Genomic DNA, 71,247 nt, shown 5'->3' with positions numbered 1-71,247 from the left:
TGCATTAATATACGATATTTGTTTTTCTCTTTCTGACTTACTTCACTCTGTATGACAGTCTCTAGATCCATCCATGTCTCAACAAATGACTCAATTTCGTTCCTTTTTATGGCTGAGTAATATTCCATTGTATATATGTACCACATCTTCTTTATCCATTCGTCTGTTGGTGGGCATTTAGGTTGCTTCCATGACCTGGCTATTGTAAATAGTGCTGCAATGAACATTCGGGTGCATGTGTCTTTTTGAATTACGGTTTTCTCTGGGTATATGCCCAGTAGTGGGATTGCTGGATCATATGGTAATTCTATTTTTAGTTTTTTAAGGAACCCCCATATTGTTCTCCATAGTGGCTGTATCAATTTACATTCGCACCAACAGTGCAAGAGGGTTCCCTTTTCTCCACACCCTCTCCAGCATTTGTTGTTTGTAGATTTTCTGATGATGCCCATTCTAACAGGAGTGAGGTGATACCTCATTGTTGTTTTGATTTGCATTTCTCTAATAATTAGTGATGTTGAGCATCTTTTCATGTGCTTCGTGGCCGTCTGTATGTCTTCTTTGGAGAAATGTCTATTTAGGTCTTCTGCCCATTTTTGAATTGGGGTGTTTGTTTCTTTGATATTGAGCTGAATGAGCTGTTTATATATTTTGGAGATTAATCCTTTGTCCGTTGATTCATTTGCAAATATTTTCTCCCATTCTGAGGGTTGTCTTTTTGTCTTGTTTATGGTTTCCTTTGCTGTGCAAAAGCTTTGAAGTTTCATTAGGTCCCACTTGTTTATTTTTGTTTTTATTTCCATTACTCTAGGAGGTGGATCAAAAAAGATCTTGCTGTGATTTATGTCAAAGAGTGTTCTTCCTATGTTTTCCTCTAAGAGTTTTATAGTGTCCAGTCTTATATTTAGGTCTCTAATCCATTTTGAGTTTATTTTTGTGTATGGTGTGAGGGAGTATTCTAATTTCATTCTTTTACATGTAGCTGTCCAGTTTTCCCAGCACCACTTATTGAAGAGACTGTCTTTTCTCCATTGTATATCTTTGCCTCCTTTGTCATAGATTAGTTGACCATAGGTGCATGGGTTAATCTCTGGGCTTTCTATCTTGTTCCATTCTGTTTTTGTGCCAGTACCATATTGTCTTGATTACTGTAGCGAAGTCTGGGAGTCTGATTCCTCCAGCTCCATTTTTTTGCCTCAAGACTGCTTTGGCTATTCGGGGTCTTTTGTGTCTCCATACAAATTTTAAGATGATTTGTTCTAGCTCCGTAAAAAATGCCATTGGTAATTTGATAGGGATTGCATTGAATCTGTAGATTGCTTTGGGTAGTATACTCATTTTCACAATGTTGATTCTTCCAATCCAAGAACATGGTATATCTCTCCATCTATTGGTATCATCTTTAATTTCTTTCATCAGTGTCTTATAGTTTTCTGCATACAGGTCTTTTGTCTCCCTAGGTAGGTTTATTCCTAGGTATTTTATTCTTTTTGTTGCAATGGTAAATGGGAGTGTTTCCATAATTTCTCTTTCAGATTTTTCATCATTAGTGTATAGGAATGCAAGAGATTTCTGTGCATTAATTTTGTATCCTGCAACTTTACCATATTCATTAATTAGCTCTAGCAGTTTTCTGGTGGCAGTTTTAGGATTCTCTATGTATAGTATCATGTCATCCGCAAACAGTGACAGTCTTACTTCTTCCTTTCCAATTTGTATTCCTTTTATTTCTTTTTCTTCTCTGATTGCCGTGGCTAGGACTTCCAGAACTATGTTGAATAATAGTGGTGAGAGTGGACATCCTTGTCTTGCTCCTGATCTTAGAGGAAATGCTTTCAGTTTTTCACCATTGAGAATGATGTTTGCTGTGGGTTTGTCATATATGGCCTTTATTATGTTGAGGTAGTTTCCCTCTATGCCCACTTTCTGGAGAGTTTTTATCAGAAATGGGTGTTGAATTTTGTCAAAAGCTTTTTCTGCATCTATTGAGATGATCATATGGTTTTTCTTCTTCAATTTGTTAATATGGTGTATCACATTGATTGATTTGCGTATATTGAAGAATCCTTGCATCCCTGGGATAAATCCCACTTGATCGTGGTGTATGATCCTTTTAATGTGTTGTTGGATTCTGTTTGCTAGTATTTTGTTGAGGATTTTTGCATCTATATTCATCAGTGATATTGGTCTGTAATTTTCTTTTTTTGTAGTGTTTTTGTCTGGTTTTGGTATCAGGGTGATGGTGGCCTCATAGAATGAGTTTGGGAGTGTTCCTTCCTCTGCAATTTTTTGGAAGAGTTTGAGAAGGATGGGTGTTAGCTCTTCTCTAAATGTTTGATAGAATTCACCTGTGAAGCCATCTGGTCCTGGACTTTTGTTTGTTGGAAGATTTTTAATCACAGTTTCAATTTCATTACTTGTGATTGGTCTGTTCATATTTTCTGTTTCTTCCTGGTTCAGTCTGGGAAGGTTATACCTTTCTAAGAATTTGTCCATTTCTTCCAGGTTGTCCATTTTATTGGCATAAAGTTGCTTGTAGTAGTCTCTTAGGATGCTTTGTATTTCTGCGGTGTCTGTTGTAACTTCTCCTTTTTCATTTCTGATTTTATTGATTTGAGTCCTCTCCCTCTTTTTCTTGATGAGTCTGGCTAATGGCTTATCAATTTTGTTTATCTTCTCAAAGAACCAGCTTTTAGTTTTATTGATCTTTGCTATTGTTTTCTTTGTTTCTATTTCATTTATTTCTGCTCTGATCTTTATGATTTCTTTCCTTCTGCTAACTTTGGGTTTTGTTTGTTCTTCTTTCTCTAGTTTCTTTAGGTGTAAGGTTAGATTGTTTACTTGAGATTTTTCTTGTTTCTTTAGGTAGGCTTGTATAGCTATAAACTTCCCTCTTAGAACCGCTTTTGCTGCATCCCATAGGTTTTGGGTCGTCGTGTTTTCATTGTCATTTGTCTCTAGGTATTTTTTAATTTCCTCTTTGATTTCTTCAGTGATCTCTTGGTTATTTAGTAACATATTGTTTAGCCTCCATGTGTTTGTCCTTTTTACGTTTTTTTCCCTGTAATTCATTTCTAATCTCATAGCGTTGTGGTCAGAAAAGATGCTTGATATGATTTCAATTTTCTTAAATTTACTGAGGCTTGATTTGTGACCCAAGATGTGATCTATCCTGGAGAATGTTCCGTGCGCACTTGAGAAGAACGTGTAATCTGCTGTTTTTGGATGGAATGTCCTATATATATCAATTAAATCTATCTGGTCTATTGTGTCATTTAAAGCTTCTGTTTCCTTATTTATTTTCATTTTGGATGATCTGTCCATTGGTGTAAGTGAAGTGTTAAAGTCCCCCACTATTATTGTGTTACTGTCGATTTCCTCTTTTATAGCTGTTAGCAGTTGCCTTATGTATTGAGGTGCTCCTATGTTGGGTGCATATATATTTATAATTGTTATATCTTCTTCATGGATTGATCCCTGGATCATTATGTAGTGTCCTTCCTTGTCTCTTTTAACATTCTTTATTTTAAAGTCTATTTTATCTGATATGAGTATAGCTACTCCAGCTTTCTTTTGATTTCCATTTGCATGGAATATCTTTTTCCATCCCCTCACTTTCAGTCTGTATGTGTCCCTAGGTCTAAAGTGGGTCTCTTGTAGACAGCATATATATGGGTCTTGTTTTTGTATCCATTCAGCCAGTCTATGTCTTTTGGTTGGGGCATTTAATCCATTCACGTTTAAGGTAATTATCGATATGTATGTTCCTATGACCATTTTCTTAATTGTTTTGGGTTTGTTTTTGTAGGTCCTTTTCTTCTCTTGTGTTTCCCACTTAGAGAAGTTCCTTTAGCATTTGTTGTAGAGCTGGTTTGGTGGTGCTGAATTCTCTTAGCTTTTGCTTGTCTGTAAAGCTTTTGATTTCTCCATCAAATCTAAATGAGATCCTTGCCGGGTAGAGTAATCTTGGTTGTAGGTTCTTCCCTTTCATCACTTTAAGTATATCATGCCACTCCCTTCTGGCTTGCAGAGTTTCTGCTGAGAAATCAGCTGTTAACCTTATGGGAGTTCCCTTGTATGTTATTTGTCATTTTTCCCTTGCTGCTTTCAATAATTTTTCTTTGTCTTTAATTTTTGCCACTTTGATTACTATGTGTCTCGGCATGTTTCTCCTTGGGTTTATTCTGTATGGGACTCTCTGCACTTCCTGGACTTGGGTGGCTATTTCCTTTCCCATGTTAGGGAAGTTTTCGACTATAATCTCTTGAAATATTTTCTCTGGTCCTTTCTCTCTCTCTTCTCCTTCTGGGACCCCTATAATGCGAATGTTGTTGCATTTAATGTTGTCCCAGAGGTCTCTTAGGCTGTCTTCATTTCTTTTCATTCTTTTTTCTTTAGTCTGTTCCGCAGCAGTGAATTCCACCATTCTGTCTTCCAGGTCACTTATCCGTTCTTCTGCCTCAGTTATTCTGCTATTGATTCCTTCTAGTGTAGTTTTCATTTCAGTTATTGTATTGGTCATCTCTGTTTGTTTGTTCTTTAATTCTTCTAGGTCTTTGTTAATCATTTCTTGCATCTTCTCAATCTTTGCCTCCATTCTTATTCCGAGGTCCTGGATCATCTTCACTATCATTATTCTGAATTCTTTTTCTGGAAGGTTGCCTATCTCCACTTCATTTAGTTGTTTTTCTGGGGTTTTTTCTTGTTCCTTCATCTGGTACATAGCCCTCTGCCTTTTCATCTTCTCTATCTTTCTGTAACTGTGGTTTTTGGTCCACAGGCTGCAGGATTGTAGTTTTTCTTGCTTCTGTTGTCTGCCCTCTGGTGGTTGAGGCTATCTAAGAGGCTTGATGGGAGGCTCTGGTGGTGGGTAGAGCTGACTGTTGCTGTGGGGGTCAGAGCTCAGTAAAACCTTAATCCACTTGACTGTTGATGGGTGGGGCTGGGTTCCCTCCCTGTTGCTGTGGCGGTCAGAGCTCAGTAAAACCTTAATCCACTTGACTGTTGATGGGTGGGGCTGGGTTCCCTCCCTGTTGGTTGTCTTGCCTGAGGCAATCCAACACTGGAGCCTACCCGTGCTCTTTGGTGGGGTTAATGGCAGACCTTGGGAGGGCTCACACCAAGGAGAACTTCCCAGAACCTCTGCTGCCAGTGTCCTTATCCCCACGGTGAAACAGAGCCACCACTCGCCTCTGCAGGAGACCCCCCAACACCGGCAGGTAGGTCTGGTTCAGTCTCCCCCAGGGTCACTGCTCCTTCCCCTGGGTCCCGATGCACACATTACTTTGTGTGTGCCCTCCAAGAGTGGAGTCTCTGTTTCCCCCAGTCCTGTCAAAGTCCTGCAATCAATTCCCACTAGGCTTCAAAGTCTGATTCTCTAGGAATTCCTCCTCCCGTAGCCGGACCCCCAGGTTGGGAAGCCTGACGTGGGGCTCAGAACCTTCACTCCAGTGGGTGGACTTCTGTGGTATAAGTGTTCGCCAGTCTGTGAGCCACCCACCCAGCAGTTATGGGATTTGATTTTACTCTGATTGCGCCCCTCCTACCGTCTCACTGTGGCTTCTCCTCTGTCCTTGGACGTGGGGTATCCTCCTTGGTGAAGTCCAGGGGCTTCCTGTCAATGATTGTCAATGATTGTCCAGCAGCCAGTTGTGATTCTGGTGCTCTCGCAAGAGGGAGTGAGAGCATGTCCTTTGGACCTTTCTTTGATATGTCAAAACCTCCAAACTGACCACAGCCCTCCAGATATGCTCTGGTCAGTGGCATATACTTTGAAAGACTGGACCAGGATACTGGATTAAAATATCTCAAACTAAGCTCCATGGCCTGTAATCGCTTTTCAGAACTTGCACTCACTGACTTCACTGGTTGTTGCCATCTTTGAAAACATGAGAAAAGTATAGCCTTGAAAATTATAGACCAAAGCCTACCAGTTCTACAGAGAACACTTGATATTCTGGAAGGATAGGAGACTTTTGAGACTTCCCCAAATTTATACTTCCATATAATTGCCCCCAAAATATGATATAAGGTATAACTGGGGGAAAAAAAAAGACCCTTAGATACCCACTGATCACATAAATCCAGAACTATGGTGCTTTATAGAGCTATGAAATAATCTTGTCAACTTTTGCCTGACCTTTTCCTTCTCCTTGCATGATTAATTTTTACTGTGGATGAAAATGATGGAAACAAATGGCATTTCCTCTTTGCTGTGGAGTACACAGTATTCTGCCTATACAGGGGCCACCTCACATCATGGATTCAAGGCTGCCGAATCTGACTTCCACTCTTTATCTCCCATGGGTTTGTGTCTCTGAAACCATTTTCTTTAGAGCACATCATTTTCTCTTCACCTCCATCACCCTCAGTAGCAAATGATTTTCATAACAGATACCTCTTAGGATGTCCCAGCAAAGTTACAAATTAAAGTTTGCTACAAACTTCCAGGTTTGCTTGCAAACAGCTGTAATTCTGACTAAAATTTACAAACACCAGATGCCACTCAGCTATCTCTACTTGCCATCCCCTCTCCAACTGCCTCATTTCAGGTCACATCATCTTACATCAGGAGTATGGCAAAATGTTCCTGGTGCTTCTGCCTCTGCCCAGTCTTGACGTCCCTGGTACCCTGCTGCTAGGAGGAGCTTTCTAAACACAAAGGAAACTGATAATCATTTGACCATCTGTGTCATAATAACTTCACTTACATTATTTTCACTCTTCATAATAACCAAGTCACATAGGAATATCTATCCCTACTTATCAAAGAAACTGAATTCAGAGAAATTAAGAAACTCACCAAGATCGGAAGGTCATTAAGAGCCAGGACTGGGATTCCATCCCTGGTCTCTGTGGCTCCAGAGCTCGTGTCCTCCCCATTACAGCCAGCGGCTTCCCAAAGCCTTCCTGCCATGCCCCCAACACTGCTCTCGGCTCCAGACACAACTTAACATCCTTCTTCCCGCTTCCATACCTTAGTGATCACTATTGCCTTGTCTGAAATGACTTTCCTCAACCCTTTTCTTTGCCTGGTTCACTCACGACACTGACATTTAAATCAAGTGAGTTTTTTGTCATCAACCGCCGCCCCCGCCCCCCCTCCCCCGCTGCAACACACACACACACACACACACACACACACACACACACACACAGGAATCACAGAACAGCCTGAGCAAACCTCTGGCACACCATCCATCAGTTTTCTAACCTGCTGTATCCTAAAGTATGGGGTGGGTACATGGACACAATATTAAATAATATTGAATCGCAAAGTGAGAAAGGTATCCCCTTTCCATTTCTCTTTTAATCTCTGACTACAAGCAGGAAGTTTCAGTGCGGTGGTGGTGATCAGGTGGTGGTGAAGGGCACGGCCCCTGGAGCCAGACTACCTGGGCTCACTCCCTGCTATGCTACATAATAGCCATTGACTTCTCTGTGCCCCAGCTTCTTCATCTGTACTGTACAGATAAGAGTGTAAACGGGGCCGTTCCAAGGATCGAGAGAGTTAATAACATTAACTCATTACCTGCTCAGGGTAGGCGCTCAGGAGCAGATAATTACTATAGTTAGTTCTCTTTAGCTCCTCTCTGACTACTGCTACTTATTCTCGAATAGAGCAAGCCTCAGGCCCAGAGCCTTTAGCAGGCAACAGAATCTAACCAGCTACTGATACTGATGTTCCATTTATAGTAGGATATAAAGAGATATAAATTTAACAATTGAGTCCCTTTAAAATAAACATTAGGCAATAATACAGGTGGTACCTGGATACGGCAAAAAAATAATAATAAAAGCAGTACTGGAACGAATAAAGTTAGAGAAGTATACTCAAGTGTTCTCACACACACACACACACACACACAGAGATAACTATGTGAGGTGTTAAGTGTGTTAGTTAACTTGATTGTAGTAATAATTTCACATGTATACATATATCATCATATTGTATACTTTAAATATATATAATTTTACTTGTCAATTGTACCTCAATAAAGCTGAGGGAAAAAAAGCTGTGGAAGCATATTGTTGATTTATTCACTTGTCTCCCCCACTAAACTGGGAGTTCCTCGGGAACAGAGACCGTCTTTCATTGCTGTATCCCCCAGATCCCAATACACTGCAGGCCCACAATATGAATTTGCTGAATGAATGAGCTACAGAGAAGTATACAGCCTAGTTCAGTGGTTCTCAAAGAATGGTTCTTGAATCAGTAGCCTCAGTATCAACTGGGAACTTGTTAGAAATGCAAATTCTCAGACACCACCCCAGATCTAATGAATCAGAAACTCTGAGGGTGGGGTCCCAGCAAGCTGGTTTTTACAAGTCTTCCAGGAGATCCTAATGCACTCTTAGGTTTGATCATCACTGATCTGTAAGACAAAAATACAGAGCAGGGCTGGAAGACAGCCAAGACAGAAGCCAGAAAGCAAGAGCAGAGGTGAGAGGAAGCTTTTCGCATGACAGCACTCTGTATCAGGACAGACTCGCAGGTTGAGACGCTACCAGGAAGAGCAAAGATTCTATCATGGAAAAGATTAGTTCCTTGTGCATCTATCAAGTACCAGGCCAGGAAACCAGGCCATCTGGGTTGGGCTTGGCCCTGCCTTTAACCAGCTGTGTGATCTTGAACATGGCCCATTAGCTCTCAACTTGTCTCTTCGCCCATCGGTGCTCCACTGAGAGGGTCCTGCCCTTCAGGAGTGTTCCTCCATATCTGGTGCGGGACTCTCCCAAATGATTCTTTCACTCCTTCTCTAAGGCCTAACACCTCTCCCCCCATCCTTACTCTCCTGCTTCACTGAGAAAATGGAAGCTCAATCAGAAGAGAATGTCCACGGATCTCCATCCCACATCCACCACCTACCAACATCTACACCCACATACTCAGCCTCTTGACTTACCAGCCACAGTTCTACCCAAACTGAATCCCTCCACTTGTGTGCTAAAAGTAATCCCTCTCGCTTATTCAAAGGTATTGCTACAGCACATCTCCCCTCTCCCACATCAATTTTTTTTTTCCTACTGGACTTTTCCAATCACCAGAAAAAGCTATTTCACCCATCTTTGCTCCCCTTGACAGCAAAACTCCTCCTAAGAGCTGTCTATACCAGCTGTCTCCAGTCACTCTGCTCAGGCTGTCACCTCTACCACTCTACCAGCACCTCTCCAGTCAAGGTCACTAGTGCCTCCATGTTGAGAAATCTAATGGTCAGTTCTCAGTGTTCACTTTACTTGACCCACCGGCAGCACTTCCCTGAGTTCATCACACCCTCCTCCCGCACGTGTTCTCACTTGGCTTCCAGGACACCAAACTCTTCTGTTTTTCCTCCTACTTTACTAGTCCCTCCTTCTGAGTCTCCTTTGTCAATTCCTCTTCTTTTCCCAGACCTCTTAATGCTGAAGTACCCCAAGGTTCAGTCCTGGGTCGTCTTTTCACCACACCCACTCCTTTATGATTTCATCCAGTCTCAAGACTTTAAATATGGATATCCTGATGCTGAAGACCCCCAAACACACATGTGCAGCCCAAACTCCAGCCTCTGGGCTGCCTATTCCACATCTCCTCTTGGATGATTAATAGACATCTTAATCATGTTCAGAGTGGAATTCCTAGTTTCTGGTCGAATCTGCTCCAAACACAGCCTCCCCTATCGAAATTAATGGCAACTGTTATTTTTTGTTGCTTAGGCCAGAAATTTTAATCATTCTTGATTTCTCTTTCTCTCATATCGCTCATCCATTCATTCAAAGCAATCCTGCTGGTTTACCTTCTAAACCTGTTATCTGACCATTTCTCACCACCTCCAATACTGCCACCATGTCAGACCCAACATGATTGGATTATTGCAATACTTTCTAACAGGCCTTCCTGCTTCTACCCATTCCCCCATATTCCAGTCTCAAACAGCAGAGTTAGCTTTAAAATGGAAGTCAGATCATGTGATACCTCTGCTCTAACTCTGCACAGTGATCCGTTTTACTCACAGTGAAGGCCAGAGTCTTTATAACGGCTTACGAAGCCCTACCCAGGCAGCTTCCTCACCCGCTTACCTCTCTGACCTCATCCCCTCCTACGCTGCCTGGCTCTACTGGTCTCTGCTACATACCCCTCCGGTGGAGGGCCTTTGCTCTAGCTGCTCCCTCTCTGGAAAGCTCTACCTCACAGATCCATTTGGCCAACTCTTACCTCCTTCAAGTCCTCTCAAACCTCACTTTCTCAATGAGGCCTACCCTGACCACCTTCCCCATCCCCCTTTCCCACCCTACCTTTCCTTTTCTCCACAGCGCACATCATTTTATGACATACTTTATACTTTACTTGTGTCTTGTTTATTATCCATCTCCTTCCACTAGAATTTAAGCTCTACGAAGGCAGAAATCTTTTGTGTTTTTGGCCACGCCATGCGGCATGAGGGATCTTAGTTCCCCGACCAGGGATTGAACCCATGCCCCCTGCAGTGGAAACACGGAGTCCTAACCACTGGACCGCCAGGGAATTCCCAGAAATCTTTGTTTGTGTTTGCTGATATAGCCTAAGAACTTTAAACAGTGCCGGGCATATAGTAGGCACTCAAAAACTTTACAGAATAAATGACTTAAGTAGGACACATTTTTTTAGATAGTTACATATCTATTTAGTATATTTACTGGAGTACAATATACTAAAAGTAGGGGAATTCCCTGGTGGTCCAGTGGTTAGGACTCAGCGCTTTCACTGCCGTGGCCCTGGGTTCAATCCCTGGTCGGGGAACTAAGATCCTGCAAGCTACATGGCACGGCCAACTAAAATATATATAAAGTAATATAATAAACATGTCAAACCTGTAAATTCAGTGACAGGTTCTTTTATGACTTTTAAAGAAAAACATCTGGTAAATAACAGTACTTCAGAAATAAACTAGAGGTGGTTTACAAATTGAGAAACTCCGTCCGCTATATACAGACAGGCAAATTCAAATCCTCGCCACTCTAGAGGGCCTTCACAGCGTTAAGGGTTGCATCCTAGAACTTTCAAACGTGGCTGTGCACACAAATCATCTAGGAAGGCTGTTACAGAAAGGATTCCTACTTCTCCTCGAAGCTCTTTGGGGTTGGGGCTGGAATCTGTATTTTAAACATATGTCTCAGGTGATTCTCCTGTAACCAGTCCAGTGCTGGGCAAGGATTAGGACTTAGGGACTGCTGGATCAGATCACCTCTGAGGGCTCTTCTAGCTCAGAAGTTCTGACTTTCTGATTGAAACACAACTGACTACCCTGGAAAGCAGGATTTTTCAAACTGCAGATTTAATGGGTTAGAACCAGCATCAGGAAAAAAAATAACAGAACAGACTATAAAATGAGAACGCATTGCCTGTAGTAAGGGTATTGTTTCATGAAATATTTTTCAGAGGTGAGTATATATGTAAGTATTTAATAAGTGGTGATATAAAATTTGTGTGTGTGTTTGTGCGGCGGGGTGCTGTGGTCAAAAAACTCTGAAAGCTATTGTTGAGAGAACAACGAATCTCTTAACTTTCAGTGCTATAAAATGCGAATTGCTAAGCCCCACAAATTTCAAGTCTCTGAGTGGAGTTCAGGAATCAGCATTTTTAACAGCTGACTGATGCAGGTGGCCCTAGACCACGCTTAACTGAGCTCTGTGAACTCAAACCCGCCCCCAGGACCCAACACATGCAGTGCTTTTCAACACTGGGGGAGGGGGAAGAGGGGGGTTGGAATGCCCTGGGAAGGAGCAAATCCCAACCCTCCATTTTTTGGGTGGTGCTAAGGGATGATCTGGAAAAGCATAGTTAATATCACTGTACTGTAATACTGGGGAGGAGCCCTATTTTGTTCTTTATAACATTAAAAAGGACACTGGATTTTTCTTCTACCTGAGAAGTGGGGGAAGGAGGAACATGTACTTTTCGTCCACTATAGCAGCAAGGACTGTATCTGTCCGGTTCAATGCCATGCTTCAGGGAGGTAAGCACTCAAGTATTTGTTGAATGAATAAGGAGAGAAATGCTGAAATGAGAGAACAGGAAGCTGTGCCTGGTTCCTCTCCAAGTTACTGTCATTCTCAAGGCCCAGTTTTTTGAAAACAACCCCCTGAATCTGAGCTTACTCAGCGCCTTTACAGTGAATAACCCTCATCCTCATCTTCTTTCCTTTCCCAGGAAAGAGAAGCACTCAAGTCTCAGAATAAAACCTCTTACGTTTAAGCCTACCACAGACCACAAAGAATATATATTCAATAAATATGTAGTACTTACATACTGATAACAGCTCCTACTATGTGATTTACATATACTACCTTTAACTCTTGAAAATAACCCTGAAAGGTAGGTGTTGACCTATTTTACACAAGACCTTAGGCCCAGGGAGGTTGGCTGACTTGCCAGCAGTCTCACCCAGGTAATAACGGGCAGTGTTGCTGGTTGTGCCCTATCTGAGCAACAAGCTGGTCTCGGAGGTCAGACACTGGGAGCGCACAGTGAGACACAGCCTTGTGCCCGAGGTTACAGAGCATGAGCTACAAAATGCACACATCTCCCATTCTCAAGAACTTTCTTCCTTTAATTATAACTCAGCAGTTACTTGGGTGTTTGTCCCTGTAGACCCAGTCTTTGAAAAGTAAAGACCAACTCCATTTCTCTGATTGTCAGCCCTCTTGGGGACTTGGAGAATGTAGGCTAGCATTTTGTGGGCCTGTCAACCTAATTTCAAGGAAAATTTAATGGAAGTATATTTCAAGGGGCAGATGTGTGGTTTAACCTTATTACAACAGAAGCTATAAAAAGGTTTAACCTTATTACAACAAGAGCTATATAAAACTGTACAAAAAGACAGCCGGTCTCTATGTCCTCATCATCGTAACACCTCATAGTTATGAAAACTAAATGAGATAATATGCATGTCAGGAAAGAATCCCAACCAACATCTGGGAAAGCATACTCCTGCCCCCCAGGTGTTTGCCTGGACCACCACCCTCAGAGTAACAACTATTGCACAGCTATTTCCTAAAATTAGAGTTGGAAAGGGGTGAAGTGGCAGCTAGTGGGACCTTTCATAGAAAACAAGCCTACACTATCTGTCAGGGACCTGCAAGGGATTTGAGATGCTTAAATTCCAAATTCTGTGCTCTTACCCACTGTGATATACCGTGTAATGATTAAGCAGAAGCAGTCTTTTTTTTTTTTCAATAGGTGCTTTTTAATTAACTGATTGTTTTCAGTTATTTTGGAGTACAATAAGAAATTTGGAATTTTGAAAATAGAGATGGTATAAACCATATTTCATTTCCTCATAGAATTATACCCCGTTTTTTACATATAGATCCATAAGAAATTGCACACATAGAAAACAATACAGGAAGCAGAACCAATCTTTAAAAGCAAAAAATAGAAATACACTATAGGAAAACATTTCCAGAGGCAGTCACCACAGTATTAAAAGGGTTAAAAGTCACGTTATCAAAGCAATGTGTTTAGCAGGGTAACCGGCGGAGTCTAGAACATCACTTCTGCTTCGGTTGTCGAATGCCTTTGCCTTTTAAGCTACTTTCAGATTCCAGGTTAACTGTTGATATATTTATTACATAACAAATTAACCCAATAGTGATAAATATAATCCTAAATCATGTTACACAAGGTCCTTAATTGGTACAATCACACATTATTTTTGTTCAGATATGTAAAAGCACAAACCATCTGCATTTGTTTCCTAAGCTTTCCTGCACCTGCACCTTGAACAGTCAAGTTCAGTCTTCCTGGTGCCCCCGGGTACCTCAGGCTGGATTCCCCTCTGACAGCCACACCCTTGGTTTCCATAACAAGCTGCTCTTAAAGTGGTACTGTTCCCCCAGGCACCAGCTAGGTCCCCAGTGGCAGGCAGTTTAAACTATTTGTGGGTGGTTTCTGGGCCCTGACCTCACCACTCACCTAGACGGCCTGGGCCTGGGCCTTAAGCCTGTAAGACTCAGGCCCCTCTGGCAGCCTACTCATTGTCTTTACTCAGCAGTCGGCTAGAGCGCCTCAGTGTACACATGGAGTTTAACAGGTTGGGACTAGCGGGTGGTTAAGCTGGAGGAATAGGCAAAAGCACAAAACCCAATAGGCTTTGCTATAGAGGGCCAGAGAGGCTGAAGTTTGCCGTTACTTGCCTATGGTCACGATGCTGGCAGAAGCAGAGCAGAAATTATGTAACACCATCCAACAGCTTTAAGATACAAGAACCTTACACACACTCCCTGGACAGAGGGCCAAGAAAACAGGACAACAGTGCTTCTACTGGGGCAGTTCTATGGAACTGACATTCCTGACATTTGGTGCTGGCTGCATAGATTAAGGTAGTATATGGCCTATACATCTAAAGGATGGCATGTTATGAAGCCACTGTAATGACATGAAAACACTTTATGTTAAGAGGGGAAAAAAAGCACAGATTATAGCTATAGTTTCCTCTCAATTTGTTTTTTTTTTTAAAAAAAGGCCGGAAGGTAACATTAGCCATGTTTGTGAATTAGCATTTCCAATAGAGAACCTGTCTTTAGTCTTGTGATTCTCATGCAATAATTTCTGACTGAAGTTATTTGGCACATTTTCTACCTAACATCTCAAAACAGTAACATATGCACGTACGCGATTTCCTGTGACTACACTTCCCTGGCTGGATTTTGATCTCTCCTGTCCGTTTAGCTATCCGATGTGGATGACATGCCAGCACCCTGGAACAACAGCCCACGTGGTCCCTCCCTTTCTGCCCTAGTTCCCCTTCCTAAAGTATGTCTTGCCAAAACAGCTGGAGCCTCCAATGGCAGGCCTGACCTGACTGTTCTCCCCAGCCCTCGCTCCCTCTGGTCATGGTCTCCCTGCTGTTTCTCAACCAGACTGGGACCTCCTAGCGTTTGCACAGCTGGCTCGCCCCATCATGTAGCTAAAGTCATCAGTAACCACCCTGTACCTACCCCCATAGCACTTCACACATTTGTGATCATCCCGAATGGCGGAATGTTTAGTATCCTTGACCTCCAGTAGCCAACAGCAGCCCTAGTTACTGTGATAACCAAAAGCCCACCCCCACAAATATCCAAATACCCCAGGACGGGGAGGGGCAACACTGCCCGTTTGAGAACTCTGCCCCAAAGGGTAGTTGCAGGACTACATTCATTCAGCCAAGCAGCATCTAGTGTTCCCGGGCCTGAAACTGGGATACAGACAGATGCCCGCCAGGGACACTACCTTGTTCTGAAGACAACCACATGTAGCGTGGGTGCAGAGTCACCTAACATCTACCTAAGTTTTCACGGGTGGCAGCTGAGGAAATGAGAAAAACCACACAGCAGGAACTTCATAAAACTAAACTTATTCAAGAAGTCTCCCTGTTATACCTTCCCTCTCTCCGTTTTGACCTTAGGATGCGGTCAGCGCTTCTACTCTTTAGTATGCATACACATCACCTACAGATCTTGTTAACGGAATTCGGGTCTGAGGTGGGGCCTATAGGAGTTCTAACAACCCCCCAAGTGACCCAAGCAAGCTCAACCCAAACATCAATGCTTCAGACCCTGTGTGACATTTGTCTGGCAGCCAAGCTTCTAATCAGAGAGCGGGTAAGCTTTCCTGGCACTGCCGCTCTAAACTGGTTAAGGAAGCATCCTCACCTGTTCCAGTTCCCAAATGTCTCATCACTCACCTAAAATACCACTGCTAGAACTAGGAGTAAAATCCAGCTACTCCCCAAACTCCGTAGGGCCTATTTTCCTCTGGGCCAGAAGCCCGGGCAGTTTAATTTTTAAATGGGAAGTGAACTCAACTGAGTACACAATACAGCAGGACCAAATGGAGGGTGGGCAGGTTTACACTGTTAAACTAAATAGTACCACAAACTTAAAAACACAGCTACACGGCAAATGGCTAACAGTAAAGAGCACAAGGACGGCAATACTATTAGAAGGACTTTCACTTTCTACATTTCATTTTCCTGCAATGCTTTATTTAGATGAAGCTAGCATACATACACTCCCACCCCTGGAAAATATACTGACTTCCCACAGCAGCTAGCACCCAGTCCTAGTTAGCTAATATATTCACCAAGAGTTACTTTGTTCTCAAAGATGTTTATTCCAGTTGTAGTTGTTAGTGTAATTACAGATGTTAAACAATGAGGTGCCCCCGCCTATAAAAGAGAAGCTGAATCACAAGAATTGGGCTCCTTCACAAGTCTTTACTCCATTTACAAAGTGGTGGCCCACAGTAAAAGACTGAGAAGTGACTGCACACTGATGTTTCAAGTGAAACAAAAAGTTTATGCTAACACATTTCATGATTCTCCCCTTTAAGCATCTGGATCTGATGCCTAAGACTTTATCAGGAAGACAAAATAAGTAGTATCTTCATAAAAAGTTGGGCATACCAAATAACTTCAAGGTTTAAAAATACCTACGAAGGCAGCTATTAAATTAGAGAACCATTTAACAGCAATGAAAAGGTGGCCCAGGGACAACTGAACTCATTAGTCACAAGTGAGTAAATTATTGAGTTAACTTGTGCTCAGAATTCAAACTATGAACCACTGGCCAAGTATTGTGTCCAGTAGAGAAATGGTGGCTTCTGAATGTCACTGCTTCAGTGACCTGGTAAAGTATAGGCAAGACACGTTCCACTTTCACACCAAAGGGGGAGCAAACTGGATAAGAGTAACATTTCTCACAGATGATAACACAAAATTAATCCCTTTTGAGCACTATGTGCCTGGTACAAGTTTAAGCATTCTACAAGTATTAAACCGTTTAACCCTGAGGGATATAACCATTATTGCCTTCACGATACATACGGGGAAGCTGAGGCAGATTTATACACAGCTAATAAAATGCAGGGTGAGGAATCAAATCCATGCAATGTGTCTCAAAGACCACCCCCTTTCTCTACTTATAGTCTCATCAACTCTAGATTCTCATTTTAAAGGAAAACTCAGTCCAATATTTAACCCCAAGCACTACACCAAAGCCTCTGATCCCTTCAGACATCATTGCTGGTAAAACCTCTAGTGAAGAGCAGAATCGCTGAACAGAGGGGAGCCCTGCACCTCATTTTAACCAAGGCTCTAAATTCAAACCCAGCCCCAACCATTCCCTCCCCTCTACAGTCAGTTTCCACAGGGTCACCGCACCACAGCCTGTCAACAAGGGTGTGGTGAGCACAGACAGTGCTGCGAAGCTCTCAGGTTTGGATCTGCCAGGAAACACTGGCATCCAATCGGGGATGACAGGGTTGTTACCAGCTACTCCCATCGAAGCTTTAAGTGGCTTGAGGTCCAAGGACTTGAATATGGCCAGGCTCCTTTCACAGAACACACAACAGTAATTGTACATTTCACTGAAAACTTTTTATTAGCCTTTTGGATAGAAACGGGAATTTATTTGCCAGGAAGGATGATCCCATCATACTGAAAGAGAACAGATTTTATTTTTTCAGAACAGGCGGTTAACAGTAAAGATTGCAGCAATGGCTAACGTTCAAGAATTCAAATCAGGTATGTGAACTTCGGCTTTGAATCCCATATCCCTAAACAGGAAGCTGGCCATCTTTAACAATTGCTACACTATGCTCAACTGCACTATACCCTGAGAAAAGGGGCTCCTATTAAAGCCATATTCCTCCCCTTCCAGCTATCTGCATTCATGGGGCTGGGGAGAAAGCCTGGTTCTGGGTGTTCTTTTAAACCACCAACCCTGGAAGCCCATTTTCCAAGTTGCCCAAATGTTCCACCTTTAAAAGAGCTACCCACCAAAGGGTGCTAGACTTCGCATCCCCGTATCCCAACTCCATTCACCAACACCACATTCCACCACTTCACCTGAGACAGATCAAGCTTTACCTTCTGCTGGAACCAGCGCATGGCCTCCTCTTTGCTGATTCTGTGTTTGGCCCCAATGCAGCCTGTCCTGCGCTTCTTGTCTGCGATGCTGAAACCTGGCCTACCCAGCACCTGTCCCAGGAATAACCAACAGTCACCTAGCCAGCTCAGAGTCAAGAGCAGACGGACAAGACTCACACATTGGAGCGACTGAGCTTCAAGAGTTACCTGGTGGCCCACGAGACCCATGATCTCAGTGTCTGATGGGACCTGCATCCTGGATGACACATCGCCTTCCTATACACTACAGGTCTGCTCTGGAGGCTGCACTTGCAGCTCCTCCCCGCTCCCCTACCTAACTTCCAATGGTAGCTAAGGATTCACCGCTGCCCCCACACCTCAAAGCACTTTTATTTTAAAAAATAGCAAATAAATTTTACTTCAACATGTGCATTGTAGAAATCTTAAAATTTCAAGAAGCACAAAGAAATAACTATTTCTCTCCTCTGCTTCAGCACAAAAGTGCTTCTTAAAGGTTTGTCATCCCCCCGTGAGCACCCAACTCTCACTACCATTTGTCTGGATGTTCAAATCTAGCAAGGAGAGTGCTGCCATCCTTCAGGTTCATACTAGTCAGGACTTCAGCGTTTCGCCATTTATTTACTTTGATGGTTGGACCAAAACATTACAGTGACACAAATGGTCACGTCTACATTAAAATCCCCATCCTGAGCAAACAGCCCCCTCGTCAAACCTGCTTCCATGTCCTCTGGAGGGAAGTCACCCCATTCCCAGAGTCTAAGGGAAGAAGCAGGGAAACAGCAGCCTCAGTGCAGCCAACCCAAACGCCAAATGCAACCCCAATACCCTATCTCAAATTTTCAATTCAGTGGCTGGATGGAACTGTTTCCTTCGCCCACCTTTGGACAACATCAGTGCTTGCTAGATCCTAGACCGGAAACGTCACGGATCTTGCCCATCTAGTTCACAGTGCTGTATCCCCACACCTGCCACAAACGAGGTGTATCTTCCCAAGGGAGAGAAGACAGACGACACTCAAAGCCCCAACCCAACATGTCACCATCAAGCTAGCACATACAAAATAAAGGAGGAACAGATTCCGCTCTCACAGACCAGGAGGAGAAAAAATTAAGTATTCATACCACATAGAAGTCCAGGCCGTAGATACCAATGCTTGGGTCATATTTGATCCCCAGATCGATGTGTTCTTGGATCCCAAAGCCAAAGTTTCCAGTATCTGAGAAGTTATTTTTTCTTAACTCATACTCTCGCACCTGAGGAAAAAAAAACGCAGCAATCACTCCCTGTTAACTCAACCCCCCCAGTAACTAGCTCAGCCTGCAACACTCAGGACCCCCAAAACACAATTCAATGTAATTTGGCCAGGAACAAAATCTGATCTTCCCACTACACCAAATCACAGCTATGGATTTCACATAACTACTAACTTTCGAAGGGAAGGGAAAAACCCTTTAGAAGTTCAAAAGTCAGAAGACAGAACATTAAGTGTAACTACTACCCCAGTAACTGTGTGCTAACTTGGTGCTCTTCAGTATTATCCCACGGAGGGATCAGCCTCACCTTCAGACCTTTCTCCAGGATTTCTTCTGCCTTGGCCCCACGGACTGTGCAATGGACAGCAATTTTTTCATTTCTTCTGATGCCAAAGGATCTGACGGTGTATCTAGCTGCAGGCAGGGGTAACAAGGAGTCCGCTGTTGTCATACTCCCACTGCACTCCCCTCTTCCCCAGAAAATCATCTCTATGACTCCAAAGAGACATTAAGTATCCATCCACATTCTAAAGTGGTGGTGTTCTAATCAGTGTCAACTTGTATCAGTTAATCAGATTCAATTCTAACACAGAAACAGATTTTCCAGCTTCAAGTCACTCAGCCATACTCGAGCAGTTAAGACCTCAGAGCCATAATGTCAAAGTCTCAGGAAGGGCAAGTTCACAACCAGTATAAGCTAAAGGAAAATGACCATGCATTCTACTAATAATGTTTATTAATAAGAGCTAATATTTGCTAAAACCTTATTGTATCCCCATTTTACAGAAGCCGTGAAAGGTTAACTTGCACAAGATCAGTTGGTAGTAAGAGGCAGGCTGAGACTCCAAGGACTTGCCATATTCCATTACCCCAAAGCAATGAAACTCTAAAAACAAAAAATGTAACAACAGTAATGCCTACGCTGTGCTTGGTATGCAAAAGGCATTTCATGTAATGTATTCTGTCCCCCGCGATCTTGTAATGCAAATACTACCATCCCCTGCATGCAAATAAGGAAGCTGAGGCCCAGAGAAGCCGAAGTCACAGACTAGCAAGTGATGGAGCCAGGATGTGAACTAGATTAGTCTAGGGACACGGCCCTGTTCTAATTGTAGCCCATGTAACCCTAACTGCTAATCAAGCCAAATACCATTTTCTGCATTCCCAACATTTCCACGCTACCTCATACTCTCGTTACTTGCAAAAATCTCTACTTGGGCTAGTCTTAGCTTAATCTCGGCTCATACGAAATCTGGTATTCCAATACCACTCCTATGTTGGAAGGGAGATACTTCCTGGGAAGCTCAGGAAGGCAATGCTTTAAAGAGATATCAACTGTCACCTTCAAAATGGGTACAAAACAGGCTTGACAGCAGGCGAGGTTAGAAACATCCGGACATCTCCAGCCGCCAGCCCTCTCCCTGCCGGCCACGCCTCACCTTTGGAGAACACAGGGGTCTGGCCTGTGAGCTGCTCCAGCACCTTGGCTGCCCGGGTCAGCCTGTCTCCACTCTCCCCCACGCAGATGTTGAGGCAGAGCTTGCGGATGCGAAGTTCCCGCATGGGGTTCTCCTTCTCCCCTTGATCCTGCTGCAACAGGGAAGCGCAGCCGTCAACACACACAACCCCGCCAGAGCTGCCAGCCTAATACTTATACACAGCGCATTTCCGCTCATCCCAAATAGTCCCGAAAGCCCTAAAGGTTCAAGAATTATCACCATGTTTGTGTGGGAGGCACCGAGGAAGACATCTCGGGGTCTTGTTTCTCCTTCCCCCACGCACGGAACGGGTGAACAGAAACAGGACAGGTACCGAGTGGAAAAGCTACAGACAATGAGGGTGAACCCCAAGGGGCTCAAAGTGTAAGGTGACGGAGAGCGCCCCGTTACACGGCCGGTAAGGGGTGAGTAAACAGCACGTGGCTGGGCAGCTCCCTCACCCCATTCGGAAGCCGTACAGTGGCTGCGGCCGAAGCCTGGCCTCTGCCCCGAGGAAGAACCGGCTGAGGCTCCCCAGCATCGGGCAAGTTTCAAGACCCGAGGCCCAGCAACAGGTCCGAACCCCGCGTCCCAGACACCCCTCCGATCGCTCCACTGGCCCTCGCTGCAGCCTGCGGGCCGTGCTTCTGGGCCTCCCGCGGCTGCCCCGAGCCTGCTCCTGGGAGGATGGGAGGAAGGTGACAGGGTCCAGCTCCGCGCCCTCGGCTCCTATGGCTCTGCCAGTTTCGGCACGGCCGGCATTGCGGGCTCCGTTCTCCTCGGGCGGCGGGCGAGGTAACCCCCGCAGGCTCCGCCGGCCGTGGATGGAAGCGGATGAAGGGAAGCAAACCCAGGCCTCAGTTACTCACCGCCATGACGGGAAACAGGAAGAGAAAGTGAGACTTCTGAGCCAGGGCCTTATGGGCCAGGAGGCGGGCCCTTTTCCCAGGCTAACCAGCGAGATGAGGGAGAGGAAGAGAGGGGCGTCTGGAGCCGCGTAGAGTCGGCTTCCCCCTCGTGGACACAGATGTCAACTGCAGGCGACGCTGACTGACCACTGGGGCTTGGGCTTTTCCAAAAGCCGGTTTTTAAAGCTCCCTGAGCTGGCATTTCCTTGAATTTCCGGTCCCCAGGGACGCTGTTCCCGCCCACAGCCTGAGGTACGGGTGGTTCTTGCGTGTTGAGACTGCCAGAATACACTGTCAGTTATGCAAATTATGAAGTAACAGTTTTACTCTGTAACAGTGTAAACAAATGGCATTTAACTATTTAAATAGTAGTTAGAACAGAGTGTTGGCTTAAGAGTCCTGAGCTGTGAAGACAGGCAGATGTGGTCCTGTCTTGGCTAGCTCAGTAGCTATGAGATCTTGGGCAGGTTACTAATTATATCTCCTTCAGCCTCAGTTTCCCTCAGCTTTAAAATGGATACTTGTATCACTTGAGGTTGTTGTGAAAATTAAATGAGGTAATAATAATAATAATAATAACAATAATAATATAGTGGGTTATTCTTATGAATGTAAACCCACTATATTCAAGCAACCCCCTACCCCCAAAAAGTGTTAGACATGGTACATAATCAAGAGAGGGTCATCATGCAGGCACAAAGATGGCTTACGGATTAGTCTCTGACAGACAAGTACTCCAACCTCAGACAGTAACAGGCCTCCCTGGTTTGTGCTAAATCCTCATCAGCAGGACCCAAGGGGGTGCTGTGCCAGGATCCACACCCCAGACAGAAGCTGGCCGTGAGTCAGGGGGTTTCTTTGACAGAGGCAAATGGAGAAAGGAGAACATACAGGGCTTTGGTGGAAAAGGAGTGAAGGGGCTTTCTTCTACAGTCACAATTCCTTCTCTCATCCCCGTGGGGGAGGTAGAAGCCCCCAGGTTCTCCTTGTATCATCCTTAGGGACAAAAGGACACTTCTGGGAGGACACTTCTGATGGAGGAAAGCAAAGAGAAAAGGCCCATCCTCTGAGCCTTGTCTACCAAGCACCCAGCACTAGTCCAGAGCAGGGGCCTCAGGCAGACCCCTAGGATGGGCAGAGCCAAGCGAGGGACTGCTCCAAAACTCCAGAGATGTGACAGCTGGATGTAGCACATGATCCTGCATTTTCTGTTCCTATAAAGCACATTATTGGACCCACTGACAAAATCTGTAGACTTCAGAAATGTATGCATGGTAATTTAATGTTTGACCTGATTATGTGAGCTTGGTTACATAAGAGACTGTACTTAGGTTTAAGAAATATACATCCAGGGACTTCCCTGGTGGCACAGTGGATAAGACTCCATGCTCCCAATGCAGGGGGCCCAGGTTCGATCCCTGGTCAGGGAACTAGATCCCACAAGCATGCCGCACCTAAGAGTTCTCATGTCACAACTAAGGAGCCTGCCTGCCGCAACTAAGGAGCTGGCGAGCCACGACTAAGACCTGGTGCAACCAAATAAATAATAATAATTTTTAAAAACTCAGTGAACTTTCAAACTACTTGCTATTAAAAAAAGAAAAAAGAAATACACATTCGGTATTTGTAGGAAAGGGGCAGCATATCTGCAGTTTATTATCAAATGGTTCAGAAAAAAATGTATATTTAGAGGGAAAAGGATAAAGCAAATGTGGTAAATTTAAGATTTGGAGAATCTGGATGAAGGATACGTGGGACTTCTTGCAACTTCTCTGTAAGTCTGAAATCATCAAAGTAGAGAAAATAATTTCAGGGAAACATGTACCTAGGAAGATACATAAAAGCTTATCCTCAAGAACTCCCATCTCATTCCCTCCCACTACAATTTTTCTCCAGCCGAGTCGCTTGACAGCAATACCCACAGGTGGTAATGAGGAATAGCTAATTGATACTGATATGCCGTGCCCAGCAGGTACCAACTCACTCAAACTTCAACATCCCTGTGGAGGCAAATACTATTGTTTTCCCATTTTATAGATGGGCACACAAGGCACACAAAGGTTCAGTAACATTTATAGACACTATTTAAGTCAGGGGGGTCTAACACCAGAGTCCAGTCCTGTTCTAGGAACTGATGAACTAAGCCAGGGCCAAAAGCTGCCCCCAGCTTCCCCCTTTATGCCTTTTCCTACCTGTGACCCCAGCTCTGTGGTTCTTGCACCAGTCAGGCCCCCAGGAGGAAGGCAGAGGGGCAGAATGAGACCCAGCACCCCTCTGCTTCCTCCTTGCTTGAGACATCCAGGTCAGTAGAAGCAGAGGCAAAATGACTTGTGCTTTATCCCCATGCCTGAAACTCATCAGCAAAAAGAAAACCCAGTTAGCAGGGGCACGTTTAGGACAGCCCAGGCAAGAGAAGAGCAAGTCCAAGTCTTCTTGAGCCACTCTTTCCCCAGGTGTGGCTCTGCCTGGGCTGCCCCTGGCCTGGAGGGGCCTGAGTAGCCATCACCACTCACTTCTTGGCGGCTTTTATGGTCTCCTTGGTGACTCTGCCTCAAGTAGCTGCTTTTTTCTCCACGGCTTTGGTGACCCTGGCAGCCTGACATTTAGCACAGAGCCTAGCGCAGAGTAGGAAGTGCCATTCCCTGTGTATTGAGTTCAGAAAGTTCTTGTGCTTCAAGCCCAGTCACGCCTAAGATAACTGGGGAGTCTAAGATTGGGGAATCTGAGCCTTTGGGTTCAATAGGCTCCAGCAGTAGTGCTGGTAATCCACTAGGTTTGAAAACCACTGCACCAGAGAGTAGTGGAAGGAAAAAAAGTCCCCACTACTCTCTTTACTGTTCACCTTCTCTAGGTCAGTGCTTCTCAGACTTTGATGTGCACCTCAGTTACCTGGAGATCTTGTTAAAATGAAGATTTGAATTCAGCAGGTCTGGATGGAGCCTGAGATTCTGCATTTCTAACCAACTCCCAGGGGATTCCCATGCTGCTGGTGCACAGACCACACTTTGAGTTCGCAAGGCTCTAAAGTGGCCCCTGCCTTCCTGTGTGACACTAGGCAAGCTGCTTTCCCTTTCTGGGCCCTTCTAACCTGGCACTCAGATCCTCTGACCAGGTTCTGCTTCCCGGCTCAGGTGTGACACATTGGCCAACTGGCTCCCTGGAGCTGGGAGGAGGAGGGAGCAGCCCCGGTAGCCAGTTGCTGTTGGGCCTTACCAAGGGGTGGGTCCTCAGGGAAGCTTTCCATGCACATGGGATTGCTCAGAATCATCTGGGTGATGCCTGCCTCCCCAGACTTCAGAGCTTTAGGGTTGTCTTCCAGCTTCTTGCCTGAGTGCCGGTCAAGCTTCTCTCTCAGCTCTGCAAACTTGCAGGTGATGGGCGCTGTGGCAGTCCAGAACTGGTGAGTAGCCAGCTGCAATGCTGCCAGGATGGTTGAAGATGATCACCTGGAACTGGGGGGAAGTGGGGGGGAACGGGGGATGAGGAGGGTATTAGCCAAGCATCCTTCAAAGGAGGTGGCTCTAACCAGCTAAGGGGTCAGCTACCTTGGACACAATTTAAATCATAGTGAATATTTGAATGTTTATAGGGTATACCAAGTTCCGTGCAAAGCAAATCTCATTCATTTCAGTTTAATGTTCACAGCAGGGAGGCTGTGTAACCCAAAATTTCATAGCGAGGAAGTGGCAGAGCTGGGTATAAATGATGTCTATGAGTGATAGATATTATTATGTGTACTACTTCCCCCCACCTTTTAGAAAAATGGATTATAATAATAGCTACTTAACTTGTTAGGTGGCCCCAGGTCAGCTGTTTTATACATCACCTCATTTAATAATCCCAAGATCACTGCAAGGTAGTCCTAGCCTCCACATGCACAAAGAAGAATGTGCTAGGGACTTCCCTGGTGGCGCAGTGGTTAAGAATCCGCCTGCCGATGCAGGGGACACAGGTTCGATCCATGGTCCGGGAAGATCCCACATGCCTCGGAGCAGCTAAGCCCGTGCGCCACAACCACTGAGCCCAAGCGCCTAGAGCCCATGCTCCACAACGAGAGGAGCCACTGCAATGAGAAGCCCATGCACCGCAATGAACAGTAGCCCCCGTTCGCCGCAACTAGAGAAAGCCCGCTTGCAGCAACAAAGACCCAGCACAGCCAAAACTAAATAAATAAATTAATTTAAAAAAAAAAGAAGAATGTGCTAGACATTGCATTAAGAAAGGGTTTCATGGGACTTCCCTGGCAGTCCAGTGGTAAAGACTCGCGCTTCCACTGCAGGGGGCGTGGGTTTGTAGAGGGAGCTAAGATCCCACATGGCATGTGGCGTGGCCAAATTGAAAGAAAAAAGAAAGGGCTTCATATTCTGACTCGGGGCCAAGGAAACACCTGAGAGGTCCAAGCATACAGATTCCCAGTTTCCACACAAACCTACTGAATCAGAACCACTAGGGAGAGTTCTAGGAATCTGAATTTTTGAAACACTTCCCCAGTGATTTCTAACGCATTTGGTTTGAGAACTACTGCTTTAAGGCATCAAGATCATGCTTTGGAAACTAACCAGATCAGCAAAATGCATCGTCTCGTTCAAGGGCAAACAGCAAATACACTGCAGAGTCAGGGTACTAACCCAGACTGTCTGACTGTACCTACACTGCTGACAAGAGCCCAGCATGGAGCCTGTGCTCAGTGACCACTTCCTGAATGACCCAGTGACCCATCCTGTTCTCAGGCCGGTATGGCCACTTCAGGAGGACACCCATAAGTGGACTTTCTCACCTGGGAGAGGAAGCTCCCATCTCTAAGGGCGGGTCATTCTTGCATTCTTGCATCAGTCCCTGCCACGTTGCCCTGCCTGATGTCCTTTAAGGACACGTTCTTCACATTGAAGCCCATGTTGTCACCAGGCAGGGACTCAGCCAGGGCCTTGCAGTGCATCTCCACAGACTTGACCTCGGCGATAATGTTGCAGGGGGCAAAGATCACCACCATGCCCGGCTTGAGGATGCCAGTTTCTACTTGGCCCACGGGCACGGTGCCAATACCTGGAGGGACAGAGAAACCAGACCCTAGTGGGCCCTCAACCCCAAGTACCCCACCCAGCATGTGCTCACCCCCAGTCTTGTAGACATCCTGCAGGGACAGCCGCAGGGGCTTGTCTGTAGGGCAGGCAGGAGGCATGATGGAGTCCAGCGCTTCTAGTAGCATCGTGCCTACCACGTTCCCTTCCTTCCCGATAATTTTCCAGCTTCGGAACCAGGGCATCTGGAAAAGCCACCAAATGTGCACCTTACTCAGCCCTGAGAAAGCCTGTCCCAGGTACCAGCCCGCACTTAACATGGGACCTCAAGGAATTTCTTTAAGCATTCTGAGCCTGGGCTTCCTCATCTGTGAAACGGCAATATCACTGCCTACTGGCAGACCAGTGTAAAGACACAAAAGACCACACAGTCCACCAAGCACAATACTTGGTACGTACTGTGTGCCCACTAAATGGTGGCAATTACTCCAGATCTCGCAGGCATTGCCCCTGAGTTGAGCCCATACGTTTTAGGAAGCAGAGATTCCTAGAATCTGAATAGCCCTCACATCTCATTCCATCTGCTCATTATACAGATGGGGAAACTGAGGTCCAGAGAAGAGAAAGGACATGTTAATGTTCAGCAAAGTTAAGTAAACATTAGTAATAAGAACGAAAACAAGACTCAAATACTCTAACACTCATGCCTTCTAAAGACTAAGATGCTTCCCAACCGAAGTACCCTAAAGAATGTGCTACAAGATGCGAAGACCAAGAAAGCAGACTTATAAACAAGGGCACATTATTGAGTAAAAGTCCTTCTGGGAAGATGACTTTCAGTATGACAGTGCATTGTGTGCAGGCCTTTTAAGCAGACGTTGTATTTACTCCTCTAAAAACCCTACCCAAAGCTCATCAGAGACATCATCTTTGCCTTCAAAGATTTATCAGTTAACTGGAAATCCAGCACAGAGGACATACAGAAAGAATCAAGGTGGTTGATATTAAGGGCCAGGTGGGCTGACCAAGAGCTGATCAGCACTTGGACCTTATAGGTCAGGCAGACAATTGGAATCCTGATGAAGTTCCTCCTTTCAGCCGTAGGTCCTTGAGCAAATGTCTAGGCTTCGAAACTTCAGTATCCCACCTGTATCAAAGGAAACACCGGCCCCTACCACAGCACTGTAGAGAGGGGTAGGTGCCCTGGCCCTGAGGGCACTCACAGCAAGCTCTGTGAACTCTCAGTTCTTAGTGAGACTCTCAGAAGGGGAAGAGGCAACAACTGCCATGGGTGAAAGGGTGAGGAAGGGGCATCAGGGAAGGTTTTGGTGGATGGGGAAGAAGGCTCCAGTCAAGGAAGGCTTCTTCCACGGAAGAGAAGCAAAGCTATGCAGTACAGAAGCCACACAGAACACATCTCGCCTCATGGACTCAAAAATTAGTGGCCCAAGGAAGAAGGCTACCATTTCTATTAACACGCAACTCTTACAGAGGATGGGGGAGAGGGGAGAGGTAGGAGGCTTTGAAAAAATTTAATAAGCAATTTTGTATAAATAATTCAGACTTGTAAAAAAAATAAAAGTATTCCTTCTTTTTCCAGAGGGGATAATTGAGGGTCTGAAGTAGGTTGCCAAAGGACCGATGACTGGCAGATGGCTAAACCAGGAGTTGATAATGAGGCCAACTCCTTATCAAACACCAGCCTCTCAATGAGGATGAGCTCTTCAATTAATTTGATGAACTTGGCAACTCACTTAGCTCTGTGCCACCTCACAGACCTGCACAGCCTTTGAGGTTGGCATCATCTCCATCTTAAAGCTGGGGAAACCGAGGAGTTCAATGTCACAGGTATTTGAGAGCTGAGTCTAAACTCCAAGTCTACCATCTAGTCCACTGGCTGCATGCTTTGTTCTTTTAGCATCTAGAACATGGTAGGTGCCTAATAAATGCTCGAAAGGACCTGAGCGTGAAACTCCCTTATCTTACTAGCTGAAATGTGTAACAAAACTGAGGATGTGGGTGGGACTTCTTTGGTGGCACAGTAGTTAAGAATCTGCCTGCCACTACAGGGGACACAGGTTTGATCCCTGGTCCGGGAAGATCCCACGTGCTGTGGAGCAACTAAGCCTGCGCAACACAACTGCTGAGCCTGCACTCTGGAGCCTGCAAGCCACAACTACTGAGCCCACGTGCCACAACTACTGAAGCTCGCATGCCTAGAGCCCGCGTGCTGCAACTACTGAAGTCCGTGCGCCTAGAGCCTGTGCTCTGCGACAAGAGAAGCCACTGCAATGAGAGGCCCGCACACCGCAACGAAGAGTAGCCCCAACTCACCACAACTAGAGAAAAGCCCGCGCGCGGCAACTAAGACCCAACGCAGCCAAAAACAAAAAACAAAAAACCAAACAAAAATGTCGGCATGGGGAAACAGGCATCAAAATCTTCAGATTTGTCATTTTAGATGAGTCCCCTTTTACCACTAACGCACTCTTACCTTGTCCCTTTACCTTTTAGATTTTTCTCAGCACTTGTCATCATACATGATATTATTCCCCACCCCCAACACACACACACACACACACACACACACAAAAGACTGAGTGCTGTGAGCAGAGCTGCTTCTTATTCACTGTGGTACCCTCAGCACCAAGCACAGTGCCCTGTGTGCAAAAGTTCAAATACCGTCCAAAGGAACACATTGCCAATGGCAGTTCTAATCTTTCTCAAGGGCAATTGGGCAGGATATGTCAGAAGACTCCAAAATAATGCCTACCCTTTGTTTCATTAGGGATTATACTAATTAAGTTATTGAGGACACGTGCAAAGATTTATTTACCAAAATGCTTATGGCAATTTTAAATAAAATTAGAAACAGTATTCTTAGAAGTTCATGACCTTGGGCTATTCCTTAACTGTGTCTCAGTTTTCTTACTTCACATGGGAATAAAATGCCTTCTTCATGGGGTTCTGTATGTGTGAAGTGCTTAGTCTGGTATCTGTCACATAGTAATTACTTCTATCATTAATCACCATTTTCATTTAATAATGGATATGGCTAAACAAAATACTGTATTTTGAGGTTCAATACAAAACACACCCATTAACTATTGAACATGTTTAAAATATTTATCTGTTTATTTATTTAGTTGTGCCGGGTCTTAGTTGTGGCACGCGGCATCTTCATTGTGACATGCAGCATCTTTAGTTGCGGCATGCGGGCTCTTTTTTAGTTGCGGCACGTGGGACCTTTAGCTGTCATACAGAATCTTTTAGTTGCAGCATGGGGGCTCTTAGCTGCAGCATGTGGGATCTAGTTCCCTGACCAGGGATCAAACCTGGGCCCCCTCATTGGGAGCGTGGAGTCTTAACCACTGGACCACCAGGGAAGTCCCTGAACATGTTTAAATGGCAAGGAAATTTTAAAAATTAGAAGTGTTATAGAATATTATGTTTAGTTTGAGTCCAGCTGTGAACGTCGAGAAAGAACTACATGAAAACTAGGTTATCTGTTAAGCCATGGGATTGCAGTTTATGCTTCATATCTGCATGAAATGCTCCTTGTAAAAAGTTAGACATTACTTTTATAGTCAGAAAAAGATAGCTATGTACATGGGGAGCAAAAAGCTTAAGAATCCTCAAGTCAGTTATAGAAAAGGTAGGCTTTAGGCAAATGCAATAAGTAATAGCAGTTAGCGCTTGAGCGCCAACTGTTTGTGTGAACAGATGCCCATGTGGAGTCTCCCAGGTAATTCCCACAACCCCGTGAAGTGAGTCCTAAGTCCCAGAGCATTAATACCTCACTCGTGCCTTTACTGTGGGCAAGGGATGGAAATGGGGCTTGAACCCAGGTCTGATGCTAGAGCTAGACTTCCTTAGTAGGGTGACACTCATCTAGGAATGTTAAACCCTACTAGATTCTGGGATCCACGGGCACAGTGACTATATCTTAGACATTTATATTACTCCCATAACTGCCTAACCCATCTTGAGAGGTAGGATAGCTTAGACGCAGTGAGCGTGGGCTAGAATTCTACACTCCGCTAGCACTACCCAACAGAACTTTCTGCAATGACAGAAGTATTTCATAACTGCACTGTCCAATATGGTAACCACATATGGTTGTTGGGTACTTGAAGTGTAGCTAATGCAACTAAGGAACTGCATTTACTTGATTTAATAATTTAAATAGCCACATATAATCAGTGGCCACCATATTGGACAGTGCAGCTCTATGCTTACTAGTCACGTAGTCTTGAGTTACCTCTGTTTGTTCCTCTGTAAAATGGGAATCAAATCATGTATCCCACGGGGATGGAGATCACTCACGGTGACTGACCTAGAAGCACACTCTAAATCCTAGGTATTATATTCTAGGAAAAGCCCAAAGATTTGAGTTGGAAAGTCTCATGTAATTGGCCCTGCCCCCATCCGCCCTCACCTTTGTGCTGGGTTCTGTCATGTTGTCCCCAAGCCCGCCTCAGATGGGCACAAAGACAACAGCCTTAGTGTTGTAACCGATCTTCTTGAGAGAGGCCTTCACCCCCTTGCTGGTTTCCTCGAAGCGCGCCCTACGGTAAGCAGGCTCTGTGATGTCCACCTTGTTGACCGCCACCATGAGCTGCCTCACGCCCAGCGTACAGGCCAGCTGTGCATAATCACGGGTCTGCCTGTTCTTGACGACGCCAGACTCAGACTCGCCTACACCACTTGCCACGGTCAGCACAGCGCAGTCCGGCTGGCCTGAGGGACAGAGAGGAAGGTCCAACTCAGACCTGTCCTAGAATAACCACTGCCCATCCTCATAGCAGGGCCCCCATGGCAGAGCAGACAGCACCCCCTGGTGGTGCCTGCGAGGTGCCCATGATCATGTTCTTGATGAAGTCCCTGTGACCCGGGACATTGATGTTGGTGATGTAGTGTGTCTTGGTCTGGAACTTCCACAGGGAGATGTCAGTGGTGTGCCATGCTCCCCCTCTGCCTTCAGCTTGTCCAGCACCCAGGTGTACTTGAAGGAGCCTTTGCCCATCTGGGCCAGGAGTGGGAGGGAAAACCCCAGGGTCACTCTGCCTTCCAAAGCTGCCTACCGACCAAGAAGAAAGTTCCCAAGTAAGCTGAGAGTCAGAGGAGACAGTAACAGGGCAGTGTATGGAGATGCCTTTGAATTTTTAAAATAATAGAATGTATTACTAGTACAATTAAGTTTTTCTTTCAGAGCAAGTTTTAGAGTCAGAGTGACCCAGGGCCACAGTGAGCCTTGAAGTAACAGCAGCAAACATGTAAGTAATGCTGACCATGTACCTGGTGCTGTTTTTAGTACTTAACATAGATTATCTCATTGAATTCTCACAGTGATTCAGTGAAGTTTTATTATCTCCATTTTACAGATGACGTAATTGAGAAATGAACTGACTAGCTCAAGATCACACAGGTAATAAGCAGCAGAGGCAGGATTTGAACCCAAGGCATCTGACGCTAAAGTTCATGCTCTTAACCATTACCCTGTGTTAAATGGTAGCTGTGACTGAGAATTACCCCTGGGATCCTGGGTAAGTTGAATTTCTTTCAGCACTGGTGAAAATGAGGCTACTAAAAATTCTGTAGCATATACAGGTTACCATGTTGGTCTAGGCTGTACTCTACCTCTTGCCAGCTGGGAGACCCTGAACATTTGTTCATTTCAGTTCTAAGTGCTGTGCTAGGCCCTGAAGGCAGAATGGAGATCAGGAGAATCCAGAGACCAGGTAGATTCTTCAAGAAAATGAATTAGTTTGTTAGGAGATAGAACTAGAACCCAGGTGTCCTGACTTAGGAACTTGTATAAAGTCTCCCACAGTTTAGATAAGCAGTTCTCGAAGAGTGGTTCCAGGTCCTCTAGCTGTGTTTTTTAGAGACTACATGATATGAAATTGCAACAGATTTATGCAGAAGCTGATAAGAGAATCCAGCTGTCTGCCATTAAGCCAGACATTAATGATACCTGCAAAAAATGTAAAACAATGCAACCACTCTAAGATTTTTTTGTTTTGAAAAATAGTTATTTTTCAAACACAAAACTATGATATTTATTTAATATGTAAGGGGTTTATTACTGTTATTTATTTTTTAAATAGATTTATTTATTTATTATTTTTGGCTGCATTGGGTCTTCGTTGCTGCATGCGGGCTTTCTCTAGTTGCGGCGAGCGGGGGCTACTCTTCGTTGCGATGCGCAGGCTTCTCATTGCGGTGGCTTCTCTTGTTGTGGAGCATGGGCTCTAGGTGCATGGGCTTCAGTAGCTGTGGCACACGGGCTCAGTAGTTGTGGCTCGCAGGCTCCAGAGCACAGGCTCAGTAGTTGTGGCACATGGGCTTCATTGCTCCGTGGCATGTGGGATCTTCCCGGACCAGGGCTCGAACCTGTGTCCCCTGCACTGGCAGGTGGATTCCTAACCATTGCACCACCAGGGGAGTCCCCATACTGTTATTTTTAAATGAATTAAATATTTTTAAAACTCAGTTTTAATTTTGAATATGGTAAATGTAGATATGTCTAATTGACATAAACAAAAACTCTTTGGGGTCCCTGTAAGAGTATAAAGGGTTTCTAAGACCCGAAAATTCGAGAACCACCGCATCTGGTCATTTGTTTCTCCAGGAACTTCTCGGTTATGCTCCACCATACTGGCTCTGGGCCAGCCCGTCTTTTCTCAGGGTTCTAAAGCTTTCCTGACTGGCCCCTGCCCCATAAGTGGCTCCACAGCAACTGACGACACCTCTGGAAGCCAAGAGTAGGAAAACGGGATCTATGTAGCCGATGGCACAAATTTATGCCCTGTTAATTACTGTCTTTTTTCAATCCTCCTTGTTTATACCTGTGCAGCAGCTGGTTCTCAGACCCCTCCCATCTTGCTGACATGCTTCTTTAACTTTCTCCAGGGTTTTCCACCCACCTCCCTGGCCCTCCGTTCTCATTCTCCTGCATGGGCTTCTCTTTCTCCACCCATCCCAGGGCTCTGTCCCTCACCCTTTCCCACAGCATGTGCCCTGCTTACTCCCGTGGTCTAGTCTCCAACCTGGGCTTCCCTCCCAAGCTCCAGACGTCAATATACAGCTGCCCCGTGGACACCTCAAGTGTCACACATCTCGGGCAGACTCTTTCAGACCCAGACCAGCTCTGCCTCTGGTATTCACCAACCATCCACTTTCTCAAGCCAGGAATTCCTCTTCTTCCCTCACCCCTTACCTGGAGCTAACCCCTAAGTTCTGTGGATTCCCCACCTCCACGCCCCTGGACTCCATCCATTACTCTCCATGCCACTGCTGCTGCCTGAGCCCAGGCCAGCATTCTTGCTCACCTGTTCAGCTGCAACAACCTGCTGACTGGCTTCCCAGCCCCCAGTGTTGGGCCCTTTGGTCTGTTGTCCCTTTGCTGCCCCCAGTGTGCTCTTCCTAAAAGACTTGTCTGACCCCGTCATTCCCGTGCTTGCAGTCCTTTAGTGGCTGCAGGGACAGTGGCTAGACTCCTTAGCAGGGCTGTCAAGGCCCGTGTCCCCCTTTCATCAACCGCACTCCACCTGAGGTGCTCTGACCTGCTGTTCTGGTCTCCTCGTGGCCCATGGATACCCTCCTCATTTCCTCAAGACTCAGAGGGGGTCCCTTCCTCTGGGAAGCCTTCAGGGCCTCCCAGGCCGTGTTCATTATCCCTGCCCTGGGCTCCTACAGCACCCACGCGGTTACTGAGCTGGTCGTGTGGCACAATGGTGTGTGACCAAGAGTTCTGGGGGACAAGGCTTGTTATGTTCGCCGTTGTATCTCCAGGGTCTGCCTCAACATCCATAATAGGTGCACGGCAAATGAATCCTTTCCCCCCTTTTAAATGGGGATGCAGCTTTACCTCCTGAGATACAGTGTGGCACACTTGAATTTAAACCTTGGTGCCACCTTCAGGCGAGCTGTTTAACCCTCCCGAGCCTCATTTCCTCACCTGGAAAATGGCAGCCACACCACCTGCCTGGAATGATGAAGAAAAGCACCTACCAGCCCAGCAGGTGCTCAGCGGGAGCGGGCTGTGCCCTCCCCCAGCACAAGGGCTCCCTCCCAGGGAAACCAAGGCTGGAAAGGGGGCGGGGGGCACTCAGGCAGAGCAGCCTCAGCTGGGAGGCCTCCTTCTCAGACCTTTCGATGGTCCTCTTGTTGACACCCCCGCATTCGTAGGTAAGACGCTCATTTGTGGTGGACTTGCCCGAGTCCACGTGGCCGATGACCACGATGCTGATCTCTTGCCCATGCTGGGAGCTGCTGGGAGCTGCTGGGAGAGAGAAGGACAGGTGTGCTCAGGGCCCCTGCCCCTAGCTCACCTTCCCTGGGACTAGGCCAGCAGAGGTTGAGACAGGAGAGGAGAACAGTTGGCCAGGAAGGAAAGGGAAGGGCGCCTCCCCAACACCTCGCACCTGGGGAGGCTGCTGTGGTCTCTCCCCCGGCTCCAAGGGGGTCGTGTCTACCTCCTGAGTCGGGAGGAGCCCCTGGTGCTTCTTGGCATCTAGAGCCGACCCACCGGGTGCCCGGCCCCACCCCCTTTTACAGCCCACATCCCAGGCCTGCCCCTTGCATCCCCACATCCCCATTGGCTCCCACTGGTCCTCTGGACCACGTGGGAGAAACCCAGGGCCCAGCTGTCAGGGGGTGGGCTGTCATGCTTTCAGGTGGGGAGGGGCGTGAGCCCGCTGCCCACCAAAAGGAGGCACCTCTGGGCTTTGAGATGATGAACGACACCCTCTCCCCACCACTCCCAATGCCAGGCTGGGCACTAAGAGATGGCCCAAGGGTCAAAGGCAGGCCTGAGGATGGGAGGTGAAGGCAGGAACCTGGGGTCCAGAGGAGGTCCTGTACTTGCTGTCCCTGGGCGTGTGTTCAGGCGTGTGTATGGGAAAGGGTGGGAGCTCTAGCTTTTTACATATCTGCCTCCTGGGTCGTCCTGGGCCTCAAGAAGCGAATGGATTCATTCCTGTCTCCAGCCAGCCCAGAGCCCGACCCATTGCAAACCCTGCGCTTGTTGAGTAAATGCAGAATGGCTGCCTACCGCCTTGCAGGCCCTGCCCCGGAGCCCTGTGCGCACCGTCCCCTTTATGCTGCTGCGAACTCTCTCTGGAAAGTGAGGACGCTGCGGCTCAGGAGCAGGACCACCGGTGAGAAGGTAGCAGAACTAGGGTTGGAACACAAGTTGCCTGACCCCAGCATCTTAGCCAGAGCCCAGCTCTGCCTCTCAGCGAATTAATGCCTGAAGGAATGAAGGGAGGAAGGGACGTGACTGCAGCCACAGCCTTGTTCATCTCTGGGCTCCCAGCCTCCGGGAGTGGCTCACTAAGTGAATATCGAGGGTGGGACCTGGAGGGGAAGATGAGCTGGAGGGGTCTGTCTCCCCTGAGGGAAGGGCTGCCGCCAGGGTTGAGGGTCAGAGCTACTGGACTGGAGTGTGAGGCCAGCACGATGCCAGCGTTTGGAACCATCCACACATCAGTTCCTGAGGACCAGGCTCTGTGCCCGGAGACCAGTGTGATGCAGGGAAAGGTGGCAGAAAGAACAGGCTGACCTAACTGGATTAGAACCCTGGCTTTACCACTCTCCTCCTATGGTCCTCCAGCCCCTCTGAGCCCAGGTTTCCAACTACCTTTCAGTGTTGTGGTGATTCTAGTAGATATGGCACCCCTCCCCCCATTATAAATCCAGAGGATGCTGGCAATACAGTAGGTCCTTTAAAACAGCGGTCCCCAGCCTTTTTGGCACCAGGGACCGATTTCGTGAAGACAATTTTTCCACTGACTCTGGGGGTGGGGGTTCAGGCAGTAATGCGAGCGATGGGGCACCGCAGATGCCCGCCGCTCACCTCCTGCTGTGCAACCCTGTTCCTAACGGGCCGTGGACTGGTACCGGTCCGTGGCCCGGGGCGGGGGGTGGGTTGGGGACCCCCGCTTTAAAAGACTTAAGGCAAAGTAGAAACACATGGGGGCGCTCTAACCACAAACCGCAGAGAAAAATATTCTTACAACCAGGGCGATGGGGAGCTGGGGACAGCTGACGGGGCTGTTAGTAAACCCTTTGCCGATGACATGACCAATTCTGGTCCTTCCTCCTGGATACAGGTGGTGATAGAGAAATGATTTGTGAGTGGGTGGTTGGATGATGTAGTTAATTTCAACTTCATCTAAGCTTTGCTGTTTACTAATTATTTTGCATCTTCTTACGTGAACAGAAATTTTTGGCTGTTAACTCCCATGAGTTCATAAAAGGTAAAGTGAGGCTCTAGTGTTACCCGAAAACTGGGTTCACCTCTTGGTGGATGTTGAGCCAAAAGACACAACAAAGCCAAGGAACGGGAGACGGATTTATCACTCGCAGTAAGTAAGGAGAACACCGGGGATCCTGCCCAAGGCAGTGTCTCCTGGAGCAGCAAAACTGGGGAAGTTTTAAGCTGAGGGTACATGCATATTCATGAGGGGGCTTGAGCAGAGGAGAACTCAGCATAGAGTTGGGGGAAAGGTTGACAGAGTCCAAGCTTTAGTTGGTTGAAGTCCTGAGGGTCAGCAAAGGTCAGCATCATCATTCCTTAGGTTCCAGTTGATCTCATGGTTGAGGGGGTTTAAATTCTGCCAAACAGCTCAAGACAGTGCTTCAGGCTAATCTTTACCATTGAAACAGAACTGGGAGTCTTTACAACTGATTTATTATCTTTGCTCTTGTTACTTCTCTTGTCTGTTCCCTTAAGATCATTATTACTGAGACGTGTTCAAGGGCAAGCATTGTGGCCAAGCTTAGATCACAAAATGGGTTAGGCCTGGGTCTTTCCTGGTGGTCCAGTGGTTAAGACTCCACGCTCCCAACGTGGGGGGGGCCTGGGTTCGATCTCTGGTCAGGGAACTAGATCCCGTACGCCGCAACTAAGAGCCCACATGCCATAACTAAAAGACCCCTCACGCCACAATGAAGATCCCACATGTGGCAATGAAGATTCCGTCTGCCTCAACTAAGACCCGGCGCAGCCAAATAATAAATAAATAAATAAATATCAAAAGAAAAAAAGGGTTAGGCCTAAAGTGGCTTCTCTATATCTGGTTCTTTTCTTCCGGGGACCTCCTACCCTATCTCCTAGGGACAGTTATATTTCTCACCCATCTCTGGCCTTTCAGCTCATGTTTCTGAGACTATCTGTGGAGTGCTGGGAAGGAAACTGGCTTTAGGATCCAAAGACCAGGCCCCAAGCCACAGCTCTACCACCTCATGGCTGTGTGAACTTGGGCAGGTCACTTGATCTCTCTGAGCCTCATTATCTCATTGGTAAGGGAAGGATGGTGATAGCCGTCCTCACAGGATTATTGTGAACATCATGTGAGCTGTAAAATGATTTTGCTGCAGGAATGCCTGTTTGTTGTATGGCGTTAGCCTGTAGAAATATGTCAATAAGTTCCTAATCAATGGTTTTAACATGCTGATTATTTGCTGACCACCTCCCCAGATGGGTCAGAAATTTCATTTTACCTCTTAAGGGGTTTTCCAGTATCTGGGTTTTTAAAAGCACTGGACTGGGCTTTTTGCCAAGGGGAGGTTGGTAGTGACTTATTGTCCCTGAGGGTCCTTCTCTGCACCAGCCTATCATCACCCCAGAAACTCCACCATTGGCAGTGTTTTAGTTCAGGCTGCTATAACAAAACACTACAGACTGCATGGCTTAAAAACAATAGAAATTTATTTCTCACAGTTCTGGAGGCTGGAAGTCTGAGGTTAGGATGCCAGCATGGTTGGGGGAGGGCCCTCTTCTGGGGGGCTGACTTCTTGTTGTGTCCTCACATGGTGGACGGGGCAAGGGAGCTCTCTCAGGCTTCTTTTATAAGGGCGCAGTCCCCAAAGGCCAGATCTCCTAATACCATCACATCACGCATTCAGATTTCAACATCGGAAGCATTCAGACCAGAGCAAGCAATTTGCTGCTTCGGGTTCCTCTTTTTTTTTTTTTTTAATAAATTTATTTATTTATTTACATTTTATTTTTGGCTGCATTGGATCTTCATTGTGGTGAGCGGTGGCTACTCTTTGCTGTGGTGCGCGGGTTTCTCATTGAGGTGGCTTCTCTTGTTGCAGAGCACAGGCTCTAGGCACGTGGGCTTCAGTAGTTGTGGCACATGGGCTCAGTAGTTGTGGCTTGCGGGCTGTAGAGCGCAGGCTCAGTAGTTGTGGCACACGGGCTTAGTTCCTCCGCGGCATGTGGGATCTTCCCGGACCAGGACTCGAATCTGTGTCCCCTGCATTGACATGTGGATTCTTTTTTTTTTTTTTTTTTTTAAAGTAATTGATTTTTTTTTTTTTTTTTAAACATTCACTTTATTTATTTATTTATTTTTAATTTCTTTATGGCTGTATTGGGTCTTCGTTTCTGTGCGAGGGCTTTCTCTAGTTGCGGCAAGCGGGGGCCACTCTTCATCGCGGTGCGCGGGCCTCTCACTGTTGCGGCCTCTCTTGTTGCGGAGCACAGGCTCCAGACGCGCAGGCTCAGTAGTTGTGGCTCACGGGCCTAGTTGCTCCGTGGCATGTGGGATCGTCCCAGGCCAGGGCTCGAACCCGTGTCCCCTGCATTGGCAGGCGGATTCTCAACAACTGCGCCACCAGGGAAGCCCTGACATGTGGATTCTTAACCACTGCGCCACCAGAGAGGTCTGGGGTTCCTCTTTTTTTTTTTTTTTTTTTTTTAAGTATTTATTTATTTATTTATGGCTGTGTTGGGTGGGTCTTCGTTTCTGTGCGAGGGCTTTCTCTAGTTGTGGCAAGTGGGGGCCACTCTTCATCGCGGTGCACGGGCCTCTCACCATCACGGCCTCTTTTGTTGCGGAGCACAGGCTCCAGACGCGCAGGCTCAGTAGTTGTGGCTCATGGGCCCAGTTGCTCCGCGGCATGTGGGATCTTCCCAGACCAGGGCTCGAACCCGTGTCCCCTGCATTGGCAGGCAGATTCTCAACCACTGCGCCACCAGGGAAGCCCTGGGGTTCCTCTTTTAAAACATCACCAACTACTCCCCCTTTCTTCTCCCTTTCCTTCTCCCAAAGGGCTTTTCCCACTGACTTGCTGATTCTTTTAATGCCACCTTTGGACACTTTGGTTTGGCCTAAGGCTTCAGCCTCCAGATAAAACTGCTTCTAGTTCTAAGAAAAGCCAATACTGGAGACTCCATTATGAGGTCTTCCAGGGCAAGGACCATGGCTCAGTCATCTCTGTATCCCTCAGGACCTAGCAAAGGGCCTGGCACACCGTAGGTCTGCAGTGAATGCTCGTGGAATTGGCAAGTTTTATCCAGAATCAAACTAAAGTGTTTTTCCATCATCCCTGCAGCTAGGAAGGAAGGTACAGAAAAGGATTTAAAACAGGGAGGCCAAGCTCAGTCTTTCACACATTTTCACAGTCTGTCTTTTTCTCCCTCAACACTAAAGTTTGGGTTTGAAAAAATTAATTACTAAATTAATTAATTGTTAATTATTAAAGCAGTACACAAGTGAGAGAAACAAAAATAGTATATGATATCACTTATATGTGGAATTTAAAAAATAATACAAATGAATCTGTATACAAAACAGAAACAGACTCATAGACATGGAAATCAAACTTGTGGTTACCAAAGAGAAAACTTAAGGGAGGGAGGAAGGGATAATTAGGAGTATGGGATCAACAGATATAAACTACTATAAATAAAATAGATAAGCAATAAGGATTTGCTGTATAACAGGGAAACAATATTCAATATCTTCTAATAACCTGTAATGGAAAATAATTTGAAAAAACTATATAACTGAATCACTTTTCTGTATACCTGAAACTAACACAATATTGTAAACCAACTATACTTCAATAAAAAAGCAATATATAGTCAATATAGCGGTTATAGAAATACAGAAAGAAAACCAAATTATTCATAATCCTACAACCACCCAGACACTATCATCGTTAAATTGTCATATTTCCTTCATGTTTTTCCTTTCTTTAAAAAAAAATCCTATGGCAGATTGGGAGTGGTCTGGAACTCTGACAGGTGTGCTGGGAACATCACAGCCTGCATCCCGGCCCTCACCAGGCACTTGCTCTGGCCCCTCTTGCTCCAGCACTGCTCCCCTCTGGGGAGAAGGTGCTGATGCCGGAGAGGGAACAGAACCTGCTAGAGCCTGACCCTCAGGGCTTCTGCTCCAGCAATTTGGGATTTGACCACACCCCGATATGGTGGTGGTGTCTACTGAGTAGAGCAGCCCCTGTTCACACCCAGCTCTGGCTCTCGCCTCTCCACCTCCAGCCCCACCTCCTACCAAGGTGTTAGCTGCCAGGGTACTCTGGGGGGAGATGTGACTCATGCTCTCATCAGATCCAGCTCTTCTACCAAAGCCACTGGACTGTAGAGGGACATTCCCACACAAGGACAACCCTTCAGGATCAGGATAGGTAACTGTTTCACCTAACTTCATAGAGACAGAAGAATTTGTTTCAAATGAAAGAACAAGAAAAAACCCTGCAAAAACAACGAATGAAACAGAGATAAGTAATTTGCCAGATAAAGGGCTCAAAGCATTAGTAATAGGAATGTTAACTGAACTACGGAAAAGAATAGATAAACACAGTGAGAATTTTAACAACAAACTAGAAAATATAAAAAAGAACCAGTCAGGGACTTCCCTGGTGGTCCAGTGGCTAAGGCTCCATGCTCCCAATGCAGGGAGCCCGGGTTCGATCCCTGGTCAGGGAACTAGATCCCACATGCCGTAGCTAAGAGTTTGCATGCCGCAACTAAAAGATCCAGCATGCTGCATTGAAGATCCCGTGTGCTGCAACTAAGACCCAGAGCAGCCAAATAAATAAATAAATATTAAAAAAAAAAAAGAACCAGTCAGAACTGAAGAATACAAAAACTGAAGTGAAAAACGCACTAGAAGGAATTAACAGCAGACTAACAGGTCATACAGAAGAAGGCATAAGTGATCTGGAAGATAGAATAATGGAAATCACCCAATCAGAACAGCAAAAAGAAAAACAAATTTTAAAAAATGAGAACGGTTTAAGGGACATCTGGGACAACATCAAGCGTACTAACCTTCACATTATAGGGGTCCCAGAAGGAGAAGAGAGAAAGGTGTCGAAAATGTATTTAATGCAATCATGGCTGAAAACTCTGGAGCATTCATGACATGGAATATGACTCAGCGACACCAAGGAATGGACTATTGAAACATGCAACAACCTGGATGGACCTCAAGGGCATTATGCTTGGTGAAAAAAAGTCAATTCCAAAAGATTACGTACTGTGTGATTCCATTTGTAGAACATTCTTAACACGACACAACTATGGAGATGAAGACCAGATCAGTGGTTGCCAGGGGGACAGGGACAGGGGTGAGGAGGTGGGATAGGGTGGGAGTGTTTAGGAATACAAGACACGGGACAAAGCAGCTGTGATAACAGGACTATTCTGCAACTTGACTGTAATGGTGCTTACTGGAACCTCTACAGGGCATAAAGTAGAACTACACACACATACACACAAATGAGTGCAAATTTTAGAAGATGGTGAAAACTGAACAAGATCTGTGGACCAGTTAGTAGTAATGCAGCAGGAGTAATGTGACTTTCCCAGTTTAGGTACTGTACTACAGGGAATTCCCTGGCGGTCCCGTGGTTAGGACTCCATGCTTCCACTGCAGGGGTCATGGGTTCAATCTCTGGTCAGGGGACTAAGATACTGTACTACAGCTATGTAAGACGTCACCACAGGAGGAATCTGGGTGAGGATACACAAGTCTCCATGCACTATTTTTACACTTTCCTTTGAGTTTATAATTATTTCAAAATAAAAGTTTAAGTTTTCTTTTGAGGGGGTGTGGGGAGCAGTGGCTATGAGAGGCCGCTCCATCTCCCAATGTATTTAATATTTAGTGCAAAGATTCTTACCCTTCCCAGGGTGGGATGCCAAGGTTCCATTATCCTGTTTCCTGTGGCTCTGGGGAGGAGTTTGATGTAGGTGTAACCACACAGGTGCCTACCAAGGAGGGTGGAGGGAGAGTGGTGATGCCACCATTTGTAGATGGGTCAGGTATGAGAGCAAGGACCAGTTTGAATTCCCCTGAAAGCCAGCCTGCAGGCTGTCTTGAACAGGAGGGACTCTGGCCTCTGACTCCTAATACGAAAAAGTGACCTCTGTACCAAAGGGGAAAGGGGGAGGGGAGGGATGGATCAGGAGTTTGGGATTAACAGATACACACTACTATATATAGAATAGATAAGCAGTAAGAACCTACTGTACAGCACAGGGAAGTATATTCAATACCTTGTAATAACTTATAATGGAAAAGAATCTGAAAAAGTATATATATATATATATGCTTATATATGACTATAGAATATGACTGTTCTATAGTCACATATATATATGACTGAATCACTTTGCTGTATACCTGAAACTAACACAACATTGTAAAACAACTATACTTCAATTAAAAAGCAAACAAACAAAACAGACCTCTATTTTTCATGAATTGTGTAGTTCTCCAAGCCTTTCTGTGATTATCCTTAGAGACTATTTTAAAGGCTGCTTTGTCCAAGGACCCTTCTCCTTAGTAGATCCTAAAAATAAACTATAAACTAGTCCATTAAAAATCTGTTAACACTTCTGCTGTGGGCCAAGATAGAGTAACAGGTACCAGATAAACTCCCTCACCTGAAACAACTAAAAAAACTGGACAAAAAAATATATGAAACAATGGTTTTCTAACATGGCCCACGAGCAGTGGAGGACAGTGATTCCTGAGAAGGGGAAACCAATACGGTGAGTTTACGATGGCTCCAGCTTATTGCCTGGAGACAGTTTCTGAGCTGCAGCAGAGGGAGGGGAGCCCAGGGTGGGCCTGGCAGACTCCTGGGGTAGAGATGGAACCAAGGAAAGAAGTTAGCAGGGCCAAGCACCAGAGAGGAGAGAGCTGCAGACAGAGATCTGCAGAGGGTTCCCTCTTCAGCTGAGGAACTGAATTAGCTGATGTGTAAAGAAACTTAACTACCTGAGGCTGGGGAAAGAACCATCACCAGAATTCACTAGCGTCGGGAATACTTTGTATTCCCACCAGCCAGAGTGGAAAACCTCACAATTCAAGAGGGATTGGGTAAAGTACTCAGAAGTGTACTGTCTCAGTAGTGGCACAAAATGAGCCCTAGAATACAGGCTGCTTTAATCCCACTTTACAAAGCCTCAAAACAGGCCTCGAAAGAATAAATCTATTTCCGAGTAACTTGTGGCCCAGAACAAATTTCAAGAAAATTTATAGGAATACAAAAATATCCAGCACCGGGACTTCCTTGGTGGCGCAGTGGTTGGGAGTCTGCCTGCCAATGCAGGGGACACGGGTTTGAGCCCTGGTCTGGGAAGATCCCACATGCCGCGGAGCAACTAGGCCCGTGAGCCACAACTACTGAGCCTGCGCGTCTGGAGCTTGTGCTCCGCAACAAGAGAGGCCGCGACAGTGAGAGGCCCGCGCACCGCGATGAAGAGTGGCCCCCGCTTGCCGCAACTGGAGAAGGCCCTCGCACAGAAACGATGACCCAACACAGCCAAAAATAAATAAATAAATAAATTTTAAAAAAATATATATCCAGCACCAAAAAAGGTAAAATTTATGATGTCTGGCATCCAATAAATTGTCAGACATGCAAATAAGCAAGTAAATAAGACCCAAAATGAGCAGAAAAAAACCTCTATCAATAGAAACAGACTCCAAAATGACACAGATGATAGAATTAGTAGAAAAGGGAGTTAAGAGTTACTGTAACTACATTCTAGGTGTTCAGGCAGGTAGAAGAAAGGTTAAACATGATAAGTAGAGACATGGAAGATTTTTAACATCTCTTAAAAATTTTGGTTAAAAAATACATAAAATTTAACATCTTAACCATTTTTAAGCATACAATTGAGTGGTATTAAATACATTTACATTGTTGTGCAACCATCACCACCATCCATTCCCGTAAGTCTTTTCATCTTACAGAACGGAAACTCTGTATCCATTAAAAAATAACTTTTCATTTACCCCTCCCCCCAGCCCCTGGCAACCACACAATTTCTGTCTTTATGATTTTGGCTGCTCTAAGTATTTCATATAAGTGGAATCAAACAGTGTATGTCTTTTTGTGACTGGCTTATTTTACTTATAATGTCCTTAAGGTTCATCTGTGTTGTAGCATATGTCAGAATTTCCTTCCTTTTTAAGGTTCAATAATATTCCATTGTATGTATACACCACATTTTACTTATCCGTCCATCCACTGATGGACATTTGAGCTGCTTCTATGTTTTAGCAATTGTGACTAATGCTGTTTTGAACATGGGTGTACAAGTATCTCTTTCAGATCCTGCTTTCAATTCTTTTGGGTATTTTATTTTATTTTTAATAGTTTTTATTTACTTATTTATTTATTTGTTTGTACCGGGTCTTAGCTGTGGCAGGCAGGCTCCCCAGCTGCGGCAGACAGGCTCCTCAGTTGCAGCTCGCAGCCTCCTTAGTTGCGGCACGTGGGCTCCTTAGTTGTGGCCTGCAAACTCCCAGCCGTGGCATGCATGCAGGATTCAGCTCTCCAAGCAGGGATCGAACCCGGGCCCCCCGCACTGGGAGTGCGGAGTCCCAACCACTGTGCCATCAGGGAAGTCCCTTTTTGGGTATTTTAAAAGACCCAAATCAAAATTGTAGAGATTAATACTACAACATCTAAAGTGAAAAATACCCTGGATAGGACTAACAACAGACTAGATACAGCCAATAAAAAGGTTAGCGAACTTAAAGACATAGCAATAGAAAGTATCCAAAATGAGACAGATTTAAGAGAAAAAGACTTAAAAATAATTACAAAGCATCAGTGAGCTTGGAACAACTTCAAGCTACTTTAAGTATAAGGTATAAATGGAATCCCCAAAGGAAGCAGGGGGACAGCATAGGTGTGGAGTAATGGATTCTATTTATGACCACAGTAAGCCGTCTGGGTTTAGGATCAGGGTGTGGGGTGAGGATGGGGGTTTGAGCTGAAAGAACTCCAGGTGGGATTGAGGAATCCACAAACTGCTCCTGAATTTTCACCCAGCTGCTCCTGGGCTCTCAGTAATCTCCATGGCCACCACTACACCCTGCCTCCCCCTCTAAAATGCTGGCCAAATCCCTAGCCTCATCCTTCTTAGCACAAGTTGGCTTTTCTACAAATTGGCTAAGGGCGTAGAGTTACACAGACCTGAGTCAGATTCCAGCTTTGTCATTCACTAGCTGTGCGGTCTTTGACAAGTGTCTTAACCTCTTTGAGCCTCTGTTTCCTCCTCCATAAAATGGAGATACTAATATATATCTCATGAGGATAAACCCAGATCACATATGTGAACATGCCTGGCATGTATTGGATGTTCAATAAATGATAGTCCTCTCCCTCTGAACTTCTGTTTCCTCATTTGTAAAAAAGAGGGAGGTGGATAAAATTTTAGGGCTTCTCAACTCTTCTATTTAAGGACACCCATGGGCATCTCTCTAGATTGTTTTAAAAGTTTGGTTCATCTGTACAGTAGAATACTATTACAGCTGTGAAAGAAAGAAAGAAAAAGGAAGGAAGAAAGAGAAAAAGAAAGAAAGGAAGAAAGAAAGAAAGAAAGGAAGAAAGAGAAAAAGAAAGAAAGGAAGGAAGAAAGAAAGAAAGAAAGAAAAAGAAAGAAAGAAAAAAAGAAAGAAAGGAAGGAAGGAAATGCTTTTCAAGATTAGTTAAGTAAAAAAGTAAGGTCAGGAACTGTGTATCTTACACATTAGAATCCATGTAAAAATGGGGGGAAGAACCAAACATATATGCACCATTTCAGTCTTTTTCCCTTGCGCTCAGCCCACTTCACAGTTTACAAGAGTTTGTGGGGATTTCCCTGGTGGTCCAGTGGTTGAGAGTCCGCCTTCCAATACAGGGGACGTGGGTTCGATCCATGGTCAGGGAACTAAGGTCAGGGAACTTAGTTGCTGCAGGGCAACTAAGCCTGTGCGCCACAACTACTGAGCCCTCACGCCACGACTAGAGAGAAGCCCGTGAGCCACGATGAAAGATCCCACATGCTGCAACTAAAACCCGATGCAGCCATAAATAAATAAATAAATATTTAAGAAAAAAAAAAAAAGAGTTTGTGACCTCTGCTCTGAAGAAGCCCCATGTCCACACATGACCCAGGGCCATGTTCGCCAGGGTAGGGATTTGAGGCTCTCAGGCCTAGAAGCACTTTCAATGCCTTTGGTCTGATATTCTGGGATTCTCTAGGTCCAACAGCAGCAGAAATGCCAGAAGCTGGCATAATCTGTGGGGGAACAGGAAGTTCTGCCTGGGGGTGGGGTGGGGGGAATGCATGTCCAACTCAGGCCAGGTTTGCAAAAGGGAGAAAGAGAGAATACTACTAGCTCTCTGTCTGACAAGCTGATTTTGGTGGTCCCAGGGAATGGGGACAGAATCCCTGGTGCAGTGGGAAAAACTGGTATCCCTGGCCCCCTGAACTAGGTCCTTCCCCTGGGGGGTTAAGAACCCCACAGCCATGGGAGACAAGATCCCCCATATGGTTGCTATGGTGTTTGTGATGCCAAATAAACATGTGTACCTGGAGGAAGAGGCAAGACAGGAAATACCTTTTAATGACTTGTGCCAGGAGTCAGCTTCCCGCGGCTGCCCTCTCGCCCTTGGGCCTGGTCACCGTGAGATGGGGGGCAGAGGTGGGACTTAACTTGTGCCTGACTCTCTAACTCCTAGCTGGAGTTTGGCACAGAATGTACGCTCACTACTTGTTCAGTGAGTGACTTAACTGAGGACCTGAAGTCATTCTCGATTTCTTCCTCTCCATCGTCATTCAATCCCTCATTCCTGTCAATTCTTCCCTGAATGCCCCGGACTGACCTTGCTATTTATTGCATGGGAAGCAGTCTGGGTAGTGGTTAAGACCACGGGCTCTGAAGTTGAGTTTTCTGGACTTGAATCTTGGCTCCTCCACCTAACTAAGCTGCAAGGAGGCCTCAGGAAAGTCTTCTTCTCTCCAAGCCTCCAGGCTTTTGCTAATATGTTTCCCTTTGCCAAGAATGCCCTCTCCTACCACTCCCTGCCTGGTGCGTGGAAACCATTCTCATCCTCCGAGGTCCAGCCCACTGGTCAGTCTTTCTGAAGGCTGCCCTGAGTCCCTGGGCAGAAAGCATCTCTCTCCTGCTCTAAAAGCTGTTGTTCAGACTCTCTAAACTAGCAGTTGTGATATGGTAATAACCTATGTCACATTCATCAGTGTATTCACTCATTTTTTTTTTTTTTTTGCTTTTTTAAACTGCTTTATTAACGTCACAATATATAAAGAACATCTCTCCATGCAATAGGTAAAACTCTCCTGCTGACAGAAACTTACAGATTGGGTCAGAAACACAACATTCAATTAGAAGCTGGTAATAGGAGACCCACAAGAAACAAGTAACACCAAAAGGTTTACAACAAAGGTACGTCACAAACATGTAAGTTTAGGAAGCAGGCGTGTATCCCTACTAATTTCAGGGAAAACATCAGGATTCAAGGCATAAGGCAGAACTCATCATGATGGTCATGGTGAGGGGGGTCAGTGCTAACTGCCCGCAGACTGTGACTCAGCTGCTTTTCCCTCAGCTTTTCCATCAACTGCCTCACCTCCTCCCCAATCCTTTCCATATTCTCTTCTCTCATCCTTGCCTGTGGCTCTTCAAGCCTCTGAGTCATGTCCCATCTATACTGCAGGATGGGCTGCCTAACACAGAACCTCCTACGATTTCCTCTAGGTACACAATATTCACCAGCTTCCAAAGGGAGGGCAAAAGGCTCTCCTTTATTAGCATCCTGCCCCTTTTCATCCTTGTTTTCATTCTCCTGGTTGGCATTTTCCATGTAGAGATTTTTTACTGCTTGTTCCTCTTTGGACGCCATTGCTCCTGGGCCTATTCTCGCTGTCTCCTGCTCCTCCCGATTCTTGCTGCAAGTGTGCCGCCGCGACACTTCGACTCGCAGACCTGCTGCCCCCGCGCCTCTTACTCTTGGGGGTCGACCTCGGCCCGCACTCCCTCAGGGCCACCGGGAGCAGGGACCTCCCCCTGCCCCCCGTGTCACTTGTCCAAGCACCGGCTTGGGCCCCGACGCTCTCCTTTCTTTGTGTGTTCCTCTCACTCATTTTTTAAAGCAAGTATTATTAAACACCTACTATGTGCCAGGCACTGTTCTACATACTGGGGAACGAGAGCAACAAAACCTCTGCCCCCAGGGGCTGGCATTCTGCTTCCCCCATGGTCTGAGAGGCAGCTGTGTTGCAGTACTGCTGGGCTGCCCCCCGCAGGATGCAAGCCCTGTGCTTTCCCAGCCTCACGACAGAAGAAAGAGCCTGGAGTCAGTGACAGAGATATCAATGGTTTAATGGATGGGGATGGGGGTCTTACGTGTCTGAAGCAAGGTTCTGGAGCGCTGCCCCACCATGTGTGGCAGACGTGGCAGCAATCTTTGCTATGGGGGGGGGGGAGGCTACCAGTTATAGAGGGAGTTGAGATCAGATTGGCTCATCAGTTACCAGGGAAACCAGCAGAGGGGCACACCCCTTTAACAAACCATCATAGTGGAGATAGTTCTGATCTAAATATTAGAACAATCACTAGCTGGGATGGGGGGCAAGTACATAGGAAATTACTGATGAGGCTCTATGATTAAGAGGGCAGGTCAGGCATGTGAACAAGGTGTAGGTGAAGCAGAGACTGGTGGAGCAAGGGATGTACAGAGAGCAAGAGCACAGCCATCTTGGGTGGCCTGATCACACAAGTACAAAACAGCTGGTCTTGGAGTCAGGAGGGCTGGGTTCTATTGCTCCTGGTCTTCCACAGCTGTGAGATCCTGGGCACGTTTGCTACCCTCTCGGAGCCTCAGCATTTTTACCTCTAAAATGGGCTTCATGATACTGATTTCAGTTGGATGTTGTAAGGATTAATTGTATGACTATGAAGTGCCTAGATGGTGCTGGCACACAGTAGGTCCTCAGTGAAGGACTGACCAGAACGGGACAAGAGCTTGCTGAGCACCAACCCTGTGCCAGGCCCAGGCCGGTGGTACAATGGCTACCCAGGTGCTGGCCCAGCCCCCAGGAAGCTTCTGGGTCGAAACCTACACCAAGGATGCTCTAAGAGGTTTGGGAGGCACTACTGATATTCTCTAGGCATTGGAGGTAGGCAGGGATGCTGAACATGTTCAATGCATGGATTTTCCCACCCAATAGAGAGAGCGTTGCCCAATAAAATGCCCCATCTCTGAGAAACACTTGCTAGAACCATACAAGGCAGAGGTTGCAAACTCAGTGCCTCCTGGGACCAGGCAGGTGAAATGCATCATTTGTCTTCCTGCAACACAGACAGTTTGTTTAAAATTAAACATATAGAAATGAGCTCTCGTTCACAAAGATACTTCCATTTTTCTTGAAACATCCATCTCTCATTGGCTTTTTTTTTTTTTAATTTATTTATTTTATTTATTTATATTTGGCTGTGTTGGGTGTTCGTTGCAGCGCGCAGGCTTCCTCTAGTTTCGGAGAGCGGGAGCTACTCTTCGTTGCAGTGCGGGGGCTTCTTATTGCAGTGGCTTCTCTCGTTGTGGAGCACGGGCTGTAGGCGCGTGGGCTTCCGTAGTTGCGGCACATGGGCTCAGTAGTTGTGGCGCACGGGCTTAGTTGCTCCGTGGCATGTGGGATCTTCCTGGACCAGGGCTCGAACCCGTGTCCCCTGCATTGGCAGGCGGATTCTCAACCACTGCGCCACCAGGGAAGCCCCTCTCATTGGCTTTTGTTTTCTTACATTTGATAGAAATTGGGGCATAGAGAAATATTTACTTTCCTGTGAAGACAACCTCAAGAACAGGGTGAAAGGATAAAAAGTCACAAGACCACATACAGGATCTATTCCAGGTGTCACACCTGGTTCTTTAAGGTGTTTCAAATTTCTCAAGATTGTAATCTGGGCCAAACCCAGACCTTCTGAGCGTTGAATTTAGCCCATGGGTCCCAGTTTTTGTCCTCTATTTGGGTTTTCTACTTCTGACCTTTTATTTCCCATCAGAGCCTAGCCTTCACCCAGGTGGGAAAGATGGACATGGCAGGGAGGGGAAGAGAGGGGAAGGAAAGGCTTCATCTGGGGGTAATATCCATCAGGTTCACCAAGAAGACGGAAAGAGCAAGGTCAAGGTCATGGAGAGAAAGAACAAGATGCAGTACTGAGGTGACGGACTCACAGCCATGACCAGCATGGAGGGGCCTAGAATTCCTGGGGGACAAACCCATTCAGGGCAATCCTGTCCAGGGTGAGGTGTTCTCCTCTCCCCTGCCTTTCAGTTCCCCTCCCCCATCCTTCTCCCTGCCCTCCCCCCTTTTCCATCTTCCTTTCCGGTTCTCCCTCCCACCTTCCCTCTTCCGCAGGGGTTCATGGGAAGAACTGAACCCAGGCTCAGATGGTGCCACAGCTGGGGGACCTTGGGCACGCCACCTGACCGCTCTGTGCCTCAGCTTGCTCCCTGAGAGAGTGGGGAGTGTCACGGCCCCTCCCTCACTGAGAACTTGACCCTGAGCCATGGTACCAGGAGACCTGAGTTCTGGTTCCAGCTCTGTCTCTGACTGGCTGGGGGGCCTCGGACAAACCACATACCTCTGGGCTTCATTCCTTCTTTATTAAAAAAAATTTTTTTTAATGTGGGCAGAAGTTAGACTAGGTAATATAGGAATCTCTTTCAAGCTCTGACCTTCTGAGGTCAATTCTGTGAGCTCTGAATTCAATTTCTAGTCACTTCCACCCAGTCTCTGGGAGAACTCAAGCTCCTAGGTGGCCCAGTCTTTCCCTGCCTATAAAAAGCAGTTCTGATGAACTCATTTGCCCTTCAGCAGTGAATGACTGTGTTATTTCTCCAGAGACAACATCTGACTGGGATCTGGGATTTGAGTCAGAACCTGGTTTGGGGATTTAGGGTCAGTTAGTGAATCTCTGTATGCGGTTGAGACTTTAACTGGGAGAAGCAGTTGTTGGTGGCCACGGTGGCAGAGAAAGCCAGTCTTGAGGGAGAGAGAGAGACAGAAACAGAAAGAGGAACACAGCAGACCTACGGGGAGGAGCAGAGAGAAGAATCCCCATTTCAAGCTCTTGAAATCTGAGACACCCCTGAGTCTTTGTAATGGATTCTCCCCACTTTTTTTTCTTTTCTAGTAAACTCCAGTTAATTTCTGTTCCTTGTCACCAAAGGTTTCTAACCCACATAGGTTAAAACACAGAGGTTTGGTTTATTATATTTCTGAAAAGCTGAGTTTGTTTTTAGTAGAAAAAAAGAGAAAGCTAAACAAGGACGGACACACCCCCCCCCACAACAAGAACAAACTGAAAGGAAAACAACCGTCAGTTATTAATTTGACAGATGTTTCTTGAGCACCTACACTATGCCAAGCATTGTGTCCAGTACCTCATACACACACATTACTTTAATGTGTGGGTTATGTTTTTCTCATTTCAGCGGGCATTGAGGCACAGAGAGGTTAAGGGACTCCTGCAATGACACACAGCTGGTGAGCAGCAGAGACACCGTGAGTCAGGGCTTGGTGAGATGACAAGAAGCTGGGTCTTACCTGTGTCAGCACAGCTCAAAAGGGAAGAGATCTCCTGGGTGGGGACCCATTTGGCCCAGAGAGTGTAGCAAGCCTGAAAGATCACACCCCGTCATGACTCAGTTATTCTGGCTACAAAAGAACACAGCAATCTTTCCAGTTTGAAGCAGGGAGGGATAGGTTGGAGAGGAAAATCTTCCAAAATACGAAACACTTGGAATCCCTCATTATCTCTCATTTTCCATCTTCTCAAGATTTCTCCTGTAAAAAGCCTTACTGGGTTCAGTAAAAATGATTCCTCTCCTAGATCCATGGAGGAGGTTAGAGGGGGTAGGAGAGGAAGACGCAGTACCCAAATCAGGTCGGAAACAAGAGTTTACTTTGCAGTTGCATCATCTTTTTTTGGCTGCGCCGCACAATTGCAGGATCTTAGTTCCCTGACCAGGGATGGAACCCGGGCCTGTGACTAAAAGTGCTGAGTCCTAACCACTGGACCGCCAGGGAATTCCCTGCGTCATCTTAATATAAAAATTTCTTTGAAATCCATAAAAAGAGGCCCTGTCAATAGGCAATAAACCAAGAAAGAATAGTCAACATTTCTAAGAATCAAAGAAATGCAGATTAAAGCAACATACTATTTTTTACCTTCTGGGTTTTCAAGCATTAGAAAAAGTATAAAGACCATCGCTGGAGAAAGACGTGGGGAGATGGGTACTCTCATACTTGCTTGGTGGGAATTTCAATTGACGGAAACATTCTGCAGGGCATTTTGGGAATATGACTCTAAAGCCTTAAAATGTGTATCCTTTTGACTCAGTAATTCAATTCTAGGTATTTATTGAAAGGAAATATAATCACAGGGGTATTCTTTCTAGGATTATTTACAATAGTGGGAGGGTCTCTGGGGTGGACTGAGGCTGCCAGGGTGCTCAGGGCACCCATGGGGTTTGGGGTAGCTGCTATTTATCCACCAGAGGAGAAATACCTCCATAGTTCTCCAACTGGTTCTGCCATATTGCGCATCTGTAATGCCAGTTTTAAAAACTAATTTTTTTTTTAAGGTTTGCCTCTGCTTCTCATAAAGTTGGACCTGGGGGCTGGGGCTTTGGTTCTTGCTCTTCTGCTTGAGCACAGGTCCTGGGGCATGACTGTGCCATTGCTCTGATGGGAAAAGGAATGTGTGTTTGTGTGTTCCTGTGTTTTAAGCATTTCTCAATTTTAATTTTCAATATGGCAAATAGTGAAAAGAAATAACCCACATATAAACAAAATGTCTGTAGGGTCCTTAACAATGCTCCTGAGACCAAGGAGTTTGAGAATCACTAATCCAAACAGATGGATGTCAGGGCCACTTTCAAGATATAAAAGGTGGGGTGCACGGATTGCCCAGTGTCACCAGCTAATGAGGAACAAAGCCTGCATTCGCATCTAGGATCATCTGACCTCTGAATCCTCTCTTTCCCACTATTCACCCGGCAGATCAATGTAATGACTCGTGTCTGTGTGTTTCCTGGTGGGGACCCAGGTGCCTTCCCCGCAGCATCCTAGCTCCTGGCCCAGGGCCCAGCACTAATTGGGAGAGAAATGAATGTTTGTTGACTGAATAAATGAACGACCCATGCCAAGCATATCTAATTGAAATTCTCCCTGGGAGTGAAAGGTTAACCAAACTCTCTCCCTACACCCTCAGCCCTGCTTCTCCGGCCCCGTTCTTTGGCCTCAAACTTCCTGCAGTAGCCACCAGGGTTAAAAGGCCCTGGGACCAGCAGGTGCTTCAGACAGAAGGATGAACAGAATAAGTCCCAGTACTCAGGGAGATCCTGAACTAGCAAGTAAGAGAGGCCCCAAATATGTAGTGACATGAGTGACAAATCTTACTGACAAGAGAGGGAGCGTGGAAAGTCTGTAGGGGCAGGGAGGAAGGGTCCCAACCTGGCAGTTCACGGGTGGGGGAGGTCAGGGATGCTTCATTTCTAAGCTGGACTGAAAGTAGAGCAGCGTTTGGCCAGATGAAGACATGGAGAAGACTGTTTCAAGCAGAGGAAGAGCATGTTGGAAGACCCAGAGGAGAGAGAGCTTGTGGACCCCCAGAGACAAGAAAGAAGATGGTCTGGAGAGGTGGGTCCCAACCACACAGGGCCACAAAGACCATGACCAGAGCTTAGGCAGAGGGGAGCTCTATTAGCTCGGACTGCCATAACAAAATACCGCAGACTCAGTAACTTAAACAATAGAAATGTATTTTCTTACAGCTCTGGAGGCCAGAGGTCCAAGATCAAGGTGGCAGCAGATCTGATTTCTGGTGAGACTCTCTTCTTGGCTTGCAGACGGCCACCTTCTCCCTGGGGCCTCACATGGCCTTTTCTCTGTGCTTGTGCTGGGGACGGGGTGGAGGCAAGCTCTCTGGTGTCTCTTCTTATAAGGACACCAATCCTATTGGATCGGGGAACCCAACCTTATGATCTCATTTAATCTTAGTTACCTCCTAAAGGTCCTATTTCCAAATAAGTCACGTTGGGGGTTAGAGTTTTAACATATGAGTTTGCGGCTGGGGGGACACAGTTCAGTTCATAGCAGATGCCATTGAAGGTTTTAGGCAGGGAGGTGCTAGGGTGAGACTAGCCTTCGGGGAGCTGTCTGTGGCTTTCCTTCGGGAGGATGGGCCAGAGCAGGCGAGACTGGAAGCTATTTGAACGGATGCTCTTGTCCAGAGGTGAGAAGTGCTGCCTGGATCAGAGGAATGGCATTTAGGATGGAGAAGGGGCAGCTGTTTGGTGAACTTGAATCCACAGGACGTGAAGTGGGGGCGAGGGAGGGGGAGAAGCCAAGGATGACAGTCAGGTTTCCAGCCTGGGTGATAGGTGGCTGCAGGGCCAGCTTTACGGGCATGTGACCTGCACAGCCCCATACTCAGAAGGGCCCAGTGCTGGTTTAATACCCTGCTGCCGCAGTCCTGAAGTTATTAATACTTTTTAAACAAGGGGCCTTGTATTTTTATTTTGCACTGGGCCCTGCCAATTAGGTAGCCAGTCTGTGTGGGTGGGGATTTGTGGACCCAGATGGGGAGTCTGGAGAAGGAGGAGTTTGGGGAAGAAGATGCAGAGTTCAGAGTGAGCCCTTTCTCCTACCAACGTTCAGAAGCTTTCCAGTCTTTTCTGCAGGAATCTTTTCCTTGGGCAGCAGGAATAGGGGGACAGTGTCCTCTGGGGGGCTTTCTCCCGTAGAGACCTTTCTCCTGAGGGGTTGCCTGGCCAGGGGGAAGCCCCTCTTTTCAACCTCCTTCTCTGAGGTCTTGTCCGTGTCCTCCAAAGGGATCCTCTGGGCTTTCCCTTCCTTCTCACGAGGCACCTCTTCTCCCCACGGATCACTGGATAGGAGCAGTGAGGGAGCTGGCCTTGTAGTCCCAGGAGGACGCCCGTCCACGCTGTGACCTCTCTCTTGAGTTGATTGGATGACACCAGCTTATCTCTGCCAAGCAACCTCTCCTAATCCACACCCCACCGCTACTAGCAGTTGAGGGCAAGGACTTTAGAGCCTCTGAGTGTGCAAATCAGGTGCTGAATTTATTCCCTTCAGCACTTTGGAAAGCCTCACTTGCCTTATCTGTAGGGTGATCACATACTTTATTGACTTCTGAGAATGAAAGGGGAGAGTGAGAATGAAATACTCACTATGCTGGGACAATGCATGTAAACTGGCACTGTCCCATGTAAAGGGGAAATATGGTCCCTCTACTTATATGTAAAATGAGATTTCGTGGAAGCAGACACAGAAACCAGGGAGCACAAAGTAAGTGCTCAATGAACAGCACCTATTATCATTTCTACCCTCTGCATTCATTCTCAACTCGTGTTCAAATCTCATTTGTTCATCAGTCAATTACTGACCACCCACCGCGTGTCAGTCGTGCAGTGCTGGTGCCCCTGATGTGAAGATGTACTGCTTATTCATCTATTCAGCCAGTATTTCGTGAGCAGCTCATATATGCCAGGCCCTGGGCTGGGTTCTGGGCATCCAAACATGACTGACACCCCTTGCCCTCCTGGGGCTTGCACTCTTGTAAGGTGTAGTGGGTTGAATAGTGTCTCCCCCAAAATTCATGTCCACCTGGAACCTCAGAATGTGACCTTATTTGGGTCTTTGCAGATGTAATTAAGATAAGGATGGAGTGAGATCAGACTGGATTAGGGAGGGCCCTAAACCCAATGAGAATGTCCTTGTAAAAGACAACACAGGACTGAGAAAGACACAGAGGAAAAGGCCTTGTGGAGGCAGCAGAGACTGGAGGGCAGTCACCCTTCCCAGGGACACCAAGGATTTTGCTGGCAGCCCCCAGACGCCAGGAGGAAGTCATGGAATGGGGTCTCCCACAGAATCTTCAGAAGGAACCGACTCTGCAAACACCTTGAATTTGGACTTCTGGCCTCCAGAACTACAAGAGAAGAAATTTCTCGTGTTTTAAAGCACCAAGTTTGTGGTACTTTGTTATGACAGCAGCCCTAAGAAAATAATACATAGGGGATACAGATGCTTTCTATGTGGATAAATAAAGAATTACCCACTAGTAGCTACCTGTGGGAGAGGGGGTGACTGGGAGGTGTGAGAAGGGGGCTTCTGGGGAAGCTGGTCATATTTGTTTCTTTCAGCGCGACATGCAGGATCCTAGTTACCAGATCAGGGATTGAACCTGTGCCCCCTTCAGTGGAAGCGTGGAGTCTTAACCACTAGATTGCCAGGGAAGTCCCTCATTTTTGTTTCTTGATCTGGGCTCAGGTTATGCTGGTGTGTTCATTTTTTAATTTTTTTTAATTTCTTTTTTTGGCCGCGCTGCACAGCTTGTGGGATCTTAGTTCCCGGACCAGGGATTGAACCCGAGCCCAGGCAGTGAAAGCGCCGAGTCCTAACCACTGGACCACCAAGGAATTCCCTATGCTGGTGTGTTCATTTTGTGACAATGCATTGAACCGTACACTTAGGATTTGTGTGCTTTTGTGTGTGTTTATTATACTTCAAGAAAAGGTTAAAAAGATAAATTGCACAGATCGATACATTACTATGGATTATAGTAAATGCTTTGAAACAAAACTCCAGGGTTATTGCAGACACTGGGTTTCTTCCCATGTTCCCTGGTTTTACATGCTCCTGGGGGTTTAAAACAAAACTGTGAACTTTGCCTTTAAGTTTGGGGGAGGAAAATTCTGTGTAAATAATTCAACTTCGGGGCTTCCCTGGTGGCGCAGTGGTTAAGAATCCGCCTGCCAATGCCGGGTACACGGGTTCGAGCCCTGGTCCGGAAAGATCCTACACGCCGCGGAGCAACTAAGCCCACGCGCCACAACTACTGAGCCTGCGCTCTAGAGTCCGCGATCCACAACTACTGAGCTCGCGTGCCACAACTACTGAAGCCCGTGGGCCTAGAGCCAGCCCGTGCTCTGCAACAAGAGAAGCCACCGCAATGAGAAGCCCGCGCACCCCAACGAAGAGTAGCCCCCGCTTGCGGCAACTAGAGAAAGCCTGCGCACAGCAATGAAGACCCAGTGCAGCCAAAAATCAATAAATAAAATAAATTTATATAAAAAAAATAATTCAACTTCATTTATTCAACATGTGCTATCTGATCTATTAAATTCCTGCCTCACTTCTGGGAGTCCATCTGCAAAAAGGAGATTTGCTTGTTGCTTTTTTTTTTTTTTTTTAAGTAAATGTTTTACATATATTCATAATAATTGTAACAAAAACAACAACTCACATTTACTGAACACTTTGTTTTAGACACCTAACAGATACTATTTCATTTCACTCTCACTACAGTCCTATGAGGAAGTTTTTATTGTATCCCAATTTACAGAAAAGAAAGTCGAGGCTCAGAGAAGTAAAGGAACTTGCCCAAGTCCACACAGCTGGCTTTTACAACATTGCCCTATAATGCTGCCGTTAGCTGTAGAGTGAAAAACCCTGATTCCTGGAAACATCCACACACCATCCCCCTCCTCTTTATGCTCCAGTTTTACTAAACGATTGCTGCTCTGACCTACCATGGTGTTTCATGCCACCTTTGCACACGCTCTTCTCTCTATCTGAAGTGTTCTTTCCACTTCTTTGCCTGGCAAACTCTTATTCATCCTTCAAGACCCTGCTCGGGTTACAAACATTCATTCTCTTTGAGCCAATCATTCTGCTTTCAGTCAAATCTGTCCTAAGGTATATCCTTCCCTCCTCTGTGCCTTGTAGAAGCACTATCATTGAACCCACCACTTGCTAGTGTGGGTATTTGTGTAAATGTCTGTCTCCAACCCAACTGGGAGCTCTCTGTGGCCTCCTTTTCTATCCCAGCACGGGGCCTGGCACCAATAAGTGATCAGAAAATGCTGAGCTGAACCAACTGCAGCGAGGCTAAGAAGATTATCACCCCTAATGACGCAGCAATGTGAAAAATGCTCCTGACCAGACAATACAAGTATGTGGCAAAATGGTTAGGGACACCCGCTCTGGAGCCAGACTGTCTGGGTTCAAATCCCAGCTCCACTCCTTACTAGCTGTGTGCCCTGCTGTGCCTAAGACTCCTTGTCTTTATTACAAAACAGGCACAACCTTGTATGAGGATTAAATGATTAATGCAGGCAAAGTGCTAAGAGTGTACCTGGCACATAGGAAGTGCTCCATAAAGATGAGGTATTAATGTTAGTGAGGGGCAGACGATGAGAGGTTGACTCCTCACCGTTTATATTGGTAGTGGTGTCACCTACCGAGCTATGCTCCGGAAAATATGTAATCCTCACAGCAAACTCTGAAATGGTGGCTATTATTATCCCCCTTTCCAGATGAGGGGGCTGAGGCTCACGTGCCTCTTGCAGATGAACAGTGGCATCTGTCTGACTCCGCCGCTTTCTCCCCGCTGTCACTATCCCTAAGTCCTACTTCCAGATCAGGCGTGGGAATGGGGGCTGGGGGGAGTTTTCTATTTCCGTTACCACTGTTCCCAGGGAGGCTGCAGGTAACAGCCTCAAGGGCAGTACCTGGCCAGGTGCTGGTGGGGTGGCCTGGCCCGCCGCCCCGGGATGGGCTGCTTAGCCTCCTCGGTTTCCCCAGGAGGGGTTGGGCAAAGAGGGGACCAGCCATCTGGGTTGGGGGTTGGGGAGGAAGGGGGACACACTGCTTGCCTTCTCCAGGCTTTCTCTCCCAGTTGCCTTTCAGGGAAGCCAGCCCAGCACAGAGGTGCTGTCTCAGGGCCCCCGGATGTAGCCCCCACTGTGAAACTCCAGGAGACGTCATCGCAGAGGGGACTACAAGTGACCTGGTGGCCCCCTGCCACCACCCTGTGCGAGTCCTTCCTGGGTCCCTTCCCCTCACACCCTCACAACAAACCTGGCCTCCCCAGCCGGTGCCCAGACTCATGGCCCTCATTCATTCACTCACTCATTTGTTCAACAAGTGTTTACCTAATGCCAGGACCACATGTGAGGTTTTGTGTTAAGTGCTGAGGATACAGCAGGAATCAAGACAGTTATCTGGACCTTCACAGGCTGGCGAATAGGGTGGAAAGATGGATATTAAGCAGACCCAGTGGAGGCTGGTTTGATATAACTCCAGTTAACCCACGGGAAGATTAGCCGTCGCTCTCCATTCTCTCAGTAAAACTCAGAGCCTGGAGCTCAGGAGGCACTGAGTATTCAAGGCTAGTGGGTCTCTCTGCAATCTGCCCCACATGTCTATTTTTTGTCTAGAGTTTTTTGGTACCTGCCCACTACCAATCCCCACTGGGTCAGAGGCAAATTTGCATTTACTGAGTAAATACAAAGAGTTAAACACTAACACACAGGATGAGTGCTTGGCAGGAGAAGCATTGCATGTGTGTAACATGGGGATCTGACCCTGTTTTAGCAATGTGGGAGGGCTTCCCAGAGGAGGTGACTTTTAAGCTGAGTTGGGAAGTGTGACTAGGAGTCGGCCCAGGGATGTGGGGGACAAGAAGCCTTTCTGGCCCCTCACCAATCCCAGCTTGCTCAGCCACAGTCAGACAACTCATGCCCCAGGGCTGTCACCAAGGTGTGAAAACAGACTCTCAGACACTCTCCCTCCCTGCCACATATACATTCACATGCACAACGGCAAGATCCCCCAGCAGCTTTGCTCCCCGCTCCTAGCCTGATGTCTGGGTAGCCCATCTGCTTTCCATCAATCCCTTTCTCCTGGAGTCACATTTCCTGTTTTCAGATTCCAGCTAAAATACTCACTTGCGTGTAACCTTGGGCACGTTACTCCAATCCCCTGATACTGCTCCTCAGCTGTAAATGAAGGTAATAATCCTTCCTGCCTCTCAGGGTCATTGAGAGGGTTAAGGGTGATATCCCCGAAAAGCACCTACCTCGTGCAGGTCCCTTAATAGTGTTAGCTCAGCCTAGGGTCCTTGCTGTCATCACCGCTGACCTTGGCCTTGCTCTGGCCCCACGCTTCTGCCTCCTGCAATGCCCCTGCCGCTGCCTCTCCTCCTAGCTCGCTGCTCCCCGACCACCACTTCTACTGAGCTTCCCTTCTTTTTCTCCCTTTCCTACTTCCTGAAGCTGAGACCCAGAATACCTGAGGGGCTGCGGAAGGAGAAAGGGCAGCCACTTCTCAAAGAGAAATGCCGCCTGGCTTAGATTCCCAAGCAGGGAGGGGGAGGGACTTCTGCCCAGACAGAGAACCTAGAAAACCCCGTGCGGATCCTGAGGTAGCCTCTGCAAGACATAATCCCGCAGAGACAAAGCTGGGTCGATCAGGTCACTACTTGACCTGTTTTCCATCTGTGAACCAGAAAGAGAGGGGATTGACCTAGATGCCCCTAGATGCCCTCAGGGGACACGCTGGGGGCTAAATCCACACCGGGGGCAGGTGGAATGTGGAGTGCATCTCACTGACATGCATTTGAATCCTGGGTCTTCCTTTACTTCTCTGAGTCATCTTGGAGAAGTCACTTCTCCTGTCTGAGCCCTGGTCTCCTTATTGGTAAATTGAAGCCAGACAACAATCCCTGCCCACTAGCCCCCCAGGGCTGTAGGGAGGAAACCGCTTTGAGAAGAGGGGCAGAAAAAGAGAACTGTGTTAGGAATGAGCGCCTTCCCCTTGCGACCTAGCTCCACACCTTAGCCAGCAGATGGAGCCATCGCAGCACCAGTGTCTCGGCCCCTCGCCTCCCTACACTGGGCTCCCAGGTCCCATCTGCACTGCTTGCCTCTGCTTGGATGGGGATGTTTGCTGTATGCGACAAAACTTGGTCTAGAATGTTCATTGGGAGCCAAACTTTGGAGCTGACAGAGCTGGACTGGACTGATTCTAGTCCTTTAATAAAGGCAATGTGACTTTGGGTAACTGGCTTAACTTCTCTGAACCTCAGTTTCCCCATCTGTAAGATGAGGATGGCATCTTTCCTTCTGGGGTTGTCTGGAGGATTGATTCCATCTAGGATGAAAGGCTCGTGTTGCAGCACCTGCAGGGGGTCAGTGCTCAGTGATGTGACTAGTACAGCTAGCTTCAGAGAGAGGCACCAACTCCTGTTCCCTCCCAAGTTGCCCGAATTCAGCCACACCGCGTTACCCACGTCCAGTCACGTCACCAGGCTTTCACTCCTGCCCTCTGTGGGGAGTGTTCTCCGCATCTGTGTTTCGTGACTTCCTAGAAAATTCAAGACTCAGTTTTTTCCTAATTGCATGTTTAAATCTTATGAGCTATAATTTTTACGTTATAAATTTACTCATTTTAAGTGTATAGTTCAATAATTTTCAGGAAGTTTTTTTTTTTTCCCAAAAAACTTTGATTTTGTTATTAAACCTTGTAGTACAAACCTGAAAAGCAAACAAAAAACTGGCAATAAGCAACATGAAGTCTTCCCTTTGGGGGGGGTTGTGCAGGGCAGCGCTCAAGATTTGATTTTTAAAATCATGTATCTCAAATTCGACCTCTCTCCCGAGTCCCGGACCCTCTCTCCAGAGTCCCCCGGACATTGCCACATGGCTACCCCCCGGCCCCTGTAACGCAGCACCCCCCAACCAAACTCATCATTGCCTCCCCTTCCCTTCCTCTCTTCCAGTGTTTCCCACTTCCCTTCTTGGCTTCTCCAGGCCAGCAATCCCATCTTTTTTCTCTGTGCTCTCTGTGCATTGCTCAGGACCTGGCACTTAGTAGGTGCTCAATAAAAGTTTGCTCTCTGCATGAATAAAATAATCAGCACCACCCAGTTACTCAAGTTTGTTTGCTCTCCCCTCACATCCCACCTGCCAGCCACCCTGTTGAATGGAACCTGGAACTGTCTGGCTGGGGTCCACCCCTGCCGGAGCCCTGCAGCTGCAGCCTCGCCCTCCCACCCTCCCCTCCACTGTTGCAGTGGTCTCTCCCCTGCCTGTCTCCCCACCCCCTCCGGCTTTTCTCTGCCTGTCTGGTTCTACAGTGACTTCTCAAAAAAGCACATCTGATCTCATCATCCTCACCCTAAGAACGTGCTACCTATTCTGCTACAATAAAGTCCAGATCCCCCAGCCCCACACATGCAGCCCTTCAGGGTTTGGTCCCAGCCCATCTCTCCAGCCTCGGCCTCATCCCTCTCGCTTCTCCAACTCTTCCAGCTCTAGTCACCCCAAACTACATGAGCAGTTTGACCCCATGGCCCAAAGGCAGGTCTGGGGTCAGCCTGGTTGGAGTTCATGCCCCAGTGGCAGAGCCTCTTCCAGCCTCAGTGTCCTCATCTGTAAAATGGGAATGATAATAACACCGACCTTGTAGGGTTGTTGTGGGGATTAAATGAGGTGGTGAAGGTAAAGCATTTGGAATAGGGCCTGGCCAAACGGCCAGTACTCAATTAATGTTAGTTTCATTTCACCCCCAGATCCCCAAGCACACACAAGTTTTGCTCCATGGGTTCATCTGTGGAGACTGTCCTTCCCCTGTCTCTCCACCAGGGGTGCTGCAACCCATTCCACAGCCCAGGGAGACCCGCTCCACCTGGGAGGCCTGCCCCAGGCCCCTCAAGTCCGCTTTAATCAGAACTTTCTTGCTCACAGAGCTTCTCACACTAGGATCCCTCTTGCCACCTCCCCCAGGGTGAATCCAACACCAAGTTATTTACCTCCCATACAGCTCTCACATCTCTCCCCTGGTCCACATCCCCAATGCCACCTCCCTTACACCAGCCACCCTTGTGCCCACCCTGCCCCTTCAGTGTTCTTCCACGAATGGACGGCTACCCTCACTGCCCCTCCCCTCAAACCCTTCACTGGCTCCCAAGCATGGTCCACCAGACCCTGTGGGCTCTGCTCTGTCCCCAGCCACATAATATAGCCCATCTCTTCTGCACACTGGGTTCCAGCCGCACTGGCCTCAGGAACGCTCTTCCCCCTCCCACCTCGGGCCTTTGCACACACTGTTTCTTCCACCTGGAACCTCTTTCCACACCCCTTCACCTCCTATTAAACTCCTTCAGGTCCTCAGAGACACCTCTGACCCTCCCACCGCCACTGAATCAAGATCGCCCACGATACGCCTTCATAGCACTCTGTGCTTCCTCCTCTTAACCCGTATCACAGTTCGTAATTGTATATTTGGGTGGCTATTTGATGAATATCTGCCTCCCTCACTTCCTTTGAAAGCTTCCTGAGAGCGGAGGCTGCCTTGTTCCATTGCGTCCCCAGTGGCCTGGCATATACCAGTGGAACGGCCGAATGGAGTTCATCTGTCTCCTCATGTCCCCTCTGCCCTCTTGTCAGGTTTCCAAGGGAAGGGCCATAATCCAGGTCCGTATTTCCAGACAGAACCCCTACCCCACCTTGGCTTGGAACACCATAGGGGATCAGTAAATGTCCCATGGATGAACATCTTTTTCTGGCCTTCCTAAGGTTGATATTTCAACTATGCTTAAAGAAACTATGGTGTGTTGTGATCAAATATTAACAATAATAATACCTACAGTGGGCATTGAATTGGCTGTCACTGCCCACTTATTCCCCAGGAGAGAATGTTCTTTGACCATAAACATCTCCGCAGACCTTTGCAATTCACTTTCCCAGCCCTGATCAACCCCGTGGGATCAGCAGGGCAGTGTCACTATTTTCCCACTTTTACACAAGAAAAAAATGGAGGTTTAGGAAGATGAAATGGCCTGCCCAGAGGAGGCTGAGCTGGGGCCCGAATTCAGGCCTTCAGTGTCCATGCCCTGTGACTCTCCACTCCATGCCTCCCAAGCCTGACTTTAATCTCCATGTGGGCAGATTCCACATGCCATGGCCCCTCTATACCTGGGGCCTAGTGCAGGGCCTGGGCAGCAGGGAGAAGGTGTGCAATGGCTGTTGAATGAATGCATGAGTGAATGAGTTCCTCCTTAGGTGCAGAGGCTGGATCTCAGGACACACTTCCCCACTTCCAGGAGCCACTCAGAGATGCTTTCTGTCATCGGGGCTCCATATCAGAGCCCAGAGGTGGGGAAGAAAAAGGGCCCAGGCAAGAGGAAGAAGAGTCATGTACAGAAGCAGCTCCTGAGCACAGCACTTTACAGTCTGTAAAGCCCTCACACTCACTGCCTCTTGCTGAGATCTCAAGGGAGCTCTGCAAGCAGCATGGCAGAGCAAATGAACAAACAAAACAAACAAGAAAGAAAAGCTCTTTTTCCTCTTTGCAAAGCCTATGTGTGTTCCTTGTAAACACTTCAGAACTGTGCTGCCCGATGCAACAGACACTACACGTGGTCATTTAGATTTAAATTAATTACAATTAAATAAAATTTAAAATTCAATTCTTCAGTCTCACTAGCCACATTTCAAGGGTCAGTAGCTACACGTGGCTAGTGGCTACCATATTGGACAGTGCAAATATAAAACATTTCCATCACCACAGAAAGTTCTATTGGACAAAACTGACTTATGACATACAAATAAGCAAAAGGAAGGGGGAAAAAACAACCTGTAATTCCATTTCCCAAAGAAAACTACTGCTAACATTTTGGAGTGGATATTTCCAGTTTTCTCTATGGGTGGGCATTATATATATATTGTTTTTTTTGAAAATGAGTTAATACTGTACAGACTATTTTATGGCCTGTTTTTCTGCTTATCAAAGTACTATAAATATCTTTTCTATTACACCTTTTTAAACAGTAGCACAGTATTTATATGACTCCCATGATTTATTTACCCAATTCTCTATTTGCAAGTATTGGTATTGTCTTCCTTTTTCTTTTTAAACTATCAGGGCAGCTATTATTTATTTCTTTTAATAAAAATTTTTTTTTGTATGACAAGAGCTATTATTGATTGATTGATTGATTGGCCGCACCGAGCGGCTTGCAGGATCTTAGTTCCCCGACCTGGGATTGAACTCAGGCCACGTCAGTGAAAGCGCTGAGTCCTAACCACTGGACCACCAGGGAACTCCCAAACTATCTTTTATTTTGAAATCACTTCATTATTTTTGTAAAAGTAGTAGATGCTTATTATAGAAAATTCAATGAAATACATAAATTACAAAGAAGAAAAAAAAATCTCCCCAAATCATTCTACTCCAAAATAACTACATTTTCTTTCAACTTTTTCTTGTAAGATTTTTTCAAACACGCAGAAAGTTTGAAAAAGTAACACAATAAACACCCACACATGCACCACCCCAATTCGATAACTGAAACCACCCCATTTCAACATGTGGGAGCTGTCCCTCTAGACATCCTCCTGGAACTAAACACATACAAATGTGTGTATATAAGAATAACATACATGTTGTTTTGCAATCTGTTTTTTTTTAAATAAATTTATTTATTTATTTATTATTTATTTTTTGGCTGCATTGGGTCTCTGTTGCTGTGCGCAGCTTGCTCCAGTTGCGGCGAGCGGGGGCCACTCTTCGCTGCAGTGCGCAGGCCTCTCATTGTAGTGGTTTCTCCTGCTGCAGGGCTCGGGCTCTAGGCACGCAGGCTTCAGTAGCTGTGGCTTGTGGGCTCTAGAGCACAGGCTCAGTAGCCATGGTGCACGGGCCTAGCTGCTCCGCGGCATGTGGGATCTTCCCGGACCAGGGCTCAAACCCATGTCCCCTGCACTGGCAGGCGGATTCCCAACCACTGCGCCACCAGGGAAGCCCTGCAATCTGTTTTTAAAAAATTTTTTACTTTTAATAATATATTGCAAATATCGTCTCAAGTTTCACGAAATATTCCTCCACAACCTCATGTTTATGGCCACTTAGTATCCATTGTATGGATCTATCATAACTTTCATAACCAGCCCCTATGGTTTGGACATTGGTGTTTCCAACTTTTCACTATGATGGAAAAAAAAAAGTTCAGTGAACTTCCCTGTGTCTTTTTGTCTTTGGGTGATAATTTCCTGAGGGTAAATTCCTAGACTGGAGATTCAGGAGCAAAAGGACCTGCCTTCCACAAGGTCCTGCCGATTTATATTTCCACCTGTGATGTTACCCACATCCTCACCAATATTTTTACTCTTAGGGCAATTGTGTGTTTACATTATACGATTTTCATCTCTGCCTCTCTCTCCAGAGATGATCTTATTTTGAGCTCTCCTTTCTGTTTTGTTTGTTTGTTTTTTGTGGGTTGTTTTTTTTTTTCCCCACTCCGCACCTTGCAGGATCTTTTACTTCCCCGACCAGGGATGGAACCTGGGCCCACAGCAGTGAAAGAACCAAGTCTTAACCACTGGACTACCAGGGAATTCCTGGACTGTTTTTGAATTTCAGACCCTGGCACAATAGTCAGCACGTGACAGATGCTCAACAAATTCATGTTGAATATATGGTTTCTGCATCTCACCGAAGGAACCTAGGGAGGGCCATGACACAGAGAACACGGTGGAAATTCATCTTACTGGAAGTTGGGTTTTTAAGTTGGCACATAAATAAAATACCCCACAAAATGTTTGTTGAATGAGCAAATGCTTGAAAATCCTTTAGGAAAATGCCCAGTGGATACTAAAAAATAGCTTCTGAGTTATTCACACACTTTCATTCATTTAACATATATTTATTCAGCAGCCACTAGGAGCCAGGCACTGTTCTGGATAATACAGCAGAGGATGAAACAAAGTCTTTGCTTTTGTGGAGCTGACATTCTAGGGGTCAGACATACAATAAACAAATAAACAAGAAAGTGCTTAGTATGTCCGCTCAATAATGACGAGTGCTATGAAGAAAAGTCAAGCAGGAGAGGGGGCTTGAAAGTGGCAGAGGTGAGTGGGGGAGGACAGGGAGCTATTTTATGTAAGGTGGCCAGGGAAGGCCTCTTTATTGATGAGCAGAAGTGAGCCCTGTGGATGGATAAATGGGCCAGAGGGAAGGGAACAGCAAGTGCAAAGGCCCTGAGGTGCAGTTGTGCCTGGCTGCTCAAAGAACAGCAGGGATGCCAGGGTAGCTGAAGTGAGGGAGCAGAAAGCCAGAGGAGGTAAGGTGAAGAGGTGTGCACAGCTCAAGTAGGACCTTCTAGGTCTCGGTAAGGTGTTAAGATTTTCTTCAAGTGAGAAGGGAGCCACTGGAATGAAGTGATTTGACTCATGTTTTAAAAGATGATGCTGGCTATGATATGGAAAATGGAACATGGGGGGAGGGGCAAGGAAGGAAGCAGAGCCCCACTGGGAGGCTTTTACACAAAACCAGGCAGGAAAAAACAGTGCCTTGGACACAGGTAGTAGCTGTGGAGAGGGTCAGATTCTGGACATCTTTTTTTTTTTTTCCTTTGGCCACGCCACGTGGCTTTCAGCATCTTAGTTCCCCAACCAGGGATTAAACCTGGGCCCTGGCAGTGAAAGCACTGAGTCCTAACCACTGGACCACCAGGGAATTCCCTCTGGACATCTTTTGAAGGTAGGGCCGGGGTATTTGTGCTGAGTCAGATGTAGGTGTGAGAGAGAGAAGTCAAGGATGACCCTCATTGTGGCCTGAGCAACGGGAAGGATGGAGTTGCTACTTGCTGAGACGAGAAGACCAACAGAGGGTCAGGTTTGAGGGTAAAAGTGAAGAGTTCCATTGTGCACATATGGAGTTTGAGTTTCTTGCTGAATATCTGAGTAGAGATATATGATTCTGGAGTTGAGTGGGAAGGTCTGGGCTGGAGAAACAAATCTATAGTCATTAGTATTTAAGAATGTATTTAAAGTCTCAGGAAGGATGAGGGCACCTGGAGAGTGAGCCAGAGGAGAGGAGAGGTCCAAGGGAACTCCAGCATGTGGATGTCGGGAAGATGAGGGAGAAGGAGACTGGAAAGGAATCCTCTGAGTTGGGAGGGGAACCAAGAGAGTGGGATCCAGGAGGATCCAGGAAGGATGTGTACAAGGAGGAGGGCTCGATCACCTGGTCAGATACTGCTGAGGAGGACACTGAAAACTGACCATTGCATTGGGCAGCAGGAGGTCATTGATAACCTTGACAAGAGCAGTTTCCATGGAGTGGTGGGGGTGAAAGCCCAACTAGAGTGAGTTCAAGAGAGAAAAGGAAAAGAGCAATACAGAGTGTCAATCTGGAAAACTCTTGGAGAAGTTTTACCGTAAAGGGAAGCAAAGAAAAGTGTGTGTGTATTTGCAGGTGCGTATGTATGCTTCAGACCAGGAGAATTGCAGCATAGTTGTGTGTTGATGGGAATAACCAGTAGAAGGGGAGGAAACCCGACGCTGCAGGAGAAACAGGAGGAATTGCTGGATGTGTCCCGGCGTCAGCAAGAGGGACAGTGCAGAGCCCAAGTGGAGGGTGTAGTCTTAGAAGTACACTCGAGGCATCCGTGCAACGGGGCAGAGGCAGAGAAAGGACACAGAGGACAGCAGGTGAGCGGAAGGTGAGGCAGGAGTCTGGGGAAGCCTCCTTCTGATTGCTTCTGTTTTTCCAGTGAAACAGGAAACAGGGTCATCCATCAGCTGACGGCGAATATGGGGGGTTCATTCTTCTGTGTTGTTACAGATAGCTGTGGCTTCCGCTGACCACCAGATGAAAAGGTTGGCTTGTATTTAGGGCCACACAGTATAAAAACCCTTTGAATGCCAGGATCACCCTGGGCATGGTGAGAGCTCACACTTTGCTGGATGTGGGGCAACTAGGACCAACTGGGGGACCAGGGCAGGTCACACTAGGTCATGTCCCCATGAAGGTGTGAGTGCTCATGGGATGGGATGGGAGTGTGACTCCGTAGCTGTGATTCCTGCACACTGCACTCTCTCTTCTCTCCTTCTACGTGTGTGTTTAAATGTAAGTTAAAGGCACTGTGGTGAGGACTCCGGCATAATGGCACAGCCGGAATCTCAGGCCTCCTGACTCCAGGCCAGTTTTCTCTCTGCTAAGCTGCTCCATCTCTCATCACATCAGTAGGGAACAGCAAAATTGCAGGGAGAGTGACCAGGCTGAAAGGAGGAAGAGAGGGTCTAAATCAGGGAATCCTGGGACATCAGGGCAGGGTGGGTCCCCGCACACCATCTGGTCCAGCACCCTTATTTTACAGCACCTTGATTTTATCTTATTTCTCAGCTCAGGCTGGAGAGGTTCAGTGACTCACCCCAGATCGTGCAGCAGGATCCCCACCACCCCCATCACTGCTCTCATCATCATCATCGCCATCAGCACCATTATCATCTTCATGGCAGCTAGCCTGCATCGATCAATCCCTGTGGCCAAGCTGCATCTCGCTTCATCCTCACAGCCTCTCTGAGGTGACCACTCTCATCCTTTCCATTTCACAGGTGGGGAAACATCACAGAGCAGGTAAGGAGCAAGCTGGGAGACCTTGCTCTCAACCACTCTAAAAATCTTGACCGGAGATCCCACATGGGGCCCAATAACCCTCAGATACAAGGCAGAAGGGGGCTCCCCTTGAAACCTGAAAGCAGTAAATTTAAGACCAATAAAGGGAAGTTTTGCTTTGCACAGAGGGGGTAGTGGCTAAAAATACTAGTGGCTACAAGAACTATTTAGATGAATTCATAGATAGTTGATCTTCACGCAGCAGTCAGAGTCATCTTTTAAAAACATAAACAACACTTTACTTTCCAAAACCTCCCACTGCACTTGTAGTAAAATTTGGACTCTTCACGCTGGTGGTTTCCCCACCCTCCTCTCCTGCCCCTCACCTCCTTGCTCACTTGGCTCCAACCATGCTGCTCTCCTGGCAGTCTTTAGGACATGCCCTGCTCTTCCTGTCTTGGAGACTTTGCATGTACCCTTCCCTCCGCTGGGCTACTCTCCTCTCTGCTCTTTGCCTGGGTGGCTCTTTCTCACCCTCCACACCTCAGCCTAAATGTCATCTCTTTCAGGGGGCTTTCCCTGCATGACCACACAGCTGAGTCAGTGCCTGGTCACTCTGTCTTGTCACCCATGCTTTTCTTCCTTGCCCTTATTATAAGCCATAATAATTAATTGATTGATTGATTGATTGACTGATTGATTAATTAATCAGCTTGTTTTGTGTCTGTCTCCTTCTGCTGGACAGTGAGCTCCATGAGGTCAGTGTCCTTGACTGTCTTTTCATCCCCACGTCCCCAGAACAGTTACCCTGCCAGCTTAGTGCCTAGCATGTGCTAACTATTCATTCAGCACTGACTGTGCTGGATATAGTCCTAAACCCTTTTGTATGAATTTACCCATTCAGTCCCCACACATCGACCCTGGAAAAGAGGTACTGTTAGTATCATCCTTATTTTATAGTTAAGGAAACTAAGGTACAGATTGGTTAGAAATTTACCCAAGGTTATAGCTAGTGAGTGGTAGAGAAGAGATAACAATTCAGGCAGGGGGGCTCCAGAGTCTACACTCTTAACCACAACTCTCTCCTCCTTCTCCAATATTTATTGAGAAGGTCATCAGTAGACAGTTGAAGAGTGAATGAATGAATGAATGAATGAGAAGCAAAGGGATTGGTACAAAGGGTCCTGGAATCAGATGGGTGTGGGATTGGGACCCAGCTCTGTCCTCTCTGAACTTGGGTCTCAGATTCTAACTCTATTAAGGAACAAAACCAGGGGCTTCCCTGGTGGCGCAGTGGTTAAGAATCCGCCTGCCAATTCAGGGGACATGGGTTCGAGCCCTGCTCTGGGAAGATCCC

General features: G+C 46.5%; 2 protein-coding genes and 1 pseudogene across 4 annotated transcripts; all 3 read right to left on the bottom strand.

Annotated features, from left to right (window-relative positions):
• Positions 1–17,353: 17,353 nt before the first annotated feature.
• On the bottom strand, positions 17,354–21,624 carry RPL11 (ribosomal protein L11). 3 transcript variants are annotated; one of them, XM_036852335.1, is made up of 7 exons: positions 21,081–21,482; positions 20,860–20,965; positions 20,581–20,731; positions 19,449–19,555; positions 19,010–19,141; positions 17,868–17,978; positions 17,354–17,435 (listed from the first exon to the last, which is right to left on the bottom strand). In XM_036852335.1, the coding sequence occupies exons 1-7, from the start codon at positions 21,158–21,160 to the stop codon at positions 17,406–17,408; spliced, it is 717 nt and encodes a 238-aa protein (XP_036708230.1). In that variant the 5' UTR covers positions 21,161–21,482; the 3' UTR covers positions 17,354–17,405. The 3 variants fall into 3 exon arrangements, with proteins under 3 accessions (XP_036708230.1, XP_036708248.1, XP_036708240.1); XM_036852353.1 differs by lacking the exons at positions 20,860–20,965; positions 21,081–21,482 and adding an exon at positions 21,489–21,620; XM_036852345.1 differs by lacking the exons at positions 20,860–20,965; positions 21,081–21,482 and adding an exon at positions 21,489–21,624 and having other exon boundaries at positions 17,434–17,978.
• A 2,412-nt stretch (positions 21,625–24,036) lies between these two features.
• Positions 24,037–34,794, bottom strand: LOC118901061 (annotated as a pseudogene).
• A 13,094-nt stretch (positions 34,795–47,888) lies between these two features.
• Positions 47,889–48,673, bottom strand: LOC118905493 (protein BEX1). The gene has a single exon (XM_036872194.1). It carries the CDS (start codon positions 48,518–48,520, stop codon positions 48,134–48,136), a length of 387 nt encoding a protein of 128 aa, XP_036728089.1. The 5' UTR covers positions 48,521–48,673; the 3' UTR covers positions 47,889–48,133.
• Between the last annotated feature and the right edge of the window lie 22,574 nt (positions 48,674–71,247).

This window comes from Balaenoptera musculus, chromosome 1, assembly GCF_009873245.2.
Source record: "Balaenoptera musculus isolate JJ_BM4_2016_0621 chromosome 1, mBalMus1.pri.v3, whole genome shotgun sequence".
Lineage (NCBI taxonomy): Eukaryota > Metazoa > Chordata > Mammalia > Artiodactyla > Balaenopteridae > Balaenoptera > Balaenoptera musculus.
This window is presented reverse-complemented; position numbering and strand designations above follow the sequence as displayed.

Bases quoted from the DNA above. Each gene is read 5' to 3' on its own strand.
- LOC118905493 (XM_036872194.1), bottom strand. From the start codon at position 48,520: ATGGCGTCCAAAGAGGAACAAGCAGTAAAAAATCTCTACATGGAAAAT.
- RPL11 (XM_036852335.1), bottom strand. From the start codon at position 21,160: ATGCTGGGGAGCCTCAGCCGGTTCTTCCTCGGGGCAGAGGCCAGGCTT. The intron at 20,966-21,080 runs GTGAGGGAGCTG...CATTGTCTGTAG, and splicing joins CTGTACGGCTTCCGAATGGG to CTTTTCCACTCGGTACCTGT. The intron at 17,979-19,009 runs GTATGAATACTT...TTCCTGGGACAG, and splicing joins ACGGCCTGGACTTCTATGTG to GTGCTGGGTAGGCCAGGTTT.